Here is a 71,699-nt window from a genome sequence, read left to right as displayed (position 1 = left end):
ATGCAGTTTCAAGTTTAAGATGAAATTGCAATTGAATCATAAATTTGTCACTCTCCAGACAGCTGCTAAGTCAGTAAGATCTTGATCAAGTGGGGATTAGTCACTGGATTGAACAATTAAGACCTGTGAGTGCATCTGGCCCTCTGTCAGAGACATGTTTATTGATAAAAAAAAAAGTTTATGTAGAGGTTTAAAATGTTATTAATTCTTAAGTGGGGCATAATCCTTTATCTAGTATATTGTGACACATAGCTAACTATCCCACTAACATCTTGTTCTGCTCAATTGACTATTTAAACAGAATTAATCTTTTGAAATAATGATGACTGTGAGTCTTTATAAATTACCAGAGCAGAGTGCAGTGAGAGATGTCATTTACAAAAATTGTTTGCTTCCATGGCTTTTTTTTTTAATCTGTAAAGGGAAACAGCCTTTCAGATCATCACCTAGTTATGTTTTTATTAAAATGTTCATATACATTAAGCAATATATTTCCTACACAAGAAAAATACATTTCCTGCAGAGAACTGACATATATGCACATCTCTGAGCCCTATTTTGAAAAAAAAGTAAGGCACAATGGCATACTGGAATGCTATTTTGCACTGCTCGTTACATAATGGAAACAAATAAAGGAGATAAGCACTTCCCTCAAGTTAGTGACCCCTATCCAAAGTTTTCTTTAGTAGAGATTTTTCCCACTGTATCACGTATCCATGTTTTACCACGATCTATTTTTGTTAGTTTATGGTAGGAAACAGTGGATCTCTGAAATGTGAAATGTTACTGTTCCATGGCGTAAATTTTATACTTTTCATATTTTGAACATTGAGATAGTTTCTCAATTACTGGTATAGATGGTACCGCTATAGTTCTTCAGTTACAGAGTTTTCACTGTGTTGACAACCAGCTGTGAAGAACTCAACACAAACTAAAAGCCTCATTTCAGGCACGCTACTAAGAGCACCAATTTTTGTTCATCTTTCTTCTGAGACTTCAACTAGTAAATTAAAACTAAATGATTTAAGGTATAATTCACTTATGATACCATGAGCATGTGCAGTCTTGTTATCAATAGATTCAGTGCCCGCCAGCTCTGTAGTAGGTGATCATTTGACCAAGCTCTTCCAGTGCCACCAGTATCAGTTTTTCTGATTTATCTGGTGTAATGAAAAAAAAACCCAGCATTTCTGTATTTGTAGATAAAAATGTGGTTTGCTTGCTTGATGCAAATCTCCATGTTGTACTTGCTTGTTACAAAAAAGATTCACTGGAATTACACCAGACAAAGGAGAAAACTAAACTTGCATTTTCTGCAGCCCAAATGCTCTCATTCCGTAGTGCTGAACACAAAACTTTTTTAAGCAGATCTGTACCCTTCAGTCCCTTTGCTTTTCTCACAAGATACTGAAACAAAACATTCAGTTTGGGGTTTGAGAGAAACATGTTGTTCAACTTAACAGTTTTCAGGATTTTATTTCCACAAGAAAGACCCAAAAGATTAAACGTAAGTTTGGCCCAATGAAATTAAAATTTGGGACAGATACCTAAGTTTGGCTGCCCATCTGAAAAATCAATTCATATCCTTAATTAACTTGGCAATGTGCTTTATACTGCAGTGTTTCAGAGTTCAAAGCCACATCAATATAATAACAATGCGTTAACTCCACACAAGAAACTAAGATGAATTAATGTTATAGAGGAAATTAGTATCTCCTTATAGTAACACAGCAGTGATATTTTTCCTTGCACAGTTACACTGTGCAGCAGCGCCAAATGCAATATCATATGCAATAAACAATCATCATAATGTTTAGCTATGTTAAGTGTTCACAGAGCTCAGCTGGAAATAAAGGTATATATAATTTTGGCAGGGCATAATTACATTCTGTACCTTTAAAACACTCTTTATCCACCACTTGTTACCGACTCTGTGACTGGTGCAGACTCTAAGTAAAGTGTAGAAATGAAACCAAGTATGGTTGAAAAAGTTCTCAAGGAACAGTTTAGTCAGGCAGGTACTTTTACCTGCAGTATAAATATTGGCTGGATTTAGCACTGGGATATGGTGGAAAACTTCAAGTCTAAATTAACTGTCTTCTGGTTTTTGAGCAGAAGAGCTCAAGAGAGTCCCAGCCATTTCACAGACATCACGTATCTGCAGCCCATCTCACACAAGGAGGTCTCAAACTCTGATTTCAATGGCTTACTCATGCAAGCCAAAATTACACCCTCAGAGATACTGTTTGCAGAATCCCTGAAGTGCTTAATTCACAGGCAACAGCACACAGGAGGGGAAGTTTTAGTCGCTGTTTAGTCAAAGGTAACAACTGCCATGGGCACCGGTTTGCAGAGGTGGCCGAGTCCCTCGGGACTGCTCCTCCTTTGGGCTTTGCTCAGTGCAGCATTAGCACTGATGGCTGGTTAGCTGGGGGTCTGCGGCTGGGCCACGTACACCTGCTGAAGCTGGAATGTTTAAAATTGTATTCACTATGGCAAATTCTCCCTCAGTATCACACCCTATGTTCTTTGTCAAATCACAGCTGAAGGGCCTCTTGCTCAAGGAACGCAGCCCAAATTCTTCTGACAACCAGGTTGGATGAGGGTGATTCACTTCATGAATCAGACAGAACATGCCCTACACTACCCATTGCTTTTCCATGCTGCTCAGAAGCATAATTTTGTAAATACTTTAAAATCCTACTCTCATGGGTCACAGTCATTTCATTTTGCCCTTGCCTGTGGCTGATTAATGCAAATTAAATTTCATGCCAGTCAGCTCAAGCAATCTGCACAGTGTACAGGAATCAAGAGTTTCCACTAGAAGGCAAAGTTGTTTTCACCAGTTACTAGTGTTTTCAGAAAAGGTCAGAATTCTAAATGCACTGATATAAAAGAGAAGAATTAAAAAATTCAATCACAATAATCTTTGATTTAAAAGTACAACTGAAAAATCCAGCTGGGTTACTTAAGATTTTTTTTCTGAGTTTGGTATATGCCTGAATAAAAACATTTAAAATGTAAAACAACAACCCTGCCTTTAAAGATGGATCTCTGCAAAAAGAGCCAGGAATGTACTAAGCCATTTCCAGCAAGTGGCCAAGTTAAACAACACACAATGACAAAATTTCCCCTGACTAAAAACAATGTTATACATTTCATGACTATTCACTACATTGCTCCTAAAGTGAGTTCATATTTTGGGCCAGTATTTCAACTGGGTCTCAAGATTAGCTCACCCCCATCTTCTAACACTAAATACTTATTCCAGGCAGAGAGGGAAAGTTAAGAAAAACAAAACCAACCAACCAAAGACCAGAAAACCTGTCCTAGGTTTCTCTGTCACCCAAAATTTTATTCCACTTAAATAATACACGAATCTTACTGTGTTAAATGCAGAATCATGTATCAGAGGTACTGGAATCCAGCCGAACTACATGATATATAGAATATAATCTCCATACATAGACCCTCCTGTAGTCTTGCTATCAAGGTGACAGAACATCCTCTAACTGTATACTCATGAGGAATAACTAGGATACTAAATTTGGAATCATCAGTGGGTTTTGAACCTAATCCAGCAATTTCTGGTCAGGTAGAATTCATACTTGTATTAACTTCAGGAATATGGGGCTTTTCTAAGTAAGAGTCTAAGATTGCAGATTCAGCAGAGGCTCATACTATTAGTAGTGCATTACATTATATTACATTTATTAACAAGGGAGATTACTGTTTTAACTGGCTGGTCTCAAAATTCATAGTTAATTGTGAAATTCAGTCTTTAGTATTTTTTGGTTCCCTATAGTACCCAGTTCCAATAAATACTCTGGTGCCATTAGAAATTACATTGCATATGTCTCTATTAAACAAAACGTTTCAAGATGTAAATCCTTAAAAAGAACAGTATATGTTTTGCTGAGGCCAACACCCAAGAATTGGTTTGGGTCAATCCAATTTTTTATACGATTTTGCATATCTAGCCTGTACAAAACTTTCTGTAATCTAATTACATGAAACAAAATAGCACATCAAAGGAAAAAAGGTGAACTCTAGAGGCTCTTCACTAAGAAAAATTCACTTTCTTTTTTTCTTTGATGTTCTTTAATGAAGAATTTTAGCCCTCTCTGAAATGCTCAAGAAAATATCTGTTCACTAGGCAAATGTCACCTATCTATCTATGAGGTTTTAAATGTTGTGCCTCTAAAGCAAGTATCGCTGAATAGCCAAATAACATTACCAAGGCATCAGCTGCTTCATGTTTGTCATTGTGGATATGGAACATTCTCCTGTTAGCTGACTGTCTTTAATTTAGCCCAAGCTCATAATAAAATGTTTGGTGGGATGATCAGTGACTGATGTGAGGGGAGCCTGGGGACTTCGGTCCCGCTTCTAGCGGCTGCACTCTCCATATGTGCAGCCATGAAGCATGAAAGCCAAAGACTGGGAGGGCAGGAAGAGCAACCTGTTACCTCCCCACAGAGTGCAACTCCAGGACTCTCCAGTTTGGATCTGCAGTATAGTGGTAAAGGCCTGAAGTGAAAAATACACGGCTACTGCCTAGTATCTCTGTGTTGTGCAGCTAAAAGCAAGGCTCCATCACTTGGGGCAGGAATATTTCCCCATCAGTGCAGTCATTCCTTTTTTGCCTTTAATAGTTAGTGATTTGTTAAGGAGACAATGGAAACATCTTCAGTGCTTGATTCAGCTTTAGAAAAAAAGGGAGATTCTGAAAGACTTAACTATTAGACCCGTGTGTGGTAGACGAGAACTAAAGGGTTAAAAAAACTAATTGTGGGCAGCCATCAAGCAGGTGAGAGTAGCAAACAGACTGGACACAAACAGGTGATAAAAGGCGATCAGAGAGATGACAAAATTAAGAAAAAAAAGAACACTGTTATAAAGATTTATAGATCAGCTAAAGCAGAGCAAAATAAATGATAACAAACACTGATAAAAAAGAAATGGGGCATCAGCCATATAAACACGCAGGAAACTTCAATGCTTCTGTATAGTACTATGACACTGCTTTGTTTACACCAGCATTGACCTTTTGCTCCCAAAGAAGTTTATTAACCATCTTGGTCTTTCTTTGTGTTGCTTTACTCATCAGGAGAAAGTTGTACAGGGTTGATTCTGATGAATGGCTTTTTCAGAAAGTCAAGTTATCCTTGACTAGATGCAGATGGCCTAGTAAAAAATGAATGCTGCCAGCAGACATTGTCTTTATCAGTAGTAAAAGTTCAGCAGGGACTAGACTTCCTCATCTCTGGCCAGAGAAACCCAGCCTTCTGTTTCAGCACCATATCACATATTGTCCTAATGAATTCTTGTAACACACTGCAGCCCAGATAAATATGCTTATATTAATGTTTTTTGGCAGTCTGGGGCATGGTACAGAATTGACACAAGTGTTTGGATTCTGCCTGCAGCAGACACTAGGAATTTACACAGCTAAGAAATACTAGACTGTTGTTAGGTTGTTTGTCCTGTGTGATGACCTTCAGTATTGCAAACTGCAGCTCATCCTCTCCAGACTGGCTTCACAAAGGGGAAGCCTGTAGCAAGCCACGCTGAAGTCCTGCAGCTCGGAGCAGGGTGAGGAAGCAGCTCAGTCACTCATCCATTCCCCAACAGTACCAAAACTAATCTGAGATTTGTATTTCAGACAGTCCAGTGGACCTTCACGAGGGCAATATCCACTGCAGGCTATTCAAATCCTGCTGCCACGTGACCTTTCCATTCTCTGATTCTCTATTAATTCTTCCTTCTAACAACAGAAACACACATCTCCACACTTCTGAGGTAATCAGCAATGAGTGATTTGCAGCACACCTCTCTTCAGAGCATGAACCACCATCCTAGGCAGCCTCAAGGACAGTAGGAGCTTGGCCTTTGAAGAGTGCCCCGGGCAACCAGATTTTTAAAACCCTGTAATTCTCAATAGCTACCCAGATCTCCTTGGATAAATGCTGTCATTACAGTAACAGCACAATACTGTACTCAGGGTACTGAACTACATTTTGAGTTGCATTACATGATCGTCTTCAGCTCTGACTGCTGCTTTGTAAGTCCTGTAACTTTCTGGTGCAAGGTAGGAAATTCCTCCAGCTGCAGCAGGCGGGTTGGCTGCATTGGGTTCCCAGGAACACAGCTGTGCTAACAGCAAGCAAACCCTCCAGGCTGAGCCGTCTAGTGGCTGAGAGTGAAACAGCTCTCCTGCTCTAAATACAGGCCTTTGTTGGGCTGGAGTGCTTGCCATACAGTAGATAAAAACTTCTTTATTTGCCTTTACAGTGTACCTTTACTGTGCAGCTAGACCGATAACTTAACCTAAAAACCTCAGCGATGCACTTACAAATGTCAGAGACCTTCCTGGGAGGAAACATTAAGCAGACGTGATTATTGTACGAGTAGAGCACGTGCACAAGGACACACCATTTCCCAAGAAACTCTGGGGAAGGATTTTTTCCGGGCAGTGAGGTTACTTCTTTTGTAATTATGTTTTTCAACATTTCATTCAAATGAATGGGAGTTCTGGGGCATGACTCAGATGAAAATGAGCCATAAAAAGAAACAGCCTGAGAATAAATACAGTTGTATTTCTCTCCTGCACCTCCATACTACAGTGTCTCAGTGCCCTGGGTTGTTCTATAATTCCCTTGCACCAAAAGGGTTTTTTTGATGCTGGGGAAGGGCAACTAGTTTTATATTAGATTTATCCAGTCATTCAAGCCAGCATGATCAGCCACGTCTTTCCATTACTGTTCAGCCTATTTTTGCAGATTAAGATCTTGGTTCTCCCAGAGTTCATCAGAACATAACTAGCCTATTTCACATAAAAAACAGTGATATTTTAAAATTATATTTATACCTATGGGATAGGCATTTAGTCATCAGGAGTAGAAAAGCCCCACCTGGGACTATACTTACCCATTCAAGATTTTCAGTGCCTTTAAATACTTCTTTTTTAAAGCCTCACCTGTGGCTTGCAACCTCTTCAGGGAAGAGTCTTCCGGCTACTTGGTGTTCCTACAGCACTTAGCACAAGATCTGTCTATGTTATGTGTGTCTTCTAGGAGAATACCATCTTTCAGATCATCCTCACTGCTCAGAGCCCTTTGAGGTGTCAAAGCTAACTTTCTTAGCAGCAGAGACTGGCATTTGTGTTTGGATTGCAATCCATATAGAAAACTGCATTTTATTTATTTGATGCTCTGGCTTACTTCCAGTGGCCATGCTGGTCTTGGTTTAGCTTGGTCTTGGTTACTGTGCTGGTGGAACCACACCTGCTTGTCAGCGCAGAGGTGGCCAAACCAAGTACTTAAGACTAGGCTTCATCATGCTGCTATTTGAAGCCATGGAAGTTCTGCCAGCTTTTTTTATGGGAATCAACACAGGCTGTGCTGACAACGTGAAAGTATGCAAAGCTTCGTACAAGCAGAGAAGAACATAACCTTTGTATATTTTGTCTTTGTCTCATTTGAATCATATTCTAGCGAACCTTGTTCTTTCCTGTACTACAAGTAGTCTTTCATGAAAAAAAAAAAAAAATTCTTTCTGTTTTTTCTTTTCGTGTCTCTTTCTGTGCTTTGCATTGGTAACTTGCAAGAAGACAAGCTGCTTGGGTAGAAGTTCTTCAAAAACCTGCTTTTTAGCAAGTCTGTCAGTGCATCTCAGCAGTGAAACCAAGGGCAGCACTTAGGACCAGTGCATTGAGACCACACCCATTTCGGTCTGCCAGGCTCATCTTCCTTTCAAACTGTTCTGGCAGTTTCCCTTCATCCCTCCCAGGACGCTGCTGACAGCCCTGGTAAGTCTCCCCCGAACACCATGAGCCGCTCTGCTCCTCTGCTGAGCAACTGGGGCTCAGAGCACTCTCTGAGGCTATTGGCCCACCGTGCCTGTCCTCTGGGTTTATCTCAACTCTACCCCCGGTTTTGTCACTGTATCCTTCAATCCCCTCTCTCCCCATAAAAGTGTCTAGCTGTCTCTTAAACTCACTTTACCATTTGCTTCTTTGACCTCACTTGGCAACTTATCCTTGTGTTTATTATTTGAGGTGGAATAGTTCTGGCTACATTCCTGGTTTTACTCTTAATTGTCTAATTTTTAGAATGGTGTCAGTGGGGTGGGGATTTGGGTTTGGGCTTTTTTTAACTCATTGCTCTTGTGACCAGGTCTTCTGTTTCATTAAGCTCCTTTGTGTCATCAGGACTTCCAATAACTAAAAGAATCCTAATGAATCTTTTATTGGATCTTCCCAAATATTGCAGCTGGGCTTTCTTGTCCATTAGTGCCATTCTGGACTGCATATACTGCCTTTAATTACTTTTTTGTTAATTGGATGGGTGGGAGGGGGAAGGAGGATTTTCCCCAAGCAAGAAAGAGTTTCCCGACTAAAAAGCTGAGTGATTCTCCCTGCCCATACTTGCCCCAAGGGGAAGGCACAAACAGGACTGAGCAGGACTGAGCAGTAGAAGTTGTTCATGTCCTCTGGCAGCAGACCTCTGCCTTTCTGTACCCACCTCACGCTAGGTCCAGGCAGCTCTGAGGTGTGGGGCTGCAGGCACCTTCTCAGAGCCCCTCGATCCACTCCAGAGCCTTGTCGGGCTTTTGGACAAGGTGCCGGGAGCAGCTTGCTTACCATATTGGATTTGCTGTCAGGTCACACTGATGATGGGAAAAGATTGCACATGATGGGGTTTTCTCAGTGCCTGTCTGGGGAAAGGGAAGGAGGAAGAAACACTGATTTAAGGCACCTACCTGCATCTTCAGGAACTGTTCCCAGTTGCTGTAAGGTTGCTTGGTGGAGCAGTGAAATGATTCCTACTGACATCCTGAAACAGATAGGCCTGGTTGGAGTGGCTTCTAAAATGAACAACCCGTTTAACCCACCACGGAAAGAGAAGGAAAGAGCTACTCGTTTGCAAGTCCCCCCCTTTCCCTTACAGGAATCAGCACTTGTCTGAAGGATGCACTGCCTTCAGGTTGGTTGCCTAACTGCAGCAAGATAACGCCTTTGTACCCCCTGTTCAGTCAGTACAGTCCATACCCTTAAAGACTACGACATGCACCAGAAGTAGATCATGTGGTTACAATTCAGGCATGTTAGCTCTCATGTTTTCCTAAAGTAGAAGGGACACTTTGCTGGATTCACCTACCTTGAAAAAACTGGTGCAAGTGAATCCTTGAATCTCAGCTGACACCACTGGAGAGAGAAGAGATCACGTTCCCTTTCCTACGTAACACATCTTGCACATCATGAAGTGATAAGAAAAAGCAGAAGTGTTATCTGCACAATTAACATTCTCCCTTCTGGGGGGCTATGGAAGCTACAGGACAGGAATAGTGTGCCAATCACAGTAAGACATTAACCATCAGCCAAAATAACATCAGTCACTATTTTCAGTTTAAGAACAGAGGGCAGAGACATAAAAGACTTGCTCAATTAATCGTGGGATTGAAAATTTTCCAGAGAGCTAAGGATACTTGTAAGATATAATAGAGTGCAGCCCCCTCATCTTTCATATGGAGGTCAAGCTCACAGAAACTCGGCCTGCTGAGCAGTTTCTGCTTGCCGCAAAATGAGGAATTGCATGCTGCAAGAACCAGCATCTGGGGGCTGCTTCTGAGAAATTCATGTAGTAAAGCACTTCAATAAAGGTGGATTACCTTGCTGATAGAATCCTGAAAACAGGGAAATGAAAGGGAGAGACATAAAATGCCTCTCATGACAAAGACTGTAAAATAACTAGGAATAAAAAGAAAAAAAATATCTTGTAAACATTTACCATTGCCCTCATTGTACTCAGCGGGTTGGGGACGTAATGATCATCAAAGAGCAGAGTAGCAATAAGTACTTTCATTGAAAAAGTGGCGACAGCAAAAACAAAAGGACATGCTCTGTCACTCATCAACCCACGCTTCATTTTTTGTAGCCATATACCATTATTATTTGGCATGCAATTCACTAAGCAGCAAAACCATGGCTGTAGTTGTTTACAGGTCACTAGAAGTATGGCCTGTGCTGCAGTGGAGTTTTGGTTGCATTTCACAAAAGATACTTTTATTTATGTTTGACTAATGCAGGCACAACTGGAGGCTGATTTTTCTTTTTTTGGCTTTTAGTATAAACACTTGTGGCAGCTCTCTATTTTAGGTGCAGACTGAAAAACAGATTGTTTTGTAGTTGCAGAAGACTGCTGGATAAATCAGAGGACATTGTTATTGCGACTGAACTTTTCTCTCAAGAAAACAGGAGGAGTTGCTTTATTTTTTAATTCTGTGCAGTTTTATGTACACCATTCGTTCCAAGTATTTGATGTTTGCCACACTTGTTATGAGTTTCTCCAGAGAGGTGCTGTCTTTTGGCAGCAAAAGATAAAGTTGACTGATACAAATGAGTCACAGTACCCCAACAGTAATTAACAGTGATGCAATACCCATGCGAAAAAGAGGACTTGAAGAATTAACTGTTGAGTTTTCTTGACGATGCAGCTGCACTTTAAGAGAGAAAGCTCAACCCATCATAGAACTCCACTGTGTACATTAGAGAAAAAAGCTTGGCAAGATACATTAAAGATTTTTGCTAAAGAGATACAAATATTTTGCAAGGTCAAAGGGCATTGAGGCAGGCTGTACTTACTTCCAAAGAAAAGTAGGCAGTATGACAAAGAAACAGTATTTTTTTATCTTCATTTTCACACTTCATCATCTAAGAAAGACTGTCTTTTTCAACCTGCTGAACTGATTTAAACCACCCCAACCCTAAGTTAACTTTTACTTAAAAGTCAGTCTATGACATCCTAATCTAAGAAGTTATCTGTGCCTATGGTTTCAGCGCAGTTCTACAGAAGGCCAGTACTGCTATGTATAAACTGGATTTTACTATTCTATAAAGTTCTCACACAAATCTTACAGGTCAAAAGAAAATGAATAGTTTGGTAAGAAGATGAACAATTGAAGCAACTGCTTTATAGCGCAATATGAAACTTGACACTGTTTTCTGCTGCCAGTATGATTCCCAAGTGAGATGGATAAATTGTGGTCAAGACCTGGACAGGTTAACTAGTGGTCATCAGTGCTGGTGGTACCTTTATATACAAAAAAAAATTGGATACTATTGGACAGGGCATTTGAAATTTAATACCAGACATGAAACAAGACATCTGTTGGACTCTCATTTGTTTCTCTTTGAATGGGCTTTAATTGAAAGGTCAGTGAAAAATGCAGGTTACATTCTTAGTGTTATCAATAGTTTGTAACAGCAACAACATCAGAACAGTGATGCATCTAATATTTATACACTTTCTAATTTTAGATGTCTAAGAGCAATACATTATCAGATATATATATACACACAATTTCAAGCAATTAAAAGTAAATAATAAACCCCTCCTCCCAAAACCCTGAAACAATATATTTCCTTACACTAATAATGTCTTTTTCACATATACTTGACAAAGAGTCTTTTTAAGTTACTTATCTTAAGAGTAATCTGTTAATGGAGATCCTGGACCAGCCCCATTAAAAGTTCAGTTTTAAGTTTATACAGCTTGCTAGCCACATAACCAGTGTGGCTTTACATTGTAAACAAATCCCAAATGTCTACAATGATTGGAATTAGTTTTGTGTAAAGGAGATCTATGTATCTCATGATAGAATAAATTTAAACCAATACATTAAGAAGAGAGAGAGAAAAGGAGAGAGTTAATTGACAAACAAAACAGTGTTGGGGGATCAATTATGTGATTATTTAAAAAACAAGTTAACTTAATGGTGTAAGATTCTTATTTTCTGTACAGAGAGGCTCTGGTTCATCTAGCTTTAGCTGCTCTAGAAATACATCCTTTAAAAAAAGGCTTGATTTGTGAAATTCAAAAGCAGAGCTTCCAACTTTAAAAGCTTGCCCTTTGGCAGTATGAATACAAAGTTTATCAAAAGTATCTCAGGTGATTGTTCCATCTCATTTTGTGAGGATAGCTGTACTAGCATTTGGAAACCTCAGCATATGCATGCATGAATTAAGTGTAAAGCTTACCTTCAACAGGGAGGAATCACCCTACCCACTGCAGGACTTAAAAAGGTACAATTTGTACCTAGAAAAGTTCAAGTGAAAACAAAACCAGGAAACTGGAGACAGACGTGAAAGGTAAGCATAGTTTATAGTAATCTTGAAACTGTGGCAATCTTGCTTACTTTTTAACAGAATTACAATTAAAAATCTATTGAACTTATTGAATAGGAACTTGTGTAAATCCAAATGGAAGACAAGGCTGAGCAGAATCCTACGGTTTAGTTAACTTGTGTCAAATGGGATGCGAAGACAGTTGCAGCTTTCTGACAGAGGTGATCGAAGATGGCTGATAAAGTTTGCAGTAGCTCATAATGTCCCATCTGGTTTATTTACTTGTTTGAACTGTCTAAAGGGCCAACTGCAGTTTAGTCATGTTCCTCTGGTGCATGTTGTGATGACGAACTAATTCATCAGACCTGGCAAATTTTTTTTGACAGCTGGGCCACCGGCAACTGAAAGGCTTTTCACCTGTTAACAAAACACCCTGTTATTAACTGGGTATACAGCCTGCCTGAGACACTGCTATTTGTTTTCTTTCTGCAGGGCTGTGAGGAGCTAGGCAGAGCCCCTGTCAGGAGGAGAGGCATCCCGGGCTGTCCTGAGAGAGTGTGGGAGTGCCCCCAATTCCTGCTCACATCAGCGCTCAGTGCTTTCCTACATCTCCCTCAGCTGAACTTTAACAACAGCCTTTTCAGATGACGTAGAACATTTTGCAGTGGTTCGCTCCTGAAGACAGGCCCCTAATGAACACCGTGTTGCCATGTCTACGCTACTCTCAGCTCTCGAACGAACTAGTTTAAAAGTCACTCTGGCATTCGCACAAGCTTCAGTCACACCTTGGACTGTGGCGCTGACTTACTGTTAGTCACTGTGAAAATTGTCAGTGACTACGTAGAGCTTGACCTCAAGTAAAGGAGAGTTTTTCCAGCTAGTTCAATGAGTTTTGGCTGAAGTTCTTTGAAACTGGTGAGTGTAAGTGAATATGGTAGAAGCAACAGAGTTCAGCATGAAGTCTGCTGAGCTAGACTGGAAGTTTCCCACTACTGTCTAAATAAAGTAGATTCACATATATGGGAGATGTTAAAGGCTCAAAATATTCAGTATTTTTCTAGCATTCCCATGAGCATAATATTCACTAAAAATTACCCCAAGCAAAGCACATTCAATTTTAACAACAAAAGCCATCACCTTTTTACAGTTTAATCTAGTCTCTTGATTTTCTACAATGTTTAAGTGGAATTTCAGACCGTGTTTCTGATGCTGCAGGAATGCCGATGGAATGCTTTCATTAGCTCAGAGCAGTGCCCAGTGACTCATGTTTCTTTTAGAACTGCATTTTCTTTTTTTCCCCAAAAAATAAATGCAGTATTTTAAAGTAGGTTCAGCTCTGGGGCTGGGCTCTTCAGTGCTGTCTACATACCTCGTACTCTCCAACTCAAGATACAGTGGGGTGGTACGAGCTTACCCTGACATCTTCTCCTCTTCCTTGCCTCACACTTTGTGCATTTCACAAACATCCAAATTCAGGCAAAAGGGGATCTGGGATTGGCATAAATGTGTATATCTGTTTGCAAAATCTGGTGCAATATATTTAAGGGGAGGTGGTGTTTAAAATCCACTTCACCCACTTAACATACATGCTGGCAAAAGCATCAACTATCTCACAGGAGTGCATAAAACAGTATGGGACAGAATTGATCTGGTCAGAGCTACCGTTAAAAATCACAGATTATATAAAAGTGGTCTTCTTTCATCTCAGCAGCATTAGCAAAAGCACCCTGTGAACTGATGTGAGTTATCTGTTACTGAACCACCACAGTAAAAGCAGCACAGTTTTGCTGTTTCACAAGCAATTCTGATTGTCCTCTCACAACAGGGGGCAGCAATCTCTATTAGTTCCGTGCTGGGCACAAATTACTTTGTACAGCTTCACTGTACAGATATCAGAAATCACATTTCCATTGCTAATAATGTGTATAGACGTATGGAGCTTTCCTTTGATTCATTTTTTTGCACTCTACAGCAAAGATTGCTGTCACAGCTTGTGGAGACAAAACCCCCTGAATTTGTAGCTTAACAAATAGTTTGGCAGTTGACTTAAACTTAGGATGGAATTAGATGGAAGACACCTGGGCTTTGCTTCATCAAGATTTAACACGGAGCAAGTTAACTTGAGCTACGTGTTTTGCTGCAAAATTTAGGGGATACAAGAAAGAGAGAGGAGTGAACCTACAGGGCGAGATGGAGATGAAAAATCCCCACCCACCACTCGTGCTCATTCCCCTCAGGATATGTGTGTTTTAGTCAAAGGAGCATGACACATCCAAAACCACTGACAGAAGCATCATCACAGCAGCACGCAGCTGGGCTGCAGAACTCCCACAGAACCTGAGCCAGTGGCAGGCAGCAAACCCACGCAAAGGTTTGTGCTATGAGGTTATCAGTGCTCAAGTGAGGCTGCTTTCACCAATGAATGCAGTGTGGGCTTGGATCACATGGAGCAAGGAAGAACTAGAATGGGCAGATAAGTTTCACTAGAAAAAAGAGAGCAAGTTCTTCACTGATTTAGCAAATCTGGGGTAAAAAATTACCAGAGTCATGAAAGTCTTGAATTGGCAGATCAGTTAGCAATGAAATGAGACAGGGAATGTAGTTGATCCTGGCTTGCTAGCATGTGACAACTGCTTGCCATTTTGTCTCTACCAGAACGTTACCTCTTGCTGATTAAGAAAATATCTTTCTTCATGCAAATGCACACAGACCCAGGCCCTGCAACTCATCATGAGACTATGGGGAGAACCCAGGAACACAGCCGTGCCCTTTACCATTTGCAGATTGCAAGTGCAGATATGGCCATTACTTGAAGCATTTATGTGGCCAGTGCCACAGAAAATGCCACTGTTCTCAGGTGAATCATTTCCTTTATTAAAATTTCTCTTTTATTTTTGAAAGTCTTAAATACGTGGTTTTATGTTCCAGAAGAGAAAAAAGAATCCTTAGCAGGGAGAAAAAGATTTTCAGGCTCCTTCTCCATCTGTACAGAGACTGAATTTAAAAGGTTAACACCAGTATAGAAAACACTGTGACATCTAGTAACATGTCAAAGTGCTCAGTAAACAATTTCTTGGTAAAAGTATTGCATACATAGTGGAAGGCAACAGAAAATGTCAGTTCATAGGAATAATTCTAAAACTTAAAACTAAAATATAGAGCTTGCTGCAGTTGCTCCTTAATGGTGTTTACATTTACACGAGGGCAGAGTAGACTAAAATGGCCTCCTATTTTTTACCCTGTATTTATATGAAATACTATGGTTTCTACAAAAAGGTCTTTGAATATTTGAGTAAGCTTTTACTTTAGTGTCTGTCAGTGTGAGTTTGCGAAAGGCACTCCTTTTATCTTCTGGAGAGATTACAGTACAAACAGCAACAGCAAGAGCTTTGCCGTGCTATCCTGCATTAGGCTCAACTGACACTTAGGAGGAGCATGAGTAGGCATGAATACTTTAGATTACAGACCTTCAGCTGAAGCTAGAATTAAAATTTCTATCTTGTAGGGTTTTTTCAGTAAAGGCAGTAGATCAGCTTGACATTTGTGGGCTGAGACCATGATTTTCATTTCATAATATCTGACAAAATATATTTTGCCAAGCTGAAATTTCTTTAAACATGACGGAAGAAAGCGTAGTTTCCAAAATCACCTAAATCCCTTTGTGAAAAGCGACTATGACACTTGGGGAATGTAGTCACACTGAAAAATCAGCACACTCTGAAATTCCTTCTGTTGTTTTGAATATTTAACTCCTGGTTAAGAGACTTTCTAATTGTGTAATTTACAACAACATTAATTTAAACTTAAAAAAATAATGAAATATAAATGTGAAGAAAAGTTTACGCACTTGTTTTACCTGTATGAGTCCTGGTATGAGTCTTCAGATGATCAGATCTGGAGAACTTTCTCTGACAGGTTTTACACTGGAAAGGCTTCACACCTGAAGAGACAAAAAAAAACCCCTATTCTTATATCCCAACACTTTTTGGAAGGGTGAATGAAATCAGCTATTTCTGAATTTTCAAAAGCCTGGATTTTTTTGTACTAGTTACTGTAACTGCTCTGCCCAGCTTCATGCCTACACATTACAGAAAGTCATTAATCAGGCTACCATCCCTTTGTCTGGGTCTGAGGCATCCAAACAGCACCATCATAAAAAAACACCCATTTACACTATAGAACCAAGGACAATCTGTAAAAGTTGTTAATTTTGATCCTGTGGCTTGCCACTATTGGTATCATGTATGAGCAAATATGACATAAGAAGAATAGAGGTGCAGAAGTATATTTTTATACGCTCCCAATAGGCTTAACTTACTTTACACTTCTACGACTTTACGCACTACACATAAGTCTTGGGGCTGCTTAAAACAGATATGTTCTAGCATACAGTTGCTAAAAATGTATCATCCCCATAGAGTACTTTTACCACCAGCTTTCAGAGACACTTCCTACATCTCTCAATAACACCATTTAAGTGGGATAGAACATCTTTAGCAAGAAAAGTAGCAGGCAGAAATCCACCACAGAACGGTGACCAATTGTCAGGCCACTCCCTGAGATACAGGAGACCCAAATGCAATTTCTTGCTGTGACTCAGTCAGGGGAGCACTCTGAAGCCCTTTCTCATGCTCCACGCAGAGTGCCCTCATGGTTCTACTCCCAGCCAGGAGGCTGGAATCATCACCATCTCCTCTTCTGTGACTTTGACAAGGGCAGCCGTCTCCCCTGTCAATCTAATCCAGACCTCCAAAACCTCCTGAAAAGCTGAAATGAGCTGTCTTGACATTTCCAGAAAATGGTGTATCCACAGAAAACAACATGCTGAATTTGGACTGAACTCACAAGTGGTTTTGGCTGTCTCGGAACATTTCACCCAGTAAATGATTCACTGAGAAAGATACACAGGTCTAGCTAGGACCCAGACCCATTCATGACTGCTGGTGCCCTCTCCGCTATATGTGAACTGCTGTACACTTCCCAGGCTATTTTTGCAATCCAACCAGCCAGACCTTTGACGTTTCTTTCCTTGCTGCTCCTAGAATCCCTTCATTGGCAGAATTCAGGAAAGGCTCAAATCTAAGTTTAAGTGGTTTGCTGAATTAGGATCTTAAGCATTACAGCTCGTGTGACTTTTCCTGCTCTGCTTCTGCTTTCCACATATAAGTGCACAGTAATTCCACCAGCCTTTCAAGTTATGCACATGTGGCATTCACCTATTAGCATTGCCACACAAACATTAGAATACCAACAGCAGTGTTTATCAGGTTACTCACTGGCAACTTTTTCTTGCAGAACTGTTTGGTTTTTAAAAATATTATACTCCCTATATTGGGGATACAGTATAGAGCAGTTTCAGTAAGAAAGCTGTTTCAAAAGATGATGGCAGGATGAAAGGGTCACTTATACAACCACAGTAGTGCTGAAATGCCAATAAAAAACCCCAGCTACAGTCCTCTCCTAAAGCTAACTTCAAGAATTTGGCACTGGGTATTGTGTATGAGCAGACACAATATCAGAAAGATAGAAGTTTAGAAGTACACTTTTTGGATCGCAATTCACATATAAAGATGAACTCTAATGAGTAGCGATATGTCGTCAACAAACCTGTGTGTCGTCTTTGGTGCCGTTTGAGTTGGTCTGAACGAGAAAATCTTCGTTCACAGTCCTTAAAATCACACTGATAAGGTTTTTCACCTGTAAAGGACAAACAGTTTATCAGAAAATGTGGCTAAATGAGGGAATACCTCAACTAGAATCGGAAGATGAAACATGTTACACTAAAAGACTTAGACTCCTCTCCTGTCTAAAGCAGTCTAGTGGTACACCAGGACTCATTTGCTACAAAACCATACAAAAGTGTTGGAATCAGTGGGGAAAGGCTGGCATAATTCTACTGCATTGACACTGATATTGAATCTGCTCATTCTAAAAAATAGCCCATTAGGTTAAAGCTACAGAAAATTTCAGGTTGCATGAAATATTTTTATCATTTTCTGCTGGAAAAGAACAGAAATCTCTTGGTTTATATTTCTCTGAAAACCATATTAAGTCCTTTCCACCTGTTTCAGTAATATCTTATTTGTACAAGAGAACAACTTGCAGTTTGCTCTAAATTGGATTCAAAGCAAAAACTAAACAAATGATATCCACGTAGGTGGCAATTTTAACCACACTAAATGAAATAAAAGAAATTGAGCAAAATTCAACCACAGAAAAATACATATTCTTCCCCAAAACACAAATGAAGTTTCTTCCATAAAGCACCATTAAATAGAATTTCTCACATAGCTGCACACTTCCCACAGGCAAGCATATGAATTATTGCAAAGCCTCATGTAAATATAAACTCTTCCTCCACCTCCCATACAGTTCAGCAGAGATCCTCAGGATGGGTTTTCTCTGCAACGAAAAGTAAGACTCTGACTTTTTTAAAAAATGAAATCCCTACAAGCTAGTGTCTCAAATGAACATGGTTTTTAATGCAAAGGACTTCACCAACCACATAAACATGCAAAAAGAAACGCAGCAATCGAGGAGCTTGAGGAAAGAAAGAGATGCTGCTGGCATGTAGCATACCACAGAGTTGGTGAAATTTGGCCAACACCAAAAGAAACCCCAAATCCTTAAGCTGTTACAGGAGGAGCTGTATGATCTTTCACATCTGATTCCATCTAGTCTAAGGCCCCTTTGCACAACACTGGAATCCTGCAAAAGCCTCAGATATAACTACATTTATACCTATATAAAGTCTGGTTACAGTGCCGCAGCCCTGCACAGAGGCCTCAGCACAAGAAGTAATGAAACAACTCTCACTGCAAAGCTGGGAGGATCCTGGGTTTTATCTGGAAGGTACACACGAGACCAGCTGGGACCTGCTTTGTCTACTGTGGAAAGCTGAGATGTAAAACAAAGGGCCAGCAGAAAGGACCTAAAGAAAAACATCAGCTGAAGTGGGCAGTGGGTTTAATTTCTCTGGGTGTATTTTTAAACACATATCACTATCATAAATCTTCACTGCAAGTGTCTGCATTTCTGATTTTATTATGATGAGGAAATGTATTCTGGTTGTACTGGTATTCTAGTTTAGTTTAAAGCAGAAGCCTTCTGATCTAGATGACACAGTGTAAGTAGCGTATTAAGGAGAGCATTCCAGATTCATACCGGTGTAGCTAAGATCAAAATTTTACAAAAGCAACTAAATCTGCAAGAACAAGCTAACTTCCTGTGACAGTCACCCAAAGGAGTTTACTGATTCTCAAACCTAGGTGTGGACAATTTCCATGTCTGCTGTGCTTAATTTATTAGCATAAGGGATTAAAGTTGCCACAGGTGTTTGAAATAGTTCCGTACACTTTGACCGCAAGGACTCCCTGGGGGGTGCCTGCTCTTCAGAAACCACTTACTTCCAAGGAATTCAGTCCTTTGGCAGATTTAAGGGGGTGAATGTCAGCAGAGCAGAATGCAGTGACAGGATGATTGTCTGCTAATTGCAATATAAACGCAGAAGATGGTTAAGGAGGTATTTGAATAAAACAGTATAGCAGGTCTGATGGCATGCACATGAAAGTATTTCTCTAAATACTTTGAAATACAATCTTGATTAAATTAAGGACAAATTTAACCAATGCGTATATTAATGGAATCAATCCAAGATGCTTACACGGAGGTATGATGACACCGCGTAGAAAACAAAAAAGCAAACAAACAAAAAGGGGCACAATATTTGGACAGAAATCCTAATTTCCCCTTCCTTCTACATCTTCCACGTCAGCTAGTGCCAAGCAAAATGCCTGCCAAAGCCAACTGCCACATACCTGTTAACTCCTGTAAGTTTTATCAGAACAGGACAACAGAAATGTCCCAGATTAGAAAAACTCTGCTAGTACCTCATTAAATCACTATACTGAGAGGGGTTAGAGCAGTGTCTAGTTTCCCCAGGCCTATTAAAGCCTCGCCAGTAAAAGGCTAAAGTCCCTTAATGTATGAAAAATATCCCATAATGCTGTCACCTTCCTATGTGACCACATACAACTTCAAAACAAAACAGGAGATGAAGATGAAGCTTCACCAGTCCTTCCACCTGTGACTCAGAGGCTTCCATGATTATTTACATTTCATTACTGAAGGAGGGCACACAAAAGAAAGGCTAAACTTAGTGCATAATGAAATAGTCAAGATGAGAGACGATAGAGGGAATAGCAGTTCTTTAATATTTAGGAAAATATTTAGAAAAAATAAAGCTCAATAATCGCAGAACAAGTATGAATCAGCCTTTGCACGTATCGCAATAAAAGCTTCTAATAAAATAAACCTATTTGCTAAAAAATAGTTAACTTAAACTAGAGGAAGCATCCACATTTTCTCTGGAGCAAATTCATTTGCCCAGATGCATGGGAAAACAGAAACTCCTACCGCTGTAGCAGTTGCACAAAATATTCATAATCATTGCATTTAATTAAGGACTACTGCAAGAGCAAAAGCCTGCCGCTAACAAGAAAATGTGAGGAGAGGAAGCTGATTTTGAAACCAGAGACTGCAAGTCTGAATGAGAATCTGAAGGCCTGTCTATACTCCCTTCACCAATTTAAACCCCTTTCTTGTACACCCACTTAATCAAACGAGCACAATCCCATAATCACAACTTTACCTCACTAATATAACATTTTTCTATTCAATATAATTTGCTTTAGCAAACTTAGATAAAAAGTATGGGTTTTTTATTTAGGAGGGAGCCTTTATAGGTAACGTTTTCTGTCATCTTCACACCGTAGTTCAGGTATGAGATGTCATTACTGTTTTGAAAGTGATCTTGTATTTTAAATACATAAGTATTCTTATTTTATGCCATAGAAATGAAAGCCTAAAAGCAGTCCATGCTGGGTGAGGCCAAAGGTCCATCCAGCCCAGCAGTCTCCCACCATGGCTCACCAAAGATGCCTGCAGGAGAGCAGAAGATAGCCAAGATGCAGCAGTACTTTCCCTGGACACTCTCCTAGTATCCAGCAGTTCATGAGTTAGCAACTTTCTAAACCAAAGGTGGCTTTCTATTTAACACTCGTTCATAGAGTTTCTCTCCATTCATTTGTCCAGTTGTTGTCTGAACCCACGTAAGCTTCCAGCTTCCACAGTACTCCGCAGAATGGTACTCCACGGCTTAAGTATGAAGGTCAGTATTTCAAAGTCATATTAATGAGAGTGCTATCCTAGAAGTTACCACACTAGACTCTTCAGGGAAGAGCCTGTGCAGTTCCCAGCTCAGGCACAATTACACCCATTTATCAATTTATCATCCCTGTATGTAGAGGACATAGCTTTGTCTTTCAAAGGTGGTGTAATGATGAACTGCACTCATGACTGTAAAGCATTTAGCAGCACGGTGGCACATGCCATAGTGAAAGGATATTTGCTTTCATCCAAGCAAAATCACTGTTAGATGATTAGCACAAAAATCATTATTAGACTGCATTACTTACATCCCCCAGAGCCTCGGAAATTCACCACCAAGACCTGAGTCCCCTACCACATAAAGGAGAACCTTCCTGATTTACAGATTCTCACACTTCATTGTAGAAGCTCATACCTGCAGTTGAGCATATTTAGGCTGAAGAATATCCCTGGCAAACAGGCAGAGGATATTTTCTCTGCAGAGATGCTCAGCTTTCCATTAGGATAAATCCAGTTTTTCCAATGTGTGGCACTGAACCCAAAGGGTGTCTGGCAAGAATGCTGATATTTCCATCATAAATGAAATTTATGGAGGTCTAGACATCAATTTGTTTCTGCAAAGAAGTCTCTGAAGTCTGACACAGGATGACAACTCACATTATTTGCTGTACTGTTGAAAAGTTATATGTATTTTTTGCATTTCCTTTCAGAGGCCTATCTACTGCAGCAAAATACACCAAGATAAGAAAAAAAGGTTTTGGGCTGTACGTGTTTCAATAAAGGCATTGTTAACAATGGATAAGCAGTCTTGGAGAGTACAAAATGTCAACATATTTTCAACTACGGCTGTGTTGAAACATTGGTAAAAACTGATTACAGAATCAAACTTTGTGTTTCAGGGCCCTGCTTGATTTTGCAATGCTGCAACTGGTGAAGAATGGAAGATCTGATGAGCCAGTCCTCTGTAAGTATCTATTATAGAAAGAAAAAAGATAATCAAGAGCCAACATTATTCTGCAAAGATACAATCTGTTGGTTTAATATCAGATATATGTAACAGCTTGTTTTCAAATCATGTGTTTGTAATTTAAAAAATTAACTTACCACTACACTAACAAAGGTGGAAGAGCTTCAAACCCATGAGTGAATCCAGAACCACCCTACAGGAGGACTAATAATCTTACAGGAGGACTAGTAAAATTTTTTGTTGGCTGTAGAAAGGTATACCAAACACAACCAAATCATCCTCCACTTGAGCTGACATCTGACAGCTCTCCTGACTTTAGGCTGTCTCATCAGGATTCCTCTCCATCAAAATACTGAAGAAGAAGAAAAGACACATCCCTTTTTTTATTAAGAATATTAGGTGTTATGTTTGCCAACTACTTTCTGTCTAATATGCTAATTCCACCAAGCCCAATTTCTGTACCTAGCGGAGAATTCTAGAATGGGGTTTTCGAGTTCATTGGGTTACAAACAGAAAGATGACCAGAGACCCTAAGAGACAGCCACATAATTATATCCCCTAACATATAAAAACAAGCAGGTGGAGAAAAGAAAGAAGGTGCAAAGAAGTGTGAACTGTAGCTACTATAACTGTTAGTAACAAGACACACACATTCTTCATAGAGATGATTGATCTGCCCTTGGAGAAAACTGGTTTCCAAATTTTGCTTTTGACAATCAGCTTTGCCACACGCAGGTGACACAAATCAGGGTTAGGCAGACAAAGTCATGAAGTTACAAAGGAGACTGGAAATGGCTTTGCATCACAACAGTCGGTTCAACTGCCCAGGGCACCTGAAGAGCATGGGACTGAAAAAGACCATTCCGGTCACTAAGTCCAGACCCTCCACCACACCAAGCAGCCAAGAAAATAAGTTAACTCAAAAGTGTTTGTAGACTATCCACTCCACATGCTCCCATACAGCATAGTTCACCAAGCACTCCCAAAAACTAGGACCAACAGACCACAGGAGACGCCAAGAAATGAAGAGCATCATATTCTAAGCCTCTAGAGCAGCTGGGAATTTGGTAAGTAAAATTTCCAGACAATAGTCATAGGAAACGGCTAGTACCCATAGAACAGGCTGAGGACAAAACCCTGCCAGCCTGAGAAAGGGGAGAACTCCCTTCTGATCGTAAACCTGAACACATCAGCCAGGCAAGTTACCCAAGCAATTCCCATACCAGCAACGCGCTATCCCTTGCTGCTTCTCTTTAGCTGCAACCAACCTCGAAAGCTTACATAGTGTTCTCAGTGGCAATGTTTGTATCAGCAAATACAAGCTTTGGGAATCAAGTTGGTCTCTTATGAAAAGTAACTTGCAAAGGTTTGAGAAATAAGTAAGTTTTTTTGTCAACACATCAAGATATAGTGGCAGAAGGATCTGGGCCCACCTGTACAGAAGAGATGTTTGAGGGGAAAAAACTGTTTTTCCTCTACCCTGTTCCACTATAGCATAAACCAAAGAAGGGGCATGTATGACCGCAAAGACAATGGGAGAAGTCTCTCTAGGGATGTTAGATGGCCATAGTCCTACACCCTATGTCTTTTGGGGCTTTTGTGACCCTACATGCCTAGATTATATGTGGTATAATTCTGAAAACCTTCTTCAGTTAAGGGAAAAAAAAAAAAGATGTAAGCTCAAGTCCTTGTGAAGCATCCAGAAATAAAATTGCGAAAGCCAAGCAATTAAATGGCATAAAATACAGAACCAGAACAAACAAATTATGACTGTTAAAATACAGAGTAAATCAATTTAGGAATGAAAGAAACAGTGATTACGAGAAAAATTCAGAACTCTTTAGGCATACTCAAGAAAAATACTGCAGTTAATGGATCCCAAAAGATCTCCAAATGTTCTTGTTTCCAATTTATTTACAGAAAATAGAATAGCATTTCTGTAGACCTTCATCTCTAAAGACTAAATTCCCATTACAATCTAAATTATCTTGAATGTGTAATCCGAGCATCGCTGAAGATGTCTATCTGAATATTTTGTGACTTGCCCATTCAGAAATTAAAAATGCTTTGTAATGTTCATTTCTCACCTACAAGTATTTTACACAATTAACTAATGTCACTACATGGTTTCCAGATGCAAAAGTTTGCAACTCTTTTTTAGGAAATATTAGACAATCTGCTAGATCACAGCGGTATGGATTGCCTTCCTGTTACATCCCTTTGACCTTCCGTCATATTAATGGCTAACTGAACATCCATATTTACAGATTTTATCCACAGATTTCTAGATTAGCACAGAAAGAACTGTCTAAATAAAAATGCGATAGGCAATCAAAAAAATGCATAAGGAGCATATCTAAAGGCATATAATAATTTTATATTTCCAACAGTATAAATCTCCCAATAGCGGAAATAATTCTGTTTACTTTTTGGCAAGGTGCAGCAGGGCTTTTGATTTCCACGTTTTCAGATGTAACTTATATTGCCTGAACTCAGAGGGAATCCAGATCTTAGTCTACAAATGACTGACTTCAGGCTCAATTTCTCATGGAAAGATCCCATAGCAAGGAAGCTCATTTGCCAATCCCTGACTCCACCCCCAACCAGAAAGGGCTTACACAGGAGGACAAGAGGATGCTAAATGTCTAAGTTCCTCTTGCAGAGGAAACTTCTTAATAGTTAACAGATTCTCACTGCCCCTGATCTGGCAGATCATTTCATGCACCTTACGCTATTTTAAAATCACCCTACCCACCTTGCTGTCCAGTGCTGTAATGTGATTTATACCAATCCATGCTGACACTTACCAGTGTGCTTTCTGCTGTGCATCTGTAAATGGGACAACTTAAAGTATCGCTTGTTACAGCCAGGGTATGCACACATGAAGGGACGTTTTTCGTTTGTCTCACTTGCTGATCGGACAATAGTTGGAGCTACACCTGGCACCCGTCGGACATCCTACAATGACAGAGACTTGCTAATGCAATGTGTATGTTCTCAAGCGTTTACTTAACATATTCAAAGACAAACAGAGGCACTTCTCCACGACAAAGAGATACTTAAAGATATTATACTGCAAACAGGCAATTTTATTTTATTCTAAATTTATTTTATTTTAGTATATTCTACATTTATTTTATTCTACATTAAAATACATTCTAAATTTTATTTGATTCTACATTAAATTCTACATTCTACATTTTATTCTACATTAGCCGTACAACGAAGTATAACCTTAGTATACCTTAACCTGTTCTTTGGAGAGTATTAAAATTATTTGAAGGTGAAATACAGTGAAATCTACTTATTAAATTCTCTCACCAATATTTATATGCAAGATTAAATGGACCACATTCTGACCTCATGTACAGTACACAATCCTGGAAGAACACTCATTGGCATATTAAATAGTTTTAGGCTTATACCAGTGTAAGAGATAAGAGCACAAGCCAGAGTAGCATTGTCCTCTTTATTTTAAATACATATATGAAGTTAAAGGACAGGGAAATTAATGTATTGGGTTAATACAAATTGGTAAAAAACAAAGCAAGAAAGACTGTCTAGGTGGAGCTGGTGAATAGTCCAGCCTTAATGCATTTTGGCCACTGTCACAATGTTCCAACAAAGATGATCTTCTACTTCTGTGATAATTAACTTCCTTAAACAATGTCAACTGCTTACTTTTATTCACTCAACAAAAGCTGGCTCACGAGCCTATTTCTGAGACCTTGCCACTGAATAATGACTTGTTAAACTATACAGAAAAGGAAAAGGAGAAAAGATGCTATCTAAAAACATTGATGTGCGTTGACAACACAGAGCAACACAAAAGAGACAGATGATATGTAATGACTTTGCCATCAGTTTTAAGAAGGTATATCTTTCACAGTGGCATTTATTGATGATATGACTGTTTCAGAAAGGGAGGAAATTAACTCCCATGAACGGTAAGTTCCTTCCAAATATTCACTAATTACTTAGTCATTAGGAAACAATCACTTATTATATTTTAAGGAAATATGTTTGAATTAGTAAAGTTTAGAAATCCGTAAAAGCAAAATGTCATCTAACACTTTCTTATATATAGTTGTCAGACAGTCCATTGTAACCACAGAAGCTTCACACGGCCAAAGCAATTGGAGCTAGAAGTTGGAAACTGGATCATATATTTTGGACCATCCTGAGAAGCTGGTAAGGAATATTGCCTCACAGATATACTTCAGAAGAAGAAATAAACAATTTTAAATGACTGTGTCAGAAAGAAATCTTACATTACAATTCAGTGGGTTCAGTGAAGTTAGGACACTTACGCAAAGCATTTCTTGATAACAGAGGGAAACCACAAACCGAGGATGGATTTATAAATACCAGTGAAGTAGTAAATGAACATTATAAACAGGCAGCAGTTTTACTTCCCTACGAAGAATGCCCTACTATACTCACTTGTATGCCTCTAAAAACTCCATGGGTGTGTATTCTGTACTGGGCCCCACAGCTGTATAACATGGGAGTGCTGTGGTTCTCATTTTCATATCCTGCTGTATGGCTGCAAATAAAGAGGGGAATAATGGAAAAATTAAACATTTTTCAGTACTCAGCTCCATGTGAGAGGTTTCATTGCTTAAGTCAGTGATAACATATGCAGAGTTCGTTTTTATAGCCAGGATATCCAAGTTCAAATGAAATTCACCAAGGGAAGCCTGCTCTGCCTTCGTATGGATCCGCTCCCTCTGGCACAATACACTGACTCCATACATACATCTATTAGTATCCATTAAGACAGTCCAGTAAAAAAAATTGTCATGATTTGAACTCTGATGTATTTCCACAAAGATTTTAGGTAAGAGGAAAAAATCCACATAGCAGCATAACTGTGTCGTGCACATGTACACATTATTTATCAGTTAAATGTGGGGCTGACTATTGCTAATATCTTTTGGAATGAGCAAAATGCCTCAAGTTTCACATTAAGTGCAGTGGATTTTTGTCAGCACCTCATGACTCAGATATTACCAGATACTACCAAGAAAGTGATGACATTTATAAGAATAGCAGTCATGTACTCATAAACAGAGATTACAAATCAGTGTCCGAACTATTTATCCCACATATCAGCTTGCAGGATGCGCTACAAATTAACCCTTTATAAAAATAAAATAAAAAAACAAAACCAGCCTATCCCTACTAGGTATACATTTTCAAGATTCCTTATGCAGCAGCATCACAGCAATTTTAAAAATTTGTAACCTTTGTTGTGTTTTGGGGGTGTTACAACCAGATGTCTTATCTAACTATATTCTTCAAAATCCTATGTTCTCCTGTCTAGGATGCTAGGCACATTGCTGCGCTTCCTGTTTGCAACGTCCTTAATGTCAAAATTTTGTAAACATTATTTTAGGTTTTAATTTTAAATTAGTATGTTACATTAGTGTGTACATTGCCATACGTATTAATATACATTGGCAACAGTAAGTGTTCATGTTTTACACTGCACTAGAAATTAGAAAGCCCAGAACAAAGCCCCAGGGCACACAGCTAGGGACAAAGATGGATACATAAGATGTTATCCCAGTCTTTGCCAAATGCTTGCAATAGCAATTTGAAGGGGTCCCTCAGGCCCAGACTCTCATTTCACTGGTCCTTCCTTTCTCTTCACTCAGAGTTCATGTGCAGAGTAGAATTACAAGGAAGTTTTAAACCTCTTAAGTGATTTGCAGAACAGCCAGTGGAACTGGAATGCGGGAGATGTCTAAATGGTTTGTGAACCTCGCTAAACAGGAGGGAAGCAGCATTTGTGCACAGCTCTTAACGCAGCATGTAGGTTGCATTCCTCATTATTCGTCCCCGTAGTGGCTCGCAGGCTGCCATCTGGCAGATGTGTTCCTTTAGATCGATTCCTTTGCTCCTTAAAATACCAGTTTCAAATCCTGGCTCCACCTGGCTATTCAAATCAAAGGCTACACTTTTTAGGAAGGTATGCTCTGTTTATTTCAATTTTAAGTGGCAAAGGAGTGATCATAATGAAATAAGTTACAGGGTGGCAGCAAGAAAGTATCTCTGATCTGTAGTAATATCTGTAATAATAGATAAAGGAAGATACCATTATCTGATTTAAATGGATTAAACTCTTCTCTAGATATGTACCATGTCCAACTAAATAGGGTCTCCTCTCTGCTCAGGGCCCAGATGTGGCCTTTCGTTCCCTAATACAAGTAACAAATTACCATTTGCTATTACCCTTTGCTCAATTCAGGTTCCCCACCAGCATGAAATTTTCCTCTCTATTTAAAGGCAGCAATAGATGTTAAAAAAAAAAAAAGGTTGAAAAGCACCCAACCCATGGTGACACCCATGGTGATCACAAATTAAGCAGTGCATTTTAAAACAGAAATGAAATTAGAACTACCATTTATAAGGAGGAACTGCTGCAGTAGAAGCTATTGCTGTTCCGTAATGTAGCAGCAAATCAAGGGTAAATATCAACTTCAGCACTAGTCACCCTGAGTAACCGTGTAGCCTCTCATTCACGTCTGTACTAGCAACCTTACACATTACAATAACAAGAGACACAAAGTTAGATAAGAAGAATTCCCAGGACAGAAACTTTAGAAGGAGGAACAAGAATATGCAGTAAAAGCTTATACCATAAAACACAGCCTAACTTTCCCTCCAAATTCACATGGTTTTCATCTTTCAGTGATAACCGTTTTTGTAAAGACCAGTCAGTTATGAAATAATTGCTCCCAGGAATAAGCAGCAGAACAAAGACCCCCTCTGTGCCCTAAGGAATGGCTCTATGAACAGGAGGTATCCTCCAGATGATCTCCATCTCAATTTTTATTGGACAGTTGGGAAGCCTTCCTCAACATTCAGCCTTTTTCGTATTTCCTCCCATTATTTCTAGTCACACGTCACAAAAACTGTACATAGAACTGCAAAGCCTTGAAGATTAAAACTTGTTTTCTGAGGCTCTTGACCCATAATACACTAAGTAATGAACAGCCATCTACTTAACCAGCTCCCTAGGAGAGACACTTTAATAATCAGGAACCCTAGTTCCCATTTTACATTGGGCACATTTCTGTCAACATTGGCTGCTACTCAGCATGGTCATATGGATGATGACAGCAAAATGTATCACATGAGATTTCTTGGTTAAAATACTGTTTATTCACTATGAAGCACTATGGAATAATCTGACCTTCAGAGAGATACTTTATTAACAGGTGAATGTTCATTCCAGTCAGTGGAGAAACTGGAACACTGAAGGGGGAGTTTTCACAAACCGCCCCTACCCCACTGCTCTCTTGAACTTCAACCTTCACTCTGCATCGATAGTAACCTCATTGTGAAATACAATTTTTTTTCTGCCAGCCTCTTTACTCAATGCATCCATGAGGTATGCCACAAAATGTATACCACAGTTTGCACAGTTGGCTTGTTTCATACGGCTGCAATTTATATACTAAAATAAAAGCACTGATAGAAGAACCAATATAAATCTCCTAAATACATTACTGAAACTCAAACACCTGCTTTATTGCATACAAGAGATAATGATCAGATGCAATGCCAGATACATGAGCAATACCAGTAACTGATGAATTTATACCTGCAGTACATTAACTAAACGGAAATTTGAAGAGGGTAGGAGATTCCTTAACTTTCACCTTTTCTAGTCAGGCACTTAAGTTTAACTAGGCGAAGAGACAACGCCTTATACACTTAGGCCACCAAATCTCTAAGTATAATAATGAAAAATTATCCCGATAGACTCTCAGGACTAGGTAACAGCCTAGATCTCCACCAAAGCACTGCAATGTGTACACCGTACACCCCAGATCCACTAACAATACATGCATGATAACTTAAAAAGAAGACGCATTAGAGATTATACTGCACTGTTCGGACAAACAGTGATCATCCAGGGTAGGTAAACACCGATACTCTGGGAGAGACAGGCTTCTGGGACCAGGACCAACATGTTCTCTCCCAGCAGGATGGGCTGCTCAGGCAACACCAGAGCAGCCTGGAGAGCTGCCAAGGGAGCCGCTCGCTGCCCTGCTGCAAGTGCGCTCAGAGCACGGCTGAGAGCAGGGCCAAAGCTCCTACGCTGTGTCTTCCCCTGCTCCACGGGCTGAGCAGCCCCCAGCAGAAATTCACCTAAAGCCAGGGGGATAATCAGCGGGCAAACAGTTGAATTAACCAAAGAAGAAAAGAAAAAAAAAAAATTCCCAGTAAGGCCCAGAATTATAGTTAGGAGAGACGCTAGACCAATCCCTTCACAAGTCCTAAAAGGAGTCAGAACTAAGCAAGGCCAGGTGCAGCCAAACCAGCCTGCCAGGATGCAACAGAAATTTTTGTTCGAGCAAGGACTGAAGGATTTGGCCTCACAGTCTAGTCCTGCCTTTACTTGTAAATACACAACTCCCTTTAACTTCAGTGGGAACTGCACAAAGGCAGAACTGGACTATAAATATTTAGAATTCAAGTTAGTTGGTGACAAAAAGGACTCGGTATATTTTGTTCTCTGGTTCTAGGCAGCCAGAAACAGACCTGGAAACATAGCCATAAAATGTAACTCTAGATAACTGGGAAACAAAGACTGATACTTATGCAACATAAAACGCTAAGCAAGCGCTATGTGTTGTAGAGTATTTCGAAGTGCTTGCATTTACCATTAGCCCAGCAAATCCTTAACACTCGGAGAGTAGCTCTTTTAAAATGATTAATCTCAAAGTTGTACAGATTGTACGAAGATTAATAAAAATGAAGGTTTTACAGATGAGAATGTGTGACGAAAAACAGAGCAGCTTTAGAGAGTTGTATCAATCTAAGTGGTTATAAAAAAACTCATAAAAGATGACACTCTAATCTGAATATTTTAAAAAATAATCAAGCTGCAATTTCTCTCTCACACCATTTTTACTTTGCTAAACTGAAATTGTCTGTCTAATGTATAAAGCAGTTACAACCTAATCTGAAGAGTCAAGCTTTTTATTATTATTTCATAAACCAAAAAAGGGAAGCTTTAGGGCATACTGAGGAGAGTTAGAAAATTTCAGATGAAACGTGAATACACATTGATTCATGAGATTCAGACTTGGAAGAATAAAAAAAGCCAGAAAGCAAGATTACATAAAACAGGCACCACATTAAGCATCCATTTAATTGTGTTTCAATGCAGGAACAGGAATTTTAGGGTTTAGAAACAGAGCCAAAAATGAGGCAAAGTGAGGGTGTGGGCTAGTCCCGTTGATAACAGAACATAAAGGAAGAGAAGTAGAGTTAATTCCCTCTGCTAAAATATTTACCATCCTAGCACCCTGGGAAAAATATGTATGGAGACAGCAAAAAGATTCTGATTAGTTATATAGAAGATCATGTTTCTGCCTGTTTTTTGTCTAATACTATTACGGAGGGTGGAGTATAAAGCTGCATTTTTATCTGCACTTTCCAAGGCAAAGGAATACTAAAAAATCTGATTTCACAGATTACAGCCCTTCTGCCATCTTCAATGAGAAAACCAGCTGGTTGATGAAAGGAAGGCACTGGATTTTCAGGGGACCCTAGTCTCTCTGACTTCAATAGTCCTTGTTTGGTTTGGGTTTTTTTGCCATTGACCTGAGTGGAATCAGGATTTCACCCAACACTTCCCTTCAAAATGAGACCCTCGGCCATCAGTGGGAAAGGGGAAATTCAGTATTAGAGACAATAGGTCATTGTCCATTTCCAATTCACCTTGATTGCAGAACTGAACCCAAGTAGGAAGTTTTGCACCTCCAAATTTTACTAATAATACCACCAAAGCTAAACAGAAAACCCTTTACAATTCACTCCTAGACAAAATGTTTTCACTGTTTTGTTTTAGATGCAGTTTTAATAGTGTTCTACAGAGATCATACCTAATTTTCCTTCCAGTGAGCCTGAGCAAGCAGCAATAAATACAAATTTCTGTGGAACATGCTGACTATTTAACACCCAGGCAAAACCAAAAAGGGAAAAAAAAAATTTTTGTCTAGTTACATACTCCATTTCAGATGACTGTTGGAAATATGGATCAAAACTTTTTACTTGAGCAGCTGAAGAGACAACTATGCAATATTTCTGTTAAGTCTTGCTGTTGGGTATGTGGCTACACTTCTTGTCTACCATGCCATATCATTTCCTGCTTGGTGTAAGTTATTTCCATGTCACTTTTATATAGAACCCACCAAAATATCAAGGAGGGTTTTATAGTCATGAGGTCTACCTCTACAACACTATGAAGGGAAACAGTATTTTCCACATTGAACAAATAAGAAAGCAACGCAGAAATATTAAGGACAGAAACTGATGGGAAAGGTGTCCACTAATGTGGGACATCCATTTTGAGATGTCTGGGACCTGAGTTCTCAGGGTAATAAGCAAAGGACCCACTGACTTTCCTGCAACAGTATAAACCTGATCTCAGCTGCTCCAAACAAAACACCACAAAATAGGGAACAAACCATCAGCAAACGGTCTGAAGAGATAAAATCCAGTCCCACAGTGATGTTCACTGCCTTAACCATGAAGTTTTCCTTTCAGATCCTTGAAGCCGCCAGTTTGTATGACAGTTCTCGCAGACAACAAGCCAGCCCTCCCTCTTGTCTACCCAAAGTTCAGAAGGTGACAGAGAAGCCCCTGGACAAACAGGCAACACATAATCAACACACTAGCTCACAAGGCACTGTTCTTCCCTCACAGGAGTTATAAACACAACTTGAGCTCAATCTTTGGCATTCAGAACCTAAGTGAAAATCTACAACACAGATTCAAGTCACTTGGACTATATGGTAGCAGCAGTGGGTTGTCTTCTTTTCCAGGGCCAACTCCTTGCAGAGAGAAGCTCAGTTTGGGCCATCAGACTTCCTTTTGGTTTTCCAGCAAGTAGAAACATCTAGAATTCACGGCTGCAGCCTTTTCTATCTGCTTCCCCATCTACACCTCTATCCCCTTCTCCTGCCAGTCTACCACGTTGTTGCACTCTGCCAGAAGACAACATCTCTGTTCACCTTATGTGTCTCTCTCCACCACTTAGCAATGGCTGGCCAGGCACTCTATTCCATACCTTTTACTGCCCACTTCTGCTTGTCACTCAGGCCATGTCTTCTGCAGTTCCCTAATGCTTGCACCTACTGAAAGCACTCAAAGACTAAAACCCACCGAGATGAAGAAACTTCTTGCCCTCCGTTCCAGTATCTGACATTAAAATATCCAGGGAGGAAAAAAAACACTCAGGAAAAAAAGTCTTCTAAGGCCTTAAAGGCATAGGCTGAAGCAGGCTCTCAGCAGATAAAATCATCTGATAGTTTAGACGCCAGGCTCTTGCTTCTGATCACACACAAACAGGACTGTTCAGAAGCTTGCAACTCAACGGGAATGATTTTCACAGTCACTGAAAAGGACACAGCTTTGGCCACCTGACAGTACTCCTTGCCAAACTGCAAACCTTCAATCTGCAGCGAGGAGATTATGGAGCTGATCCGTCCAATAGTGGCAAGAACGTAAACAGCAAAAACCAGAATCCTCTCAGATAAACTGCTAGATAACTTAAGCATAGAAGCTGTTAACTAACTCTACCCAAAATGCATGGCAAGAGCTTCATTTCAGTATACTAAACTTACGCTAAACGTGAACCCAGAAAGCATGCTACTGAGCTGGTCTACTGTCAAGTATAAAGTGTATGACCATAAGTTTTATATAATTGCAGAGTTCTCTAACTATTTGCAGAACTTACTGGTAATGTTTTCTTCCTTCTTATAATGTGCAAAAGTCTTATCGAAGCCAGGAAGAAGTGCTGGGCAGAACTCAAGGCAGGGAGCTAAACAAGGACTGTCATCGTTGGACAGAATGTAGAAGCTCTATATTTCAACAGAAAGATTGATTCCAAAATTCTTAAATTACAACTGCAAGATTGAGAAAAGCATCTGAAATACTAAACGCCTGGGAATCACTTATGAACAGTTCATATATTTTAAAGATGTAAATCTTGGGAAGAATACCTTATGTTCATGGCAACTGAGATTGGAGGTACTGTGTATTGTAACTCTCAGCCAGAAAAGACAGATAACTATTTTGGCTCATATTACCAGTGATGAGGCTATGTCTAGCACTGATTTTCCACAGATTCTACAATCTTGGCCTATACCAAAACTTTCAGCTTTGTTTTACCATAGATCATTCATCTTGATTTCTTCCCCCCGCCCCCCCGCTTTCATGCATCCTAGGTCACATACTTTACACTGCTAACAGTCTGACTCCTGGACAAGTAAGAAGCCATTTATTTTGTTCAGTACTCCTTTAATATTTCTATTGTGTCGTCTTTTTTTTTTTTTCACTGAGTTCCCCAAAGAATAACCTCTTCCTTGCTTTAATAACTTGGACCTCGGTCAAGGTTGATGTGTTTCTCCATTTTGCAGGATATTTTCTTCAGAAGAGACAAAACAGTGTCTAATATTGCCATGACTGATCTCTAAAGGGTACAGTTTAAAGAGGAAATCAAAAACACTTACGGCAAAAAAAAGAACTCGGAAATAACCTTTACAAAGAGAGGATCGGCAGCAAAGATACCGAACTGTACACAACGGTAGGATTTGGGGATCTCCTCTAACCACAAGAGAGCTCCTTGACGGATCTCTTCAGGCTCAATTCTCTCGTTCATTTCAATACAAATAGTTTACTATGCTGCTATCTTCTCCCTCTAACCTTCAAACACCATTTGTGAATGAGCGAGAAGCAGACCCTTAGTATTTTTTCCTTTGTGATGCTACAGCACTGCACACAAAGTCCACCCTGAACAAGGTTTTCACATCTATGGACAACCACATGGAAGTATAGATCTACGCGGGCTTTTCTAGACTTGCGTTGTTCGCTTGAGACTGCGCGTGCCTGGACACTGAGAACGTTTCAACGCAAGTCGGTGATACCTACCTTCGGTAGGGGAGTTTTCGTAGCCAGTTACCTACCGAGGGCAGAGCAGGCGATCTTTGGCTTTCTCTTGGCCAAGATCAAGGGCGGACCTTTGGCTCGCGGCAGCGGCGGTAGACCAAACAAGGTGAAGACACGCTACTGCCCCAACCCAGCGGCTCTCGGCCCTACCTCACGCTCCCCGGGGCGCGCCGGAGGGCGACCGGCCGGGAGGCAGCAGGACTACTGGAGGCAGCGGGCTGCCGAGCGGCCCGCCACCGCCACCGGGCCCCCGGGCTTCGCGCCGCCTTGCCGGCCCCTTCTCCCTCTCCTCCCGCAGCCCGCCGGTCCCGGGGGAGCGGGAGGCCGGGTGCGGGCAGGGGGCAGGCCCGGCGGGGGAGATGCCCGCCCGGGCCGGGAGCGGCGGCCCCCCCCCAGCGGCCGCCACCCCGGCGGGGCCCCGCGGCGCCTCGGGGCCTTCCTGCCCGCCCAGCGGCAGGAAGCCCCGCGGGGGAGGCGGGCCGGAGCCTCTTCCCGGCAGGTGGGAGGGCGACAATGGCCGGGAGGAAGGAAGCCGGGAGGCGGCAGGGCCGGGACACAGGACGCAGGGCCTGGCGAAGGGAGGGAAAGGGAAGAGGGACGGGAGGGAAGGGGCGACAACTCGAGGAGGAGAGCGCCGAGGGGCCGCAGCTGCCCCGCCGGGACCCGGGCCCGGCCCGGGGACACCCCCCAGCCACCCCCGGGCCGGCCCCGGCGGAGCCGCGCTGCCCTCGGCTGGCCTGGAGCCCCGCGGGGGCAGAGCGGGGCGGCCGCCGGGGAGCTTCGCCTCTGCGGTGCCTGCCGCCTGACTCGGAGAGCCCGGACCAGCCGGCACCCGGAGGCCTAACGGGGGTTATTACAAGCGTCTTTAAAAAAGAGGGGCAGCTACAGCCAGGTGACGAGGCACTGTCGGAACCGGCCGGTGTTTTCCCGTGCTGGTGACCGGATTCGAGTCGTAAAATAGAAGATAAAGTTAGCTCAGTAACACGGCTACGCTGGGGCAAAAGATTAGAAAAGGAGAAAGCACCTTACCCCTTCAGTGTGGATCCCAAGTTCATTTGATTCCATGTCATGCACTCAAGCTGTGAGGTCATTTGGTATAAATTGTCACTGTTGTGAAAATATGTAGAATTAGAACTACAATTGCAGCGATCGAATAAAAACCAATACGTCAAGACAGCAACATTTTCTTCGTTATTGTTTTTAAATACATAACGGTAGAAAGTGAAATTATTTTACATAATCCCTTTTATCGATGTATTGTGAATTAACAAAAAAAAAAAAAGGAAAGGAAATAGAAGAATGGCTGTGGATTGAAAAGTCTCTTTGAATCTGCAAGCCTGTCAACTTGCAAATAGCTGGAAGCGGAGACATAACACTTTTTCCTTACAGAACAGTAGCATCCGATATTGGCACACTGAAATTAATGAAACGAATATAGGCAGCCTGGCGGGCTAACGAAGCGGATTATCTGTTTTAAGAAGGCAAATCTGTTAACTGTTTTAACCAGGAGTGTGAGAGACCACGTGGTTAATGGAGTGAGGCAGCTATCGTGACTCGTGATGGATGTTGCTACGCAGAGGGGCTTGACAAGCGGGAGAAAAATGGAGTGGCCGAGCGATAAACGAAGCTCAGCGCTGGAATAGGCTCTTTCCCCGCCGGTGCGCACCGAAGGCAGCACGGGCGGGGGGGGGGGGGGGGCTGCAGACCGCCGTTTCCCCACCACCGTTCTCCTCTCCGCAGCGGCACACCCGGGGCAGGGCCGGCCCCGGGACGCTGCCGCCGCCGAGACCCGCGGAGCCCCGCGGAGCCCCGCGGAGCGGCTCGCCCGGTCGGGCCCTCCCCAAAGCCGTCGGCTGTGGCATGCAGCCCCCCCGGGGCAGGCTGCGGGGGCTCCCCAAAGCGCAGCTCCCCGCCGCCGCGCAGGCTCGCCCCGGAGAGCCGCCGCGGGGGGGGACACACACGAGGCGGGAGCCCCCGGGCCTTTCAGCGGGGCTCTGTGATTGATGCCGCGGAACAGCCGCTCACAATAAACGCACGTCTCCCTGTTGATTGATTACACCTAAATTCGCTGGACTTACGCGGTGAATTTAGATCATTCTGTTATTAGAAGAGGGTCTTTTTTTTTTTCTTCGTGGCAGGTAGAAGCGACCTAAAAAAGTCAGATTCCAGTGGGAAGCTTTTGCATATAAAAACAAATTAAGTGACTTCAATCTCGAAGTATGTGTAATATCATTTGTCAGTATCACTGGACACTATTATTCATTAGTGTGTCTGAAGTGCTATTATGCTACTACAATGTCCTGCATATCAGCTCAGGAATTGTTAAACTCTCCTGCAGTTTCCCCATTTGCAATAGCAGTCCGTGCTGGTCTGTGCCAACTACGTTTTGCAATTCCACGAATTCTTCCTGTAATGCTGCTGTAATTAATTCCTCCAGGACCCTGATTTTTATTAGAAGTGCCCGCCCGATGCATTTACAGCAGGAGATTTCCCTTTAACTTTCTTTCGCTTGACAGTTCATTTATAAGAGCCTCCCCCACAATATCCACTTTTTCCCCTCCTTTGCTTTTTCATAAAGCAATACACTTACTCATCTTGTCACTAGCTCGCAGCCACTGTATTGCATGCCGCCTTTGGGTGACAGTCTCCAAAACAAACCGCTCCGAAACCAGCGCAATGTCCGGCGGCGAGGTGAAGCCGCAGCTCACCGTCTTCGCCTCCCCGTCCAAAGCTCCCTCCTGCCCTCCCCGATTTACCGCCGCGCTTCGCTGCTGCCTTTGCAGCTCCGACAAAAGCTTACCGGCGGAGCCCGAGCTGGCTTCAGCCTTTGAAGGGAGCCCGGAGCGGCTTTCGGGCAGGCTGGGCGTCCTGTAAAGCACTCGGAGAACGAAAGCGAGCGAAACTCCGCTCCTCCTGCTAAACCCCGCTCTGCCGCAGCCGGTCCCGCTGGCTCGGGCCGGCCCCGGCAGAGACCCGCAGCCCTCGTCCCTCCTCGCCCTCCCGTGCAGCTGCCGTGGGGCAGGAGCCGGGGGAATGAGTGCCGGGGAGAGCAGGCGCCCCTGCTCGGCACCCCACGGCGCCCCGGCTCGGCACCCCACGCCACCCCGGGCTCGGCACCCCACGCCAGGCCGGGCCGGGCCGCCCCCCCCCGGCGCCGGAGCCGAGCGGGGCCGCGTTTCAGCTGCGCGACTTGGGGAGAAGGAGACAAGTCTGACTTGAGGCCCCGACAGCGGATTCCCGCGGGATGGGCTGCGTGGGCTCTGCCCCGGCACCGGGGTGCCCACGCAGGGGCACCCCCACAGCCCTCACGGGGGCTGCAGAGGGGGTCTGGGTGATCTCTGCTGCCGGCAGTGGCCAAGGGGAGAAATTTCTTTTCCGTGGAAACGCTGAGCCCACGACCCTGCGAGGGTTTTCCATCTGGAAAAACCCGGGATTGCCCAAGATTTGGCTAAACCCTGCGAGAGCCGCCCTGGGGCGGGAGGCGGGTGGGCGCCGCCGGGCCCCGCGCCCCGGCGAGCCCGGAGGCGGGAATGGCCGCGCCGGCCAGCGTTTGCCCGGGGGCCACCGGGCAACGGCACAGGATTAAACATCTCGCATCTGACATGTGACAGAGAACAGGACATCCCTAACTCCGTTTACGCTTCGCCGTGGTTTGCTATTGACAGTACCGTGAGATGATCTCATGGAATTAACAGCTCCTCTCAAAATCTCGGCTTTGGATGAGGTCTGAATGATGAGACGGAAAGCGGGGTCTCCGGGGATATGCCTGCACTGATTCCAATCTGAATCCTTGGCCATCCAAACGGCCACAAAGAAGACACTAAAAATAACTTATTTTCATTACAGAGATGCTTTTAAAGAGAAACGAGAGGAAGAGGGGGAACATTTCTACAACGGGGATTAATGTAAGTTGGAGTGGAATAAAAGGAAGTCAACGCTGAGCAAAAAGGGAACTTAAAAGGAAACCAGTAGTAGATCATATAGAGTTTGTTTTGGCCTGCATTGCAGTATTACCGAGTTCTTGACCTCTGCACAGAAAGAGCTATAATCTGAACTGAGACTCCTCCACTTTTAAAGTCTTTGTAAGTGTGACTCACAGTAAATTTTCAACATCGAGCATGTTTACTACATTAAACAGCGCGAGGTAGAAAAGTTCACATCACCATTTTAATGGACCCACAAATGCTAGTCATCTAATGCACACTTGCAATCTGCGCGGGTTTGTCATCCATGTCCAGCTATCAACAACAGGCGCAGGATTCCTTGGCAGAGGAGCGGGCTGCACTATAAACTGAGAGCAAGTAGTTGCCGAGGCGAGAGATTTCAGAGATACTTTTGCTTCCAGTATAGGAATTACGATCCTTGAACCGTTTCTTTCAAGCCGTCGCCTTCCCGGCTGCTTTGCCTTGGTGCGGGAGAGAAGGCGACGCTCTTCGGCCCCAGGCCCGCCCCGGTACCCCTCGGCACTGCAGGGGGGGCTGGCAGCAGCCGGGCCGGGACCTCTCCCGGCCGAGGGACCCGCCGCTCACGCCCACTCGCGACCCGGCGCGGCTCCCCGCGCCAGCCGGCGAGCTGACGGGGAAGAGAGCATCAGGTGGGGGGGGGGTCACTCCTGCCTCTCCAAGCGGCTGCTGTCTCGCCCCACCTCCGCTCGGGAAAGAATTGCCCCCCGGGTCGCGTTTCGGCGCTGAGAGACCCCAGACGGGGGATGAAGGAGGGATGGGGCCCGGCGGGCCTCGGCCCGGGGGTGGGGGGAGGATGGACGGGGACCGCAAACGACGCCCGTCCCGGGGAAGCGCAAAGGAGAGGCGGTGCGGGGCAAACACCGGCCGTGGCATCCCGCCGGAGAAAGAGGCAACACCTCCCGCTCCCGAGCTCGGTTCCTCCGGCCACGTCGCCCCCTCTCCACCGCTAAAGGCGAACGGGAGCGCCCGCTGTCCTCGGCCAGTGCGAGGAGCGACAGACGCGACGAACCTCGTCGCGCCGGGGATGAGCAGGTGATGCGCGCAGCGGGCACGGCCGCGGCCGCGGACAGCCTCACCGCCCCGGCCCTGCCAGCCCCGGCCCTCGGGGGCGGCAACCGAGCCATCAGGTGTCAAAGCAGGGCTGGCAAACTTGACCTGAACTGGGAAAAGCAAAATACATCTTCGCAAAGGAGGTACAGAATAATTAGGGTCTTAAAATAACAATAAAGATTCTGCCAGACCAATACGAATATTGACCAAGACAGTGCGGTCCGTTTTCGGGCCGTTGGAAATGTGGCTAACGAATCACGCCCGTGAGTTTCTACACGGTAAGTAGTCACCCACTTTCTAGGAAGAACACGTGTGTAGTAGGAACAAGAGTTTTTTCCAGATGCTTTCGAAGACGTGCAGGAGGGGACGAGGGGAGGCCGTACCGAGCTCACCCACCTGCTGGGGCTCAGATGCGGGAGTAGGCTTTGTACAACCGGAGCTGCCCTCGACATCGAACAAGTTCTGCCCTGACTTACACCCCCACGCATCAGTATTGGCTCCCGTGAGGTTTAAGGGCTTAAATCCTTATCCTACCGAAGTAAGCAGTAAACCTCCCAGGGAGCAGAGTAGGGTCAAGGCTAAGGTCGGGGAGAAATCGGCCGCGTAGCGCAGCGCAGCGCTGCCCACCCGCGCCGGGACCCGGGTCCCGAAGCGCTGGGCGGGAGGTGGCCGCGTTAGGGCGATGCCTGGCCGTGCTACCGTCGGTGAAGGCACACGGAGGAGAGAGCTCTCGGCACAAGCAGCCGTTTCCTATCGGAATCACACCTCCTAGGGCCGGGCTCGCTCCACTAAAGAGGACAAACGCCGCAGGAGGGAGCGCCCGCCGTGCCGCCGCCGGGACCCCCGACACGGGAGCCCCGGGGCCCGGGGGGGCTGGGGAGAGCGGCGGCTGCCCGCGGCGGCTCGGAGCTGCCCTCCCCAAGCCTCCCTACAAACCGTATTTATAGATTTCCCTGCGAGGCGAGCAATCTCTGTCACTTCAGCGCAGGAGTTCGCCCCGCCAATTATTCTGCGAGCTAATCTCTCTGGATAGGCTGCTTTCCTTCCTTCATTACCTCATTCCCTCCTTCCCTTGACGTCAACTCACGTTCATTAGCGAAGTGGCTTCTGGAAGTGACAATTTTGTTGTCCCACGTCCAGTGTTGATTAATCAGAGATGATATAACCGGCCTACAAGAGGAGCCGCTCGCGGCTTCCTTCGCGGAGGCATATTGTTTTGTGTGCGAGAGTTACTTAGCAACTCCGAGATACGGGACTGGCTCCAAGTTCACAAAAAGTTGAAGAATAAATTTGGGGAAACTTCTTTGCTCGCTAAACACGTTGTAAAACTTCAAGAGACACGCCCGGCCCCCACGCCAGATCGAAGAAAACGGGAAGCCGCGCTTGCAACGGACCCGTCTGTTGGCACAGAGAGTTCGTGCATGACCAAAGCTCCAGATGCACCTTTCTCCCAGCAAGGAAATCCGATAGGTTTATTGCCCCGTTTTCAATACATAACCTCCCTGCAGGCCAGTCCCCGTCGCTCCTGGGAGCCATCGGAAGGGCTCTTGGTCTGCAAGACGAAGCCCCTGGACGGAGCCGAGTTTTAATTGCCTGCCCCATTCCCGTACCACGCTCTGGCCATCGCTGTTGCTCACCAGCGAGCGCTCCCACATCTTCCCGGCCTCGGGGAAGAGCGGCGGCAGGGGCTCCCAGCGCCGGCAGCGGGCAGAAGGCGCAGGGGCAGGGGCCGCGCCGACCGCTGCGCCTTGCGGGTCGGATCCTGTCCCCGGAGCGGGCCGCCTCCGCTCTGCAGCCTGAGCCGAGGCGGGGGGGACGGGTGTAGGGCGGCGGTGGCGGGACCGCGCCCGCCTCGGGCAGTGAGGGGATGCTCCGGAGCGGGTCTGGGCCAGGCTCCGCTGGGCTGCCCCGGGCACTTCCCCTCCTCCCGGCGCGGATGAGCGCACCTGGGCAAATCCCAAACCCTTCGCACCGGCGGGCTTCGGGACAGGCGTGCTCCGAGGAGGCCGGGCAGCCCGGCTCCCCGCTTGCCCAGAGGCGGCCGGCACCTGCCGCCGGAGAGCGGCTGCCCCGAGCCGGCAGCAGAATGCCCGAGCCCGGCGGTGGATGCTCGGCCAGCGCCGAGCGGCGCCGGCACCCCCCGCGAACCCCGGCCCGGGAGGACGAGGCGGCCCGGGGAAGCTCCGAGACACGGCGGGGCCCGGGGCGGAGGGTGCGGCGTCTTTTTTGGTTTTGTGGGGCTTTTTTTGGTTTTGTGGTTTTTTTTTTTTGTTTTGTGGGTTTTTTTTGGTTTTGTGGGGGTTTTTTGGTTTTGTGGGGGTTTTTTGGTTTTTGGGGGTGGGGTTTTGTTTTGGTTTGGTTTTGTGTTTTTGTTTTGGTTTTGGTTGGTTGGTTTTGGTTTTGTTTTGTTTTGTTTTTAAACTTGTGAATCTTTTTTTTTTTTTTTTGAGAAGGGAAAAAATAAGTCTGTTTCCTTCCAGAAAGGAGAAAGCTGTTTGAACGGCATGTGGGGGAGAGAGCACGTCCGAACAACAACTCGCGCAAAAGGAGGCAAGGCAAAGCTCCCTGCCGGCGGAGGTACCTGTTGTAGGGGGTCCGGAGGAGCAGGGCCTGACTGCCCGTGCAGCTGTCGGTGGGCGTGTGGCAGCCGTACACCGGGGGAGGCACCGAGTACTGCTGGTCCCCTGCGGAGAAAGCGGCACAGAGTTAACCCCCGCGGCGACCGGCCGTTCCCCCCCCCCGCCGCCCCGCTCTGCAGCGGGGGCTGCAGGGCCCCCTCCTCCAGCGTTTGCGCAGCTCTAGCTCCGTGCCGGGCCTGCGGGAGGGGGCAGCGGCGCGACTCCGGAGCCGCTCCGGATTGCTGGCCGGCCGCCAGCGCCCTCTGAGACGGGGCCCCGCGGTCGGGAGCGCGGTCCGCACCCGCGGAGACTGAAATTACCTAGCGAGGGCTGCTGGCTGATGGGGTCCTCGTGTTTGAAGGAGTGGTTTGTGAACTGGGCGGCGTGGTGAGACGGCGTGTGGCCGTAGCTGGGGGTCCCGTCAAACGCCACGGTGCTGTAACCTGCCGAAGAGACCGCGGCGGGGTTAGGAGGCACCTTGAGCCCTCGGGGCCACCAACTCCCCGCGAAGCCTCTCGCCGCCACGCACCCACCGCACCGCCGCGGGCTGCCGAGATGCCTGGCCTTTACCGCACCGTGCTCCCCTTCCCCCGGTGCTGCTGCCCACCGTGGGGGAAAAGGCACGGGAAGGCCGTGCCCCTCCGTTCACTCTCCCCCCAGCACACGCACTTCGCAAGGCTGCGGGCGCAGGGCGGTGCGGGTGGGACCCCGTGGGACGCCCCCCCACCACCACCCCCGCCGCGGGGAGAGGCGAGCCGGGCAGCCCGCTCCGAGGGGCGGAAAGTCGGAAGTCTCGTTCGTCTTTAAAGAGAACAGATCGGCTTCGGTAATAAAAAGGATGTTTTCATTAATTGTTGCTCATATTAAAGAGGAAGATTCCCATCTGCTCAGTGTACTCCTCTGCCGTTTCCAATTTAGAAGTTACCCTTTAATCTTTCTTACTTTTTTTTCTTTTTAAGAGCAGCTTTCTGAAGAGTCTGCAATAAAGAGGCGGAATGTTACATGCAAAAATAAAACTCCTCCTTTCAGCGAAAATTGCTCTCCAAAATAATAAACAGCCTATTTTGTTTCCTACACCGAGCAGATTCAGATGGAAAGAGACCACCTCTGCTGACCCCGGGCCGACACGAAATCGTAAATCAGGTGCTTGGACACCAACTTTCATTAATGACTTGGAGCTGGCTAAACAACTTCAGCTAAAAAAGTAATTACAAAGTAATATTATCTCAGAGGCTTCTTGGCTCATCAGCATTTACCCCGAGAACCAAGCTCCTCCAAGAGTCACTCTTCCAAAAAACCAAAACAAAACAGAAAGCCCGACACGGGCTGGGAAAAGAAACCAACCTGACGAGGAGTGCTCCCTCCCTCACACCCCTCCCTCTTAACCCGCTTATTCCAGCACAGGCATCCTCCACAGCCCGTCTGGATGTGGCGTGTGGCCGGAGGGTGACTTTGTTAGTCGAGGGGGAGCACTCGGGACTGTTTTGAGGGTCCTCTCTCAGTTCCCTTCGGTGCCGAGTGCTCGGCGCTGTGCAGGTCTGCTTCACCACCGGCGATCACAGAGGATTTCACAGGGAATAAAATGGAGAGGCAACAAAGGGATCCGGTTGTTGCTTCTCCATTTTATTCTCTCTGCAGACAGCCTAGATCCAGCTACATTACAGGACTGAACTGACCTGCGGCGTTGCGCGGGAGAAATGAAGGAAGCAATGGGGAGGAGGATGGAAAAAAAATCCAGAAGACTTTGAAACCTTCGCCTCCGCAGTGATTTTAAGCCGGCCCTGAGACTGCGGGGCCGGGACAGAAGTGGGACTGACTCGTCCCCGGCCAAATCTCTCTGGCATCCCCCTCGCCCTAGGAGCAGAGCTCCTTTCGCGGCGATGCGAGCAGAGCAGCGTTGACAGGCCGGTACCTTACGGGCTCCCATCCCACAGCTGTTTCTCGCTCCTTATCTCCTCCCTTAGCCCTCAGGGTAGAGGCTCAACCTTCAACTCCCTTTTCCCCATTTCCCTCTGCCTCTTTTTTAACTTTCAGAAAACACTGACACTTTCTACGTTACTTTTGGCCCGACGCAGACTTTCGGTGACCTTCAAAACTCAGCTCAGAGCAGAACGAGGTTTTGGCCGCATTTTCCGGTGTTGCCTGACCAAAGCTTCAGGAATGTGATAAGAAAGTTGAGTTCTGAACCGAGCTGCCGATAGTGAGGTCTCTTTAATTAGGGCGTTATCAGAGCCAGGCCTGATTAAAATGTGCTGAAAATAATTGAAAGTTGTACATCTGCTGGAGAACGGGGCCTGCTGGAGGCATCCAGTTGTTGGAGGAGCCCAGCTGGATGAAAGAGGCGAACGAGAAGAGGAAAATTGGGCAGAGGTTTCAAAGCCTTAGCTCCCTAACCCCCACCCCATCCCAGGCTTGGCAGAAATGTCATCGCAGAGGCAAGGTAGCGTCTTTCCCACGGTCGGAGGAACCGGCTAAAAAAAAAAATAGTAGTTCAACCTTGAGGAGAGCCAAAGCAAAAACATTTTATCCAATCACGGGGAAAAAAAAAAAAAAAGCAACCACCGAATTCCTCCTTGCCGAAAGAGCTCGCTGCGTGTTGCCGAAAATAGTTGTGGCTAAGCCCCAGTGCGGGGAGGCAGCCCCGAGCTGAAGGGACACCCCATACCCCCCCTCCGCGGGCGCAGAGAGCGGCCTGGCGGGGTGTGGTGGGGGGGGAGCCGGGACACGGCCCCTGCTCCCCGGGACACGGCCCTTTCCTCCAGGTTCTTGCAGGGCCTCGATCCGCCCGGCCGGGGCCGTGGCGGAGCAGAGCTGTAAGGCCGCTGGGCCCCGGCTCCGCAGGCACGTACAGGTGTGTGTGGGTGTGTGGTTGTGGGTGTGTGGTTGTGTTTGTGTGTGCGCAGGGCTTGCGGTGCCGCAGACCGCGCACTGCCCGCAGGGCGCCGGAGACTGAGCAAAGCTCACTGCGGGCTCCCTGTTCTGGGGTGTTAAAGGCTCCGTTTAAAGGTGGTTAAACTCAGACGACAGGATGGCGCGGGGTCGCAGCTATTTTGTCCCTCGCCCACCCGCTCACCCACCCGGGCCCAGTTTAATTCCCTCACCCTCCTCTCCACCTCCTCGTCGCTATTTCGGCCCAGCGATTACAAATCCTCTCCGATGTCTAAAATCCCTTCAGATGTCTTAAAAAAATCCCCGCCGGAGCTCCCTGGCCCGGCGTGCTCTGTGCTGGGGCGATCGGAGGCCGCGCCCCGCCGGGTCCCGCCGCTCGCAGCCTGGGGCCCCGGGGCCTCGCCGCCGGCCCGGCCCGGCGCGGCGCGGCCGAGCCTCTCCCCGAGCTCCGGGGATGCTGCCCATCTTTCCCAGCACGGCCCTGGCGCCCCGCTCCGCGGTTTCCGACGTTAGAGCCGGGCGCTGGGCGGACAGCGGGGTCAGGCCCCGGGGGCCGAAGGCAGCAGAGCGGTGGCTCCGGGACGGCGACCCGGCACTGCCCGGGGGAGGCGGCCCCGTGCGCGGCCGCGCTGCTGAACAACCGCTTCCCCTCCGCCGCCATCGCCTCTCTCGGCTGCGAACGTCGCCTCGGGCCGCCACGCCGGCCTCGGGCCAGCTCTCGGCGGCTAGCACACAGCGCGCCCGCCCGGCCTCGGCCTCCGCTCCGGCTCCTCGCCCTGCCTCCCTTCGCCAGCCGCCAGAGAGCCGGGGGGCAGCCCGTATCGCCCGCGTCCTCCCGGGGCGGTCGCGTCCAGCCCCGCTCTGCGGGTACGCCGTTACCCCCGCGGCTTACAGCAAGCCCGAGCTGCGGGCTGGGCGCGGACGACCCCGCGCCAAGAGCGGCGAGACCCCGGCGAGTCGTCCCGCTCCGGCCGGGCCGCGCACCCTCCGCCGCTCGCCCGTTCCCCGAGTCTCGGGGCCGCGACGGCCCGACCCCCCCCTCGGCCAGACCCCGGCGCCTCGCCCGGGGCCGGGGAGTTGCGGGGCAGGCGCTCGACAGCCCGCGCCTCCGGGGCCAGCTGAAGGAGGGGGAACAGGACCCGAGAGGTCTCGGGCAAGCTCTCCGCACGCTCGCCCCCTTGCCCTTCTTCCTCGCGTTTGCACCAGTAGATGTTTATACTGCAGCGTCTGGAAGAAAAACGATTAGATGATGATGATGCCGGTGCCACGCGCAGGGGGTGACCCACCGCCCGGCCCTGCAGCCCACGGGAATTTCCCAGGGCGGTGCAAACAGCAGCGTGTCCTGGCCACGGGGATGCTGAACAGAAACTGCGAGGCGCCCCTGCTTGTATAGCCCGGCCTGGGGGCATTCAGCGTTCCCGAGGTTAATTCGACGAGGGGCTTGAAAGCGCTAACGTGCGCACAGCGGTTTTCGGATACAGGAGGAGGTTTGGAGGTACACCCCCCACCCCCGCCCCCGCCGCCAAGATCTGTAGGGGGAACTGTTTCGGGGCACCGGCCCCATCTCCATTCCAGGACTTGCGCCGTCCCCGGCCCGAACAAACCTTTGCGAGGCGAGAGGCTGCTCCAACCCGGGGAGGGGGGCGGAGGGGGCTCCAGCCCGCCCGGCAGAGCCGCCCGCTGCCCCACGGAGGCGTGGGGGCGAGCGACTCGTGGCTCCCAAAACTCCGCGGAGCGACGTGGCCGCCGCACGGGGAGGGAAAGGAGGCACGGAAGGGCAGGCACGGAAGGGCTGGCTCGCCTAACCCTGCCCGGCTGCTGCGGAGAAAGGCCGGGCTCGGTGTTTACATCAAGCGCGGCCCGGCGAGGCTAAGCGGACGCCTCCGGGGGCCGCCCCCCCCCGAGCCCGGGGCGCCCGGGCGCGCTGCCCTTACCCTGGTTGCGGATGGCTTGCTGGCTCTCCAAGCAGTTGGGCAGGTAGGGCCCGTTGGGGAACATCCGAGCCTGGCCGGAGGGCGGCTGGCTGGGCGGCGGGGCGCCGAAGGGCCCGTAGCGGCAAGCCCCGGCCGTGCCGGTGAACTGGCCGGAGAAGTGGACGGTGAAGGCGCTCAGGTATTGCTCCTCGTGGGGGTCCGACCCGTTCCAGCTCGGCTCCTGCTTGATGAAGGAGTGCGGCCCCAGCGAGCCGTAGGAGGCCCCGGGGGGGAAGTCCAGGACGGGAGCCCACTGCGCCGCGCTGCTCACCGGCATGGTGCAGTTGCTGTTGCTCGGCAGGGAGGGCACGGAGGGCAGCAGCGCGTTGAGGTCTCGGACGTCGGAGCCCATCTGCTCGCAGACCTTCTGCCTGCCGCCGGGCAGCCAGTCTCCCCCCGGGCCGCACTTGTTCCAGGACACCTGGCCCCTGCCCGCCAAGCCGGAGGCCGGCTCCGGCTGCAGGCACCAGGCTGGCGAGCTCAGCCCTTTGGGGGAAGTTTGCTCCGCGACGCAGCTCCCCGGGTCCAGCCCTGCGGGAGCCGGCAGCAGCGACAGGGAAAGGTTGTTCTCCAGGATCGCCTCCGGGCTTGCACCCGCTCGCAGCGCAGGGCAGGGCAGGGCGGGGTGTGCGTTGTGTCGGTGTGTCCGCGCGGGTGTGTGTCTGTCTGTCTGTCTGTGCGCGTGTCCCTCTGTCCGAGCTAGGGGGGCACAGCCGCCTCGCACGCCTCACCTCGGATGCCTGCTCCCCCTCAACTTTGCAAAGCTCAAATAGAGGCGCTTGCAGGGGAGGAGGAGTCAGCCACGCCGATCCTCCATTCACACAACCTCCGCCGAGGGGCTGCCCACAGCCCGCTCTGCTGAACCCAGCCGGACCAGACACGCGGGGGGGGGGGGGGGGGGGAAGACAAGGAGAGCCGGGGATGGAGGGGGAGAGGTTACTGTGGGAGAATATATTTCCCCTACACATCACTCCCACCCTTCTTCTGGTGCAAGCGCCACTAAATCTCACCCTAACGTCCCTTCGCTTTAGGAGAGACTTGCGAGACCGTTAGAGGGATCCAGGTGGCCAGTAAGTACGTGCCGGCTGACTTCCCCCGCAAGCTCCGTGCATGTGCGTGGGGACTCCCGAGGGCGGCGGGGTCGCAGGCCCTGGGGACGGCGCGGAGAAGCCTCCGCCCTTGCAGGAGCCAGGGGAAGTGACCCGGCCCGGGGCGGGCGGACCCCGTCCCTGCGCGGGGAAAGCGTCTTTCCAGGTGCCTCTCCCGCTATGGGAGGAACCCGCGTCTCCCTGAGCTCCTGCGGGGTCCGGGCTGCCTGCCCGCGCCCCCGCCCCCGCACACCGGGCGCTCCCTGTCCCGGGGGGGGGGGGGGGCGCCGGGCCGCGGCACGTCGCGCAGAGCCGGCCGTGCCAGGGTACAGAGGGCTCCGCCGGCGAGCGGAGAGGAGGGGGCCCTTTGCAAGGGGACCGGGGCCGGCGTGGGCCCGGTCCCAGCCCCGTCCCTCCGACCTGCCCGGGTGTGAGAAGGAAGGAAGCGGCTGGGCGGGCGGGGGAGGATCGCAGCGCTGTGAGTAACCTGCATCGGGGAGGTTCACCTGGCGCTGCTCCTGGGGAGCCCCGGACTCTCTCTTCCCTCCCCAGCCTCCCGGACAGCAGCTCCCCGGCGTGCACCCCGGGGGCGGCGGCGGGAGAGCCCCCTCCCCCCGGCATCTTTCGTACACGTTATCCCCGGACGACGGTCCTTCCAGGCGACGCGGCGGGTTTCTGGTCGGCCCTGGCAGCGAGGGATGCCATGATTTCGGAGGGGCGGGCGGCAGAGCCCCGCGGGACGTGGAGGTACCTGCCGCGGCCAGGCGCCTGCCGGGACCCGGGGCAGAGGCGAGCCCGCAGCCTCCCCCGCGGGAGCCGCTCTCACCAAAGGCGAGAAGAGGCATCCTGCCGTCTTCCTTCAAAACCACTGATTAATAATCACCCGGGGGGGGGGGTGGGGGAGGTTAGCTCCGACGAGCACGCGTGGGACAGCTCCTGGGAGCTGCGCCCCGATGCAGTGTACGCGGGGGGAAGCACCGCGACCCGCGGGCCCCGTCCCTTGCGCATCTTCACCGGCCGCCGTTGAAACGGCGGCACCGAAACCGCCATCGCTCGGCGCACGGCCCGCAGCGCACAGCCGCACCCTCCCTTTGCAGCTAAAATAATAAAAGAAACGCCACGAACATTTACCTGCCGCTGGAAAGACCGAGCCCGTTGTCTTCCCGGTGACAATTTACACTTCGGTATTTCCTTCCCCCCGCGGCCTTAAAGGTTACCGCAAGCATCGCCAATCTTGAAACGATGTTGTAAAATTCAAGGGGTAAATGCTACAACAAAAGAAATTTAAATAGCTCATTATTAGTGTAGCCGAGTATAATTTCATTTTCTCTTTCAACTCTTTAACCAAAACCGTCGGGTTTTGTTATTAGTGAAACGACTTTATTTTTCACAAACTATCTTCAGAGGATTCCCTCTTAAAATCTCTCTTTTGATGCATAAATCTCTTTATTACGGAAATCTACGTGTAACGTGAGAGCGAAAGATTTGTCGATTATCTTTGCCGACATTAAAGATCGCCTAAGTTTACAGGATCTGCCGCTCCTTAGGAACACACACACAAAACTAAACCACTCTCGGACAGCGTTTGTGAACGCAGTCGGTGCCGGTGAGGGGGGGCGTGAGCTGCCCTTGCTGACACCGCCGGCCCCCGGCGCTTGCTCCCGCTCTGCTCCCCCGCCCCGGCCGCTCCGGGGCTCCCCGCCGGCCGCAGTCCCCCCGTGCCCGCCGGGGCCTGGCGGGGCCGCGGGGAGCGGCAGGGCCGGGAGCGGGGCTGCTGCTGGGTTTGCTCGTTTCTGTGGCGGACCGACACCTGAGGCTGGTCCCTTTCACCTCGGGCTCTAAAATCCCCAACGTACATACAGAGAGAGAAGTCTTTGGCCAGCCTAAGCGGAGTATTTAATTTCCCGTGAAAACTAGACCTCCCTTGATACAAACAGAAAAAGCCTTTCCCGCAGCGGACTATTTTTCGAACTAGTGGTTTGGTTTGGGTTTGGTTTTTTTTTTTTTTCTTTTCTTTTCTTGAAATAACCTAGCTTGATAAATCTTCTTGAAAGGGAAAGATGTTTTCTTGATCCCTTAGGTCTGCGTTATTCCACCTGGGAAGAAGAACTGCTGAAGTCCTTCCAAATCTTCGCCTCTCTCGCCCTTCCCAGCGGTGAAACACGAAGACCCCTTGGCCATCAGCGCATCCTCCCTCCCCGCGGCTGCCGGCAGCGCCAGCAGCGAGGCTGGAGAAAGCAGTGCTCGGCCGGGGGGGGGGCTCCGGGGCTGCCAGCTCAGCCCTGCGCAGCGCCGTGCACCGGCACCTGCGCCCTCCCGGGCCACCTCAGCCCTGCGGGGCATGGAGCGGGGCCGGCGCGAACAGGGTGGGGATATCCCGGGAGAAACCTTCAGGGCTGCAGCCTGAGGAGGAGGAGGAGGAGGAGGAGGAGGGAAGCCCGGACCCTTCTACGCCGCCACGGGCTGGGGACTTTTGGGAAACGGCCAGCGCCACTTTCCGCAGCCGTTCCCTTCTAGCCAGCACCAGGGAGAGAGAAAAAGCTCCCGCCCCGCACTCCTCTCGCCCAGGCCGGGAGCGCCCCGGCATGCTGAGAGGAGCTGCTCCCGCCGTGCAGGGGACATTTGCTCGCCTCTTCCGCGGAGATCCCGACCCCGATTCCAGTCGCACTCAGGCGTAAATCACCCCATGCCCCGCAAACCGGGCGCCCGGGCCTCGGTGCCTAGCTGAAAGCAATGGCCGGAGAGATGGCAGTTCAGGGACAGCATCTCCCTTGCCGGTATCCAGACCCAGGCGGTCCGGAACTTTTTGCCCTCTCCCCTGCAAACACGGCCCGATCCAAATCTCTGCCAGGCAGCAATCAGGCTTGTTTTGCCCGCTATTCCATAGCTATGGTGATTCCTGATAAGGCTCAATCTTCGACTGTGCTCGAAGCATACTCTACAAGATTAAGCAACAGGTATTTCCTGGACGAGGATTATTCTACTGAGAGTCCCCCTCGATCCTGGGCAAAACGGGCTCGGGAACCTGCTCCAACCTGAGCAGCTCTGAAGCACCTCCCCAGCCGGCGTTTTCCCGTTCCGCTTTCTCCCCTGCCATGCTAACCAGTTAAGGGACCGATACTTCTTACTACACTTTACTAAACTCATAAATGATCCCCTCGCGGCTCGGAGATGGGGGAGACTGACTTAAACAGAGATAAATCCCCAGCCCTTCCAGTCCTGCTCACGCCGCTCACAGCGCGCAGGGGGCTCTGTCTCCTTTCACTCAGGGAGCTGGTCAGAGTTTGATTATTTAAGTGCTAAGAGCAGCAGAAACAAAGCTGCGAAGCATCTCCGGGAGCACATGAACTCATCACGGCGGGCCCAATCCCGCATTCCTCGCTGCCTCCCCGCGCTCCGCCGAGCGCTGCGGGCACCACGGGAGCCGGCAGCCCCCGGCAAGGCGGGACCGGCCTTCCCCGCCTGGGCTGACGGGGGCACTGGCACGCTTTCGAGCCGGGGAGAGGACGTATTGTTTATCCTTCGAGGGGAAAAAAAGCCCTTTTTTTTTTGACGGCACAAAGAGGACCGGTGCGTGCCCCCCTCCCCGGCTCTCCGCCGAGCGGAGCGGGGCACAGGCGGGTCCGGCGCTAGGCTCCCGCCGAGGCCGGGGACCCGGGCCCGGAGCCGACTCCCCGGCCAGAGCGGGGCGGGTGCGAAGGAGCAGGGGCCAGCTTCGGAAACAGCCGCACCGGCGCTGCGCGGTGGCCAGCCTCCTCGGCGCCGGGGGACCGGTACATCTCCCTTCGCCCCGGCTCCTTCCCGGAGCTCGGGGGAGCGCGGCTCGGGGCTCCGCCGGCCGAACGCTCGCCGCTCCGATCGCGACCCCCGGGCCGCGCCGGGCCCCGCCGGGCCGGCACCGGGGAGGGGAGCGGCGGCGGCGGCGGCGGCGGGGCGAGCTCACGGCCCCCGGGCCACCTCCCCAGCGCCTCGACCGGCGTGCGGCGGCGGGGCGCGGAGAGCCGGGCCCGGCCGGTGGGGCTCTGGCCATTATTTTACCGTAAATCTTTGAAACGCTGGAACTAATTACGGAGAGGATATGTCTCAATTTGTTCCGCATTAGTGCCGCGCCGGGACGCAGGCACCGAGCACGGGAAATTGATGAGCCCAGCCCAGCCCAGCCCCGCGGCGCCCCGCCGGGACCGCGGCCCTGACCCCGCGTTCAACCCGGCGAGCGGCCCGGGGGGCGGCGGCGCTCCGCCTCCCGCACCTGCGGGGCCCCCCGGGCCGCTCGACGCCCCCCCCCGGCCGCCGCCGCCGCCCCCGGCCCGGGCGGTGCCCGCTTCAGCGCCGGAGGGGTGCGAGGTGGGGCTCAGGCCAAGTACGCGGTACTACGGGGGCTCTGGGAAATTTATTGGCGTCCCGCTAGGACGAGGCTGGGTATAAATCACGGAGCTGTATAGGGCCATAAAGTATCCCTATGTATCCTGCCCTTGCCCGGGTTCTGGTGAATAGGAGTTCATAGAAAGCTGGGTATCAGTAACATCTCTCAGATCTGGCACGTGTGACATTTTAACGGTCTTAGATATACAGTGGGATATACTTACGGAGCAGCTAAAACTATTATATAGAATTTTTATAGGTATTTGGTACTTACATACAAAAGAAACTGGGGAGGGGGGAGCTCTTGGGTAATATGCTGAGTTCTTGGCATTATCTCTAATGGTTTTGAAAGTAATAAAAGTATTATTTGGGGGGGAAATAAAAAAATATTCTAAAACTTAGTACATTATAAAAGGATGTATGGTAACTGAGATCTAAGGAATTAATTTCTCCCTGGTTGTAGAATGCAGATCCCACTATAAAGGCATCCTCAACTCTAAATGTCATAATACAGAAACAAACCAGTAACAATACCTGCCATGGACACAAATCCAAAGAGTTCTGTGAGCCACCTGGAACACCATCTTTGAATATGGGAAACATAAACCAAACATTTATACATTCAAAAGTGTTAGGAAAGCTCCAGTTGAAGTGGACCTGCTGTCCCCAGCCACACGCTGTGGGATTTCTGGTACCTCACAGGTAAGGAAAGGCAGTTTGTAACTGATGCCACCAGCAGCCTCAGGTCTCACTAACCGTTGGGGATTACAGGACAGGGACAGAAGATGAATTGTCCTTTACCCATTTCTCCAGTAGACTGGCCATGAACATGTTTTCCTAAACACTAACCATCCATGCCTTTATCTTTCAACTTCATTCTTGAACAAACACACTTTAACAATGCAAGCAAAGTTCTTGCAAAGGCTTTTTGTAGCCCTGTGCTAAGACACTCTCTTGACCAGTCCTCCCCAGTGGGAAACTAGTGGGGCTCCAGTAAGGCTGGTCTGTCTTACCTCAGCTGAGGATCTAAATCCCTTTTCACGGGATTTTGTTCTCATCCTACACACTTCAGAGGAATTCACGCACTTAAGCACCTGACTAAGGTCAGGTCCCACTGAAAGAGTGGTCCCACTGAAATCAGCGCTTAAGGACTTCAGTCCACCAGGGTCTAATGCCTTGTACCACACAGCGGGGAAAGCTAAGCGTATCTTCTTTGCCTACGGATGTTCAGCAAGTGTGGAAGAGAAGCAGTGAAGACAATGTGCCTAGTGCCTAAAGCAGACAAGTAACGAAAGCTCCTGAGTTCTGTTCAGTGCCTTCTGCACGCTCCAGAGAAATGGTAGAGGTGACAGTAGTTTTGCCAGAACACTGGGGGACTCCAGCGGTATTTGTGGAGTGCTTGGAGACCGTGGGTAAGCAAGGAAACGGAGACGGTTGTTGCGTTACACAGCGCAGCTCCATGGATCTGCCAAGGATGTGACCTGTGAGGGGGTGGCAGGGCTGGAGCTGGAGAGCTATTGCAACACGGCAAGTCCCTGCTCCCAGCCCCATTAGCGCAGCATACGCCAATGGCTCCTTCACAGCCTGGGGAGAGGTTCCACTGCCCTCAGCCCCCGGCACAGCCCTTTAGCTTCGTTAGCAACTGAGCACACCCAGTCCTTCGTTTAACTGCAGCTACATAAAGGTACATGTCTCTTCTCTCTCTGGACTGTATGTACTGATACGTGTGGATTGCAGCAATACACAAAAGGCAAACAAGCTCATTTTTCTCATCTAGTTGGCTGCAAGCAACAGGCAGCAAAAACGTAGCTCCAACCAAAACAAGAGCTTTCCCAGTTCTTTATTCTGAGGCTTCCCACTCAATATATTTTTTTCTTCTAAGCTTTACAGCCAGTCTCTCCCTTGTGTACATATCACACGCTGCTGCATGGGATATCTAGTCTGGCCACAAGGGTGAACGGTCACCTGAAAACCCCATGGCTTCAGGGCCTCAGCCCAAGAGACATCTGCTGCAAGCAGGGACAGAAGCCCTGGTGCCCTCCACAGAACTGAGTACAAGCTAGCTGGGCGGTGCAGATACCTGCACGGTTCTCATCAGCATGTCACTGCAGGACTCGGGTGTTTTCACATTTGTGATTGTCACTGTTCAGCACCAGCCCCTGCTGACCCTACAGTCACCAACAGAACTGTCTTGCAAGGCTCATGCTGAGAGTGAGCTATGCAGGGATGGTTGGAGATGAAGCTTGCAGGGAAAGGTGGGGGAAGAAAGGAGAGGAGGGAGGGAGCCCATGTGTTGAACTTGCCTTTGAAGTCAAATTTCATCTTCATGAGACAAAGGAGATGCCTTTCGCTTCAGATTTTTATGTATGTTTGATTCCGCTAAATTCGTCTGAGTACTGCTATGACACAGGAATTAAAAGCACCGAGAGTTTGCTGTAGCCATTGAGTCATGGACTCAGACTGATCAAATCTACCACTTGTTTTTCCTTCCTGTTACATGAAAGCAGGGTTCAATAAAGTTCAGATCGGAACTAAGAACTACTTTTGTGATGTCTTGACAAACCTTTCTTGAAATACTTAACATGTTAGTTGAAAAGAAAGAAGCACAAAGAAACCCTGTCATCTTGTTATTTATGGTTTTTTAAATGAAACAATGAAAGGAACAACTAAGCAAGTGTGATTCCTTTCTCTAGATTGCACTACATCATAGATTAATAGCTCTATGAACAGATTTGCAAGTAGCACCATCATGCTAATCAAGATATTAAAAAAGTTTATGAGCAGTTGCTTAGAAAAAACAAGATAAAGCCTATGGAAATCTGATACTGGTCAATGGTGCATTTATTCAAAACATAACACTCACTTCAAGTCTCCATAAATCCTTTGTAAATGAAACTTCCATTGTGATCACTGTTCCAGATCTAAATGATTTATTTTTTTTCTTTGGTAGACTTTAGATATATCTCAGACTGTACAAGTTATGTACCTATTGATACAGAGTTAATCATGCCCCCATAGATAATAAATATTAAATTCAAATAAGAAGATAATTCAAAGAAGGAGTATCTTTAGAAGAAGATTTTTTTTTGATTTATTAGTGGATTAACTTACATGAAAAAACGCACATTTCTGTGAGATTTGTTTCAAAATTCGGGGCTTCCACAGTTCTAATCAGTTAGCTCTCGGGAGCAGAGCAGAGGTTGGATTGTGTGCAGTTTCAAAACTGAGTCCTTAGCAACATTTATCTCATTGCTTCACCCTAAGCAGCATCAGCCTTTGCAATTTCTATGTGCATTTGAGGAAATGGGTTCTACTGCTTTCAGCAGCTGCTAGAAAACAAGGAATATACTGAAAGGCCAAGCAGAAGAGACCCACCAGGAAAACGGTCTGTCAGCCCATTTTCCTAACTCCATGATCTGAGCTTCCCAATTTGTAGAAGCCTTGTGGTCTTCACCACCTGTAGCTTTCTGGGTTTTTGCATGCTTCTCTCCTAATTGTTCAAATCCAAATGGATTCTCAGTTATCAATTCACTCTCAGAACCTCTGGGCAGAAGTCAAAATAAGTTCAGCAAATTGGTTGGATATCAGCTAAAGCCACAATTTTTCATCAGATAAACTTCTCTCAGAGGAGCTACTGGAGTCAGCTTTAGCCAGACACCAGATCTATAATGAAATAATTCTATGTATGGGTAACATGAACACTTTGTAATAGCTACATATGCTTTATCATGGAATGAAAGTTCTTGAATAAGCTGAATAAGTTTTTGAATAATTTCCCTTATTTTACTAGTCTCTGTTTAAGCATAAAAAAGCTCTCTGGCCAAATAAGGATTTCAGAGTATTTCACAGTTGCAATATGCTCCACTCCAACACCATCTATCAATAATATCCATCCAGATATCATAAAGGTTTGGGCCCAGATTTATGAGGACATACGCAAATGCATATGCAATTGCCACCTAACTTATCTTCAGAGATCGTGTCCCTTTGGATAGCTGAATCCAACCTTGCAGTCTCCTGCACTTAGCATCAAAGAAACAGGATCAATCCCATAACCACAGCAAACATATTTGCATGCACAAGCCCAGAGGAGGTAGGTTTTCTTCAAGAGCTGTAATATTATTTAGTAACCCTAACCAAAAGAGAAGCCATAGGTCGGCCAGCACACAAGGGATGCTCTGGGCTGCCCAGCAAATGCAAGGAATCCAAAGAACCTCAAACACAGTTAAAAGATGGGAAGCACTATCCACTCCTAGATGCCAAGTTATTAGGTGACTACAGAGCTATGCTTTGGGAAGCACTGCGAGGCTCTGAATAGTCTGGTACAACTTTTCCCAAATCACAGAAGTCTCCTGGGAAACTTCAGTAATCAAACAAGATCTCGCGGTCAGGAAGCTTTTCTTCATCCAGCCAATTTTATTTCCCCTTCATCATTCCATCTATTACTCATTACATCCTCCTGCCAAACTCGACATAATTCTTCTCTCTCTCTCATGCTTACATGTTTCAGTTACATATAGACCATTATGTTCTTTCATCCTAGCTCTTCCTACCCCTTATTCAGGCTGCACGTATTTAGTCCTTTTCATTTTTCCTGCTGTCCTCCTCTGTTCCCTCCAACAGCATCCCTCCAGAATACAGGCACTCCGAGTTGAACTAAATATTCTGCAAACAATTACATTTGGCAGTCTCTAAATGTAAGGACGCACAAACCAATGACTAAATCACCTTGAACAACTGGGTGAGAGTTCAAAACCATAAAATTGTCAAATCAGGATAGGGAACTTTGGATGACACTGCAAGATCAACTTCACAAGAAGCCCTCAAGTAATGACATCTTCAAAAAATTCCCTGGTCTGCTTTATGGTCCTTGTCTCAATGAATGTGTCATTAAGTACATATTTGCAGTGATTCTTATGTACAAAATATTTTATGAGCATTCTGCCACTGCAACATTAGGAAGATACTGGTAAGTGCCTATTATCCTTACAATCTTGTAATATATTCTTGAGACACAACTTAATTATTGTTCCAAGATACTGAAGTTCATGTAAAGGCAACTTTTTACCCAATTAAATCACTTATTTACCCATTTAAGTCACTCATGAGCAGCTCATGCTTAAAACATTAGAACATCACTGTGTTACACAGTTACAATAGTTTGCTTCTATCATGGTATCCAGCTTCCACAGCCTTTCACTGCTAGAAACGTGTGGCTCTTATCCATAAACAAGGCAGGGTCATTCCACAAACCAGAGCATTTTACAAATTATACTTCATCTACATAACTCACAATTTTAGAAGCTCAGGTTGAAAGACTTCAAGTTTAGTCATCTGAAGATGGTGAACACGGTAATTTATCTCTTCAAAACCTGGGAACATTATATATTTGAAACTGGGTTTACATCCAGTTAGGAAACACAGTTCTCTAGGAAGCCATTTTTGCTAAACTTTACCAGCTTTATGACTAGATGTTGATAATGGTGTATGTTTGTGTAAGGTGCCAAAACTGACACAGAGCTACATTATCACTCCCTGAACTCAGAGTCTGATTTTCCTTCCATAGCAGAAGAAACAGGTAAAGTCACTGGAACTTCAGAGCACACATCAGCCCCACGGAGAGAGATGAGAGACAGGTACTGGTGCTGCGACATGCAGTGCAGCATGTTAAATGAGCTGTGTGCAACACACAGACAAGCAGTAACTCCTTTTTTAATCTGTGGAAGATTTCAGGTTTAGTGAGCCCCAATGCTTTCTGGGCCCTTGCCCAAAGCATGTGCTAGGACTGCTCTAACAGCACAGTCCATTTGGGGTCACTGAAACTTTCACCATGCCTGCGAGAAGGGCGATGGCTGCAGAATTAAGACAATTACTACGTGACCTGTGGGAGCTCTCAATGCCTGAGCAAGAAACATCTGGGCATCTTTCAAAATGGAAAGGGCAACTGGCAGATTTAAAGGATCATGAATACACATCAGGAAGGAGACATCTCAGTGAAGCACCTGCATCTACCTGCTAAGCCTGCACCTCCGTGGAGCAGAAATGGCACATAATATGCGTGTCCCAAGCCAAGCCCAAATATTCGTACTAGAACTACATTCTTACAGCATGGTTTCTGTCTTTCCATAAAGGTACTTTTTTCCTCTCCCCCTGACTTCCGTGCTTGTTCTCCTCCCTCCGAATTTGTTCTTGTTATAAAAGAGAAGGATACACTCCATTTCAGTCTTTCCTAGGTAACCGAAAAGAGCTACATAACACAGAACATTTGCGGATAATTTTCATGCCAAAGACACAAAGGTCCTCTGATTACCTGGCACGCATTTACCAGGGGAAAGGGAGTGAAGGGATTCTTAGCCCAGTTCCCCTCTCCCCTGCCTCCAACACTGGCTGGTGCAGCATATGGCTCTGCCTCACCTCATGCAGTCCTGGACTCTCGGCTGTTCTCTGACTTTTCCCACTGTGAACTGGGGTCACGTTCTTTCTTGATTATGGCCAGAAAAAATAGGTGGCACAGGGTATGCAAGGTATCAGGCCCTATGACTGCTGACAAATCTCTGAGTACTTATGTGGATTATGTTGGAAGCATATTCCTAGAGATACTGTTCGTGTTTATAAAGTCTTTTGGGGTGAACATTGCTCAATGGAAAAGCAGCATAGAAATTTAACAAAAGCCACGCTGCAAAATGTAAAAAAGTAATTCTCCCACAGGAACTGAAAGGCATTTCATACATGTCCAATGAGACATTAAAAATAATTATGTGGAAGAGTAATAGCTCCCTTGGTTGTTTTAATATATTTTTGTCTACAAACAAGAAACGTTCTCTAAACTGCTGCCTTGGCTTGGCTTGAAAGGTCTCTCAAACAAAAGCCCTTCAAGTGACCCTTAGATTATTAAAGCTCAGTAACAATGAATGTGGATCTCAGTTCAAACAAAGACTGTAAAAATAAAAAGACAGCGGTTTCGGTCTTGGAAATGAGTATGCCTCAGTAAACTGGAAACACATATAAGGTATTTTTGATCAATAGTCATACCTTCTCTGAACAAAACCAAAAACCTTAGACAAAAGTTTTCGACATTGTTTTTCTCTCAAAAAATCACTGCAAATAGACTTACTTCTAGTACAAATGGAAAGGTTGGATGCTGTGTCTGAATTTAAACTTCCCAGAGTTCATTCAGAGAGCACTGCAGATCACCAAGGGTTTTTTTTATTCTGTTCTTAATGATTTTTCCTCCAAAACTTGCTAAATGTCATTAGTATCATCAGAAACGTTTGTGGTGAACAAAAAATGCCAGCAATGCCAAATTACAAAGCTTAAACACTCTGATCTGTGTCTCCCATGAGAAAGATACAAAGGTTGAGATGTTCAATGACAGACATTAATGTCAGATGCCAAAGCAGGAAAAGCAAACATAGGAGTGGGGAGAGATATATAGGCCCCATAGAGTATCTTGTTTTGAAAGTCATATGTCATTTAAATGGCCTTTATAACTGAAGAAGTTAATTAAGAATATATTTTTGTGTAGTTTGCTGGCAGAACATACGCTGCTGCCAGTTGATAGAGTCAGTTTTGCACTTGTGAACCGGAGGCACAACTTTTTGGTATCTATCTGCTTCATTGCTGTGGGCTCCAACGGCTGTGCACAGCACTCCCTCTAAGCATAGGCCAAAAAGGATGTTGCCAAAGCAAGTGGACTGTACAAAATGATCACACTTCCACCTCTTTTGTGTCTACCAGACTTGCTCTTGCAGCCAGTGGAAGAACTGGAGAAGTAGGGACTGTAGCTATAGCTGGGAGAAGGGGACAATCTCCCTAGAGGACAGTGGTCCCCTGTCCTTTCCACCTAGCTCACCAGGCACCTCACCAGCCCCTCACCAGTTGCTCTGGCTTTCTGTGTGTGCCCTAGTCTCTTTTCCCTCCCACTCTCCTTCCTTTTGAAGCAGCAGCCCAGCTCTCCCATCTCTGCTGCACTCCCATCAAATTGTATGATGAGCTCCACTTGCTATTATCAACACAGTGGCATCAGACACAAGTGTTTAGCCATTTCTCAGCTGGGTAGACCATGTCATACTAAAACTCTCTCTGATGTTTTCATTATGGAAGTTCACCACCACTGGGAGTACTGGTCGAGCTGAACAGGTAGATAAAAATGCAACACATTTTCCCAGAACAGACACCCTCTATACATTAACAAAGGCAGACAATGGATGTGTAGAAATGATTCCTCTCATTTGCCGTGGCCAACCAACCTTGTCTCTCCTTTGCCAAATTTCTGAACAGAAAACTCAAATGGGCTTGATATTTGTAATAGAGAAAGTACAGACAAAACTGTGCATCTGCTTTAACGGCTTGGAAACTGTAACATCACTTCTCTACAAGGGGATGCTTAATGACTGGAACTGGATTAGTACCCTTGCTCACCAAAGCTTTCTATTCAGTCTATTTCTATTCAGAGCAGTAAATTAGCTACCTTTGTGTTATGCCTGATTTCTGCCCAGGGGGTTAGGAAGATGTTTGTTCTGCCTAACCATGGCAACAAAATTGGCAATTAGCATCAAGTTTGGCTATTCCTGTGAACAGGAATTACCCTGTGAACTCCATTTACCAGACACCAAGCAGCCAGCAGTGTGACAATGATGCATTTAATACCGTCAAGACTGGATCCGAATACAGTAATAATAAAAGACACTATAACCTACCAATCTACCTCTTTCTCAGTCTCTCCCATGTTTTGAGACACTTGCATTTTCTCTTAGATTTAATGAGCATCTCTCTTTCCTGCCTTAACAATCATCTTTTTGGTCTCACATTGCAAAGACTAATGCACTAAAGCTCACCTGTGGCATGGAGTGATCACACAGTTCCCTGAAAGCATAACTTCTCTTAGTACATTTTTCACAATGCATTAAATGAAATACAGGACAAAAATTAATAGTATATGCAGGAGGAAAATGTTTCTGAATGACATCTGGAAATTAGGACAGATGAAAAGAAGACAATTCACCGAATAGATTAATAGTCGATAATGTCATTACCGATGTTCTTCAAAGCACTGATTTACTTTTTATGAGAATTCACAATCCGTAAAGGCAGGAATCTCCTCTCTGTTCTGTGTTTATACAGTGCTTAGAACAGTATGGCACTGGTCTGCCACTAGGTGCTTCGGAGGTACAAATAAAGAATAGCAGCAGATGAAAACTGATTATTAGAAAATCTTAATTCTTAACAGCTTAGCTTCATATCTGGTACTAAGAAACTAGGGCCTGGATTTCAACACAATTCTTTGCTGAGTTACTGATTGCTTTTGGCAGTTGCATCATTTTTATAGTTCGTCCAACTCTTCTTACTCTAAAGTTAGATAGATGATGATAGCACTGATGGCCTCCCTCAGTCATCTTTTTATTATTGTTCTTTCTATATAACAGTATAGTAATAGTAATTAGCTCCTTGGTCAGAAAAGAAACCATAATCACATTGTGTCTCTGCAAACACCAAGATCACATAATGACCTTCAGTGCATTACAAAATGCTGGTCATAATTGTAGAATGAGTTAGGAAAAGGAGGATGAATTTGAGAGAAACTGGGTCTAGTGAATGAGATATTTATGAATTTAAGAGTCAAGACTTTTTTTCACGAGGATGGACATTCAATTAATGTTGATGCCTGCTATGCTCACAAAAAGGAAAACTAAATACCTTTATCGTTAAATATGACATAGCAATACATGCCTGAAGACTCCACCCTGGTATTTATCTCTGTCAACAAAAAAGCCCAAACAGAAGCATGATGTCTGTTCAAGGAAACTGCAGATGAGGACTTGCCATTTCAAAAGGTCATGGTTTATTAATACTTAAGGAATACTTAGCCATTTCTTTATAATTTTTGATCTTCTGTGTTAAGTAAAGCTACCTAACACCCAAATACCTGAAACCATGCTAAGGGGAGGAGAAAAACACTTTTGGACTAATACCATAACCTTTTAAGTCAGCAAAGTCTCAAAGATACTGTGTATTTCCCCCACGAAGACAGCAACATTTGGGCAATGCATCAAATGCAGAGGGAAAGAAGAGAGATATCAAAGGAATGGCATCATGATAGCAAAAATTCTGCGAAGCCAACATGAACTAGGCAGGACTAGCTGTGCCATGCTTTGCTTGTAAAATATGTAAAGAAATAAATCCACTGCTATTTTTTTAAAAACAAAATATGCATAAACTGACAGAAAAGTACTAACATGCTTGAAGTACCATTTCATACGCATATTTAGTTTAATCCAAGCAGTTAACAATTCTTGCAAGACAAAGCAAAAATACTTTATCTTGGTTCAAGCAAAGCATCTGAAGGCAGGCTCTTTTAGGAAACAAGGCTTATGTGATTGCACTGCCAGTCCATCTGTCTCTCAGATAACTTCTCAACCTCAGACCTGTTTCAGCCAAATTCTGTAGAGACATGACATTCCCAGCAACTCTAAGTGTGCACAAACTTCAAGAAACTGGCAGTTCAATAGAAACAAAGGGACCTAAACTAGTGCCCCCACTAAAGAAGCACTGCCATGTGAGCTCAGCAGTTATTTGCACAGTTCGCCTCCCCGCTGGCCAATTACTCATCAGAACTAACTACAATATGTGCTACCATTGCCTAGCTGTTATCTGGGGAGAAGTAAGGGAAGTGAAGGTAGTGGGAGGGGAGGGAATCACAGGGGACATGTAGGGAGCAGGGGTCGAGGGGTGGGCAAAGAGCTCCAAGGCAAGGATTCAAATCCAGGCAGCTAGGATTCATTAGTTGCACCGTCATAGAACAACTTCTTTCTCAGTTTTTCAGTTCAGCCAAGAAACTAGTGAAGGGAGTTACTTGCCCAGCTCCGTTGATACTGGGCTCTCAAAACCTTTATTTGCTGGCATTTCAGATCCTACTTCCAACCACGGAGGCTTGCGCAGGTAGAAGATTTGATCTATCCTCAGCAAGCTGAATTGAACATTTACATTGATGGGGGAAGGAAAAGATGCATAATGACATTGATCTAGAGGTGCAACAAACATCAGGTTGCTTTAAATACTCCAGAGAAGAGCTTGTATCCTTCCAAAAGGGGCTATTTTCTGCTTCTTTTCATCTGCACCATTGTCTCCTATAAACCAAATTTTACTCTGCTTGGGAATAGTAGAATGTGAGAGTAAGGACAGAGTTTACTAAATGTTGAATTAGTTGGGATTGATTTAACCATTTAGGCTTTTACTTGTGCTTAGGGAAACGTGCTGAACTTTGAAGAAGTTGTTTGATGCCATTTTTTTTAAGCAGGATGTAAACCGATTCTCTTTAATTTCCTATAAAGGACCCCATAAAAAGTTGTCCTGTGACATACACAAAAGGAGGCCAGAAAAAAAAGCAGCTGACAGAAACCACCCCAGACAGATGTATTTGTGAGCTATATATCAATTCCTTGCTCTGTCAAAAACTGAGTAGATGATCTAAAAGTGCCCAGGTCACTCTAGAATACATAGTCTTACAAGAAAAATTTCAGTCTTCTCATTCTCAGTTTTCAGTTTTTCCCATGTGACACCACCTGTGACATAAGCTCCATTGTTATGGTACCCTCCATTCCTAAATGTCATTAAGCATCCAGTGACATCCAAAATCAGCTTCAGTTTTGCTCTAGGTAGAGCAGAGAGTGAGCTGTTAACAGGGGGCTTGACAAGGGGAGAAATGGAATTATCACCAAAGGAGTGAGTTCTAATGTTTATCAGATCAGTAGCTGTCACTTAAAACTCCAGTTGTTATTTCTAACAAAACCATCCCTAAAGGAGTAGTACAAACCCTCTGAAAGCCTTTTCTGGTTCCAATTTTTTTTAAGTGCAGAGATCTAACTCCTCCATGGTTTGCTCCCAATAGCAGTAGCAGTTGAGGTTCCCAAAGAGGAATTTCAATATCCACGGGAAGTAGAAGTTTGGACTGTTCTTCAATGTCTCGCTAGCTGTGGGGTAGGACTAGTAGCACTTGGGGCTAAACCTTCTTGATAAAGATTTCCCATCCCAGTGACTGTGTCTGTCTAAACTGTCTGGAGGTACCTGCTACAGCTTGTCCTGAAGACCTGGCCCTGAGTTACCCATGTGGCTTCCCCTGGGCCTCTAGGAGTTTCTTCTTCATTGCAATTGAGATGTGGGAGCAGAAGAGAATGAAAAAGACTGGTATGCGCCCAGGTCTCACTCAGAATAAATGGCCAAAGCACGCTGCAGAGAGGAAAAGGGTCTTGATCATTCAGTTCAGATGTAACGTGTGGCACCTTCATAGAAAGAGAAGCAGCAGGATTTGCCCACAGAGCAGCTTTAGTAGGTGGCTTCATCATTTGGGTTGCAGCATTCTGCAGAGGTAAGAGGAAAGATAAGATGCAGGAGCCAGAAAAGGCCATGCATACTCACTGGTGGAGCAGACCTTGGTATGTCATGGTGCAGCCAAAAGTCTTTGCTGAAGAGACAGCAGAGTTGTTTCTGGAGTGTGGAAGGGTGCAAAGAGGTTTGGGAGGAAGTTAAAGATGGCTGTGGGACATGGCTGTACTCACTCTCCTGCCATCATCTCCTGTCCAGGGAATGTCACACGTATCCCTTCTCTGTTCTCTAGGTACCACGTAATGGGTTGTGTAAGGAAAAAAGATAAAAAATAAGGTGGTCATGGTGGTGAGGAGTGAGCTTTCACACCAGACAATCCACTGCTGCTTTTTTGGTAATCAAAGCTGGATGCAATTCTTTCCCATTGGTGGCCTTTCGTCTGGACAGACACATTCACAGAGCTCTAACTTGTACCTACGAGAGCTGTATGCCTAAGAAAGCCCAGACCATTTTCTGTTGGCTCCATTCCTCTGGCATTTGTGTTCTTAGACTTCCTATTGTCCAGACAAGGACTCTGACAGGGCTAAACAACTCCACAACCAGCAAACAAATCCAGAGCATATCAGTGTCTCGTATACCAGTGCCTCATATAATGCACCACTGACTTCCCATACTTTCAAAACAGATCCAAGAAGGGACACCAGCTACAAGAATGCCCCATATAAGCTAAAGAATCCCTTGCTTAGAGAGCAAGCGGGATTACACAGGTGTGCGCTTCAACAGCAGACCTACCTCTATTTAGCAGCACCTAGGGCTGTACAAAAGGAAAAGAAAAGGGGTGATTACAAGGCAAGTGCACCTGCATTTGAAATATTACCTTATTTTCACTGAACAAGGCTTGCATGAATCATAACTCAGAATTGCTCAGAACTGAGGTGTATTTAATGTTTACCTTCTCTTCAGCAGATGACAACGAGAGGCTGATTTTTGCTGTGCTTCACAAAAGGAACGTTGCCATGGCTGTCTGCACAGCAACTGCAACCAGAAGTTCCCAAGACCTAACCTGGTTCTGACACAAATCCCTCCACGAGTTTGTCACTGGCCTTCAGTACCTTGGTTTTCCTACTGATTCAAATTAGGATGTGAGTGACGGTGCTGGGGCTAGCGTACAGCACAGCACAGATTATCCTGCAGCTCTCTGGATCATCTGTGGTAGCATCAGGTAACTTCTTTAGATATTAAGCTTTAATTGAACTTGAGTGACTAATATGTTCAAACCAGAAACTTTCCTGTGGGTTTAAAAATTTAATTATATTCCACCCCCAAATTTTCCTAGTGCTACTCATTGAAAATACACAGCTGCACTGGTGAAGCTGTCAGTGAAAGGAAGCTAGAGGTTTTGGCAGCTGCACAGAGGGGAAGAGGTGAGGCCCTGGACTCATGAGAAGGCGTTGGAGACAGTTTAGGTTTGGAGATCTCTGGAGTCTGCTGACATTTTTGGCGATCTGAAGAAAACTCATTTCATCCCCACCCTTTTGTGAATAAGGCAGAGGTGACTAGGTTACAAGGCAGTAGGTCTTAGTCTCAGCTCTTTCAGTGACATATCGTATGACTATAGTCAAACAGAGCTTGGTTCCTACCTCCATCTGTAAAAAGGAGGAGGTGCACTTTCTAAGACGAACATCAAGATCTGGGGCAGTTTGGGAGGAGGGTTCTTAGTTCCATGAAACAGATGTGTTTGAGGCCCAAAGTGCTTAAGGCATGTGCTGATGTTCCCAGCATGGATTTTAGCTCAGGAACATTGCATACACAATTCTGAGCTAGAGGGTCTTCTAGGAAAGAACACGTTCATCATGCAAGTAACTCTGAAGGAGCTACACTGCGAAAAAGAACAGCCCTCCTGGTATCTATTTTCCTTTGCGTGCCACAGAAATATTTTCTCTCTCTTTGAAGCAAAGTTCACTTTTTTCTACATTTATACAACCCCTATCACTGGAGACGGAGCCAGCAGTGTGGCTCCAAGGCACTGCCACAGAATAAAACAGTAACAGAAATAGTTATTCTCTAGGGAATTTATCTTCAACCTGTATTTTAGTCACTTAAAATGTAACAGAGAAAAGTAAAACCAAGAAGACATACCAATATCCTCTAAATTCCTGGGACTGTGAAATATCATAGAAAAAAAATAATCACCACCTTCAAAACAAGGCTGCCTGAATAAAATGGGACTTCCCTGTGCAAGAGATGCCATTTCACTACAGCGGATGAAAAGTGCTATATAAGTATTGACTAGTATTAACTTTTACTGCTGTTGTTTGAGCTGCCTATACTACACATCAGATGCGTCCCAGCCATGCAGTACAGCAAGACACTTTGGACATAGAATAGCCAGCTTTCAAAGCACAACTTTACAGGAAGGAGTTCGATACCAAAGTTGCATACCGTTATACTGTCACTGACATTAGTATCAGCCTTGCAGAGCATTGCAGTTGATATGACTACTTTATTCCTGAACTATGATCACTTCTAAAATATGTGAACAATGTATATTCATAGAATTTCCCATATTCAGAGCTTCTCTCCCACCACTGCCTGTGGGGATGTTCTACAGCTCACATTGCAGTATGCAATAATACAAGTATTACAAGATATTGTATAATCCAAATAAAATAAAGAGACAAAATAAAGACACATTATTGAGAGGAAGAGATTCATGGCATCTTCAAGGGATACCAATGGCTAAAGCAGAGAACAGCTCTCACAAAGGAGTGTTTATGGAAGCGGGGAGGAGCTGTCTGCACAGACCCTCCAGAGGGAGGAAAGCTCCACGTTTCACAAACCTGAGCTACCAACTGCTCAGTAGTACAGGGATGACAACGTACCTCTCACAACAGAAGGTCCATCTAGGAAAAAGTATTTTCTCTAAGAGCTCGCCACTCCCCCTTGCAGCTTCTGCAGTACAGAAAAATCTTACTAATGCCATTTCTGGAGTATTCTGCCTTACACACACTGTGCAGGTGTAGATGAACTGGTGATATCTAAGGTGCTGTTAACTGGGACCTGCTGCTTCAGTGGATATGAAAGAAAAATAGTGCATGTGGTCTCACTGACACTGTGAAATTCCCTTTTTCCTGCTCTGCAGAACTGGCCCCTCAAGCTCTCCTTGATGTGGTAACGTAATAGCAGACCGAAAAGAAACGTGCAGCTTTCAGCAGTGTACATCAATGAGGAAACCAAAATAGGTTTATCAAAGAAAAACGTGACTCTGACCCATCCTTGGAACCAAATCAAAGAGTATCTAATGGCAGCAGTAGGTCTCCAAGAAGAAAACAAAGCCAAACTAGTTTAAAATAGATCCAAACAAGAATACATGGGGGGTTTTGTTGTGGTCATTGCCAGCCAGATTATGATTGGTTACAAATGTTAAGGGCCCTTGAGTTGCTTGAGTCCTTAATCCATCAAATTGGTCATCACTATGTGCCAAGCGATGACCTCAGTCAAAAGCCATAAATCATTGCTCAGTTAAAGAACCAAGCCTGCAAGCTCCCTCAAGTACCGCTTCTCTCAGCACTTGTGAATGGGGAAGGCAGGCTGCCCAGGATTTTGGATTAGCTGATTTACATGGAGGATGACATAAGAGCTTTCAACTCCAAGTACCAAATTTTGCGTTAACAGAAGCTGGCATGGAGCATATGAATAAAACATAATGCCAGAGTGTGTGCTTTGCATGTGGGTTTAGAGCTGAAAGATGTGGTTCCTTACAGTGTGGTCCCAGATTTAAAGCAGCCTGTAAGAAGTTAAAGCTAACCCTCTTGTTGCTAATCCTCTTCAGGGCATCACAAGCCACCTCTCAGTTACTACACTTTGTAAAGAATGCCTAAGCCATGTGCTGTTCACCAAATATTATTGCAAATTCCCGGAAGGTTCACTCTCCATTCAGAGGTAGAGGAATCATTAGCTATATTCTACTTGGCATATGTACCAAAGATGATGAAGCCCTTTTTTAAGTATAAAAGTTAGTTCATCTTTAATTATGTAAATAAAGCAGGTGTTCACCTACAAAGCATTTTTCAGTAGGAACTGAATGATGAAAGTGACCTTAAAAAACCTGTTGTTATAAGGATTTTGAAGACCCAAGAGCATGTAGGGAGGGGAGACGGAAAGGAACATTTAAAACAGTAGAGAATAAGCGTGGTCACATTTTTCACCGCTGAGCACTTTACACCAAACTGTGTTTCCTGTGGTAGGACATCTTTCATGAAGCCTTCCACCATCTCCCTCTATTCCAGTGACTGTTAGTCTTGTTTTTCAAACATTTATATGTTTGTGCATGTGTGTGTTTGTGTATGTATATGAAATATATACATTTAAGTGACACTAATTAACAGAATTATACATTACAGTAAAAACACATACTGAGGTGCTGTACAGTTAAATACAAATATTTCCAAGGCAGTTTGGAGCTGGAGACCATATCTGCATTAATAATAACCTGCAAAAAGTCTTATCTCGCAAGCTCTTTGTGCATCCCAAATTAGGTTGTAGCAATTACAGAAGAGGCCAGTTATATTATTCATTCAAATTTAAATACAAGAGTCAGTCCTTATAGGAACAGACTGTATTTTGGCAATGAAATCTTACCTCTCACAGTCCAAAGTTTATCTTGAATGATAATTCAACAGAATGAAAAGCACTGGCAAAGTAAGTATTATGGGGTTTTGTAGTTTGCTTACAATTTTATTTTTAAATGCTTTTGGCAGTTAACTCCTTAATTGTTAAAATTCCATTACATTTATGTGAAATTGCCTTCTATGCTGAAGGGACTTAAAACGATGAGGATAGATTTACTCCTTTCTTTTTCAGTTTCAGGAACTCCTGAGGAAGAAAACCCTACACATTGGGGATGAAGTGGCTTGGCTTTCATGGCAGGATGCTCCCTTTCACAAACCACGGGAGGACAGAACCACTCTGTACCCACTACAGTCCCTCAGGCCACGAGACCCTTGTTCCAGTAAGGTTGGGGAATTTTGCTGCTGGGCCAAATCTAGTCACAACTGCACCCTCCTGCTGCAAAAGGCATCATGACTGGAGACAGCTTTTTACCACAGGCTCACATGCTTTTTTGCGTACACCTGCTCCACCAGCTCTTTTTCAAACTTGTGTGCCTCCTGACATTTAGGAAACTGAGAAGTGCAGTCCTGCTGTGTGCAGGAATCATTGCATAAAGTAATCCAGTCCCTCAGGATTTACAGTGGAGCTACAGTCAGCAACATGCTGGACATCCACTGGCTGTAGAAAGCCTGGGTTTTGACCTGAGCAGCTCAACATAGAAGGCAAGTTACAATACACAACTGCCAATGCAACATGGTGTCTTTTTTGGCAGAGAAGATAAAAATAGCAAAGAAACAACAGCTCTGTTCTTTTTATGAAAGCCTGGCAGTTTTCCAGACTGAGAGACTTAAGTACTTTTTGTACTTTGGGGGGAAAAAAATGATGGGATGTGGTCCAAGACTGGTCATACGAACCTGAGAAATATGGAATAAGAGGCTGGGCTGAAGCAGCCAAAGTGGTACCACCAGCTGCAGCCCCATTAATTAACGCTCTGCGGTATGTAGCTGTAAGAATGACCCTGATACTTGTTGAATACAAGCAGATAACTATTACAGAGCAGCTACACTTTTCTTACTGAGGTATATTTATCCAAGAAGTACCTTGCACATTTCCCCCATCTCGCAGGGCAGTAAATTAGTTCTAATTGCAAAGGTATGTAGTAAAAGCTGTGCTCAGTCTCCTGCAGCATTTGAAGATTTATTTTACAGTTTTAGGTTTTCTCTGGATATCTAAAATTGGGGGGAGAGCAACACAAGAGAAAAATGCAGGTTTTATAGATCTATAAAACTACCTCACTTTAGATAAATAACGTGTTTCTCTGCAACTTAAACAATGTAACCGAAAACTACAGTTCTGCGGCTGACAGTGCACTGCACTAGAATATAGATTTCTTTGTTTGCAGTTCTTCTTTTAATTTGGAAAGAATGACAATTTTATCTGCTTAAAGGGGAAAATATGACAGCTACAATAAACTATTTTAACATACCCTAACTCTAGTTTTATGAATCATTTCAAAAAAAGTACTGATAGTAGATACAGAGCAAAATTCTACAGCTCCACTGACAACACTGACTTGTGCAAACAGTAG

At 45.9% G+C, this 71,699-nt stretch overlaps 2 protein-coding genes across 4 annotated transcripts; both read right to left on the bottom strand.

The window, feature by feature from the left end:
- Positions 1 to 11,186: 11,186 nt before the first annotated feature.
- On the bottom strand, positions 11,187 to 48,411 carry WT1 (WT1 transcription factor). Of its 3 annotated transcripts, none has more exons than XM_030039515.2 (9): positions 47,691 to 48,411; positions 43,188 to 43,310; positions 42,831 to 42,933; positions 36,264 to 36,341; positions 26,706 to 26,808; positions 25,070 to 25,220; positions 17,735 to 17,824; positions 15,975 to 16,067; positions 11,187 to 12,544 (listed from the first exon to the last, which is right to left on the bottom strand). In XM_030039515.2, the coding sequence occupies exons 1-9, from the start codon at positions 48,079 to 48,081 to the stop codon at positions 12,423 to 12,425; spliced, it is 1,254 nt and encodes a 417-aa protein (XP_029895375.1). In that variant the 5' UTR covers positions 48,082 to 48,411; the 3' UTR covers positions 11,187 to 12,422. The 3 variants fall into 3 exon arrangements, with proteins under 3 accessions (XP_029895375.1, XP_029895376.1, XP_029895377.1); XM_030039516.2 differs by having other exon boundaries at positions 15,984 to 16,067; positions 47,691 to 48,081; XM_030039517.2 differs by lacking the exon at positions 36,264 to 36,341 and having other exon boundaries at positions 47,691 to 48,081.
- Positions 48,412 to 48,756: 345 nt separating this feature from the next.
- On the bottom strand, positions 48,757 to 49,662 carry LOC115352099 (basic proline-rich protein-like). Its single transcript, XM_030039780.1, has one exon. It carries the CDS (start codon positions 49,660 to 49,662, stop codon positions 48,757 to 48,759), a length of 906 nt encoding a protein of 301 aa, XP_029895640.1.
- Positions 49,663 to 71,699: the final 22,037 nt, after the last annotated feature.

This window comes from Aquila chrysaetos, chromosome 16, assembly GCF_900496995.4.
Source record: "Aquila chrysaetos chrysaetos chromosome 16, bAquChr1.4, whole genome shotgun sequence".
In the NCBI taxonomy this organism is placed as follows: domain Eukaryota; kingdom Metazoa; phylum Chordata; class Aves; order Accipitriformes; family Accipitridae; genus Aquila; species Aquila chrysaetos.
Note: the sequence above shows the minus strand (reverse complement) of the source record. Positions and strands in the feature narration are given on the sequence as shown.

What these genes read in the sequence shown, in the direction of transcription:
- WT1 (XM_030039515.2), bottom strand. Translation starts at nt 48,081, where the DNA reads ATGGGCTCCGACGTCCGAGACCTCAACGCGCTGCTGCCCTCCGTGCCC. An exon ending in CAGCCAGCAGCCCTCGCTAG is followed by an intron (nt 42,934 to 43,187) that starts GTAATTTCAGTC and finishes CTTTCTCCGCAG; the next exon opens with GGGACCAGCAGTACTCGGTG. An exon ending in TTGGGATCCACACTGAAGGG is followed by an intron (nt 26,809 to 36,263) that starts GTAAGGTGCTTT and finishes CTTTATTTGCAG; the next exon opens with CCATACAGCAGGATATGAAA.
- LOC115352099 (XM_030039780.1), bottom strand. Translation starts at nt 49,662, where the DNA reads ATGCCTCTTCTCGCCTTTGGTGAGAGCGGCTCCCGCGGGGGAGGCTGC.